This window comes from Salmo salar, unplaced genomic scaffold (genome assembly GCF_905237065.1).
Source record: "Salmo salar unplaced genomic scaffold, Ssal_v3.1, whole genome shotgun sequence".
Lineage (NCBI taxonomy): Eukaryota > Metazoa > Chordata > Actinopteri > Salmoniformes > Salmonidae > Salmo > Salmo salar.
The window spans coordinates 6,607-78,695 of record NW_025549714.1 but is presented as its reverse complement, the minus strand read 5'-3'; the positions used below and the strand labels follow the sequence as shown (position 1 = coordinate 78,695).

General features: G+C 41.7%; 1 protein-coding gene across 1 annotated transcript; it reads right to left on the bottom strand.

Annotated features, from left to right (window-relative positions):
- Positions 1-38,052: 38,052 nt before the first annotated feature.
- On the bottom strand, positions 38,053-63,633 carry LOC106597121 (uncharacterized). Its single transcript, XM_045713481.1, has 7 exons — positions 63,555-63,633; positions 59,762-60,137; positions 59,566-59,624; positions 58,489-58,585; positions 56,131-56,183; positions 54,881-54,972; positions 38,053-38,339 (listed from the first exon to the last, which is right to left on the bottom strand). Exons 2-7 carry the CDS (start codon positions 59,937-59,939, stop codon positions 38,288-38,290), a joined length of 531 nt encoding a protein of 176 aa, XP_045569437.1. The 5' UTR covers positions 59,940-60,137; positions 63,555-63,633; the 3' UTR covers positions 38,053-38,287.
- Between the last annotated feature and the right edge of the window lie 8,456 nt (positions 63,634-72,089).

The following is a 72,089-nucleotide window of genomic DNA, read 5'->3' as shown; positions in this document are numbered from 1 at the left end:
TAAATCGGGTACGTTTTTTATCCAGCCGTGAAAATACTGCCCCCTAGCCATAACAGGTTAAGAATTGACTGATCTACATAGGGTTGAATGCAGTGATTTTCACAATCTGAAGGCTGGTTATATCAAAACACCTTTAGGGTGTTTTTAACAACTTCCAGTTGCTCCAGGAAGCTTAGAATCAACACAGGTAGACCTCATAGTGGCCTGATGGTATGTCATCGAAGACAGGTTCATAAGGCATTCATAACCCACATAGGCTTCAGGTTGAATTTAGGGGAATAGGCAATGTATTCCAATGGGGTGAAAAGTCATTGCAAACGTTTTGATGTTAACACCTTCTTTTCACTGTTAAGGGTTAATGGCACATGGTCAAGGTTATGCTTGCGCAGATTGGAAGGACCTCAGGAACATTCCTGAGGTCGAATTGTGCTTCTAACCCTAACGGTTCTCTCGCTGTCACCCAAAAGCACTTGAAATTTAGGGCCAGGCTTCATTTTGGGCCTACTTTTTCTCACGGTCGCTGTGCTTAGAGCTACGGTCAAGCGGGGCATCTCGTTGAACTCGGCACAACCTAGAGATAATGGTAATGCCATTGCAGGCTCAGTGTGTCTTTAAGCACCGCACTGTGTCACTCCATCCTTGCTGTGTGTGTGTGTGTGTGTGTGTGTGTGTGTGTGTGTGTGTGTGTGTGTGTGTGTGTGTGTGTGTGTGTGTGTGTGTGTGTGAGCTTTTCTTTGACATCTGTTGGGAGTAATGACTGATTTACAGTTCATGAGGGTTACCTAGTCACACATATGAAGTTGTGGAAAGATCTGACCTTTTTAACCCTTCGAAACAGCCCCTATGACAGCATTTTAACGCACTTCTGGTTGACACAGGAAGCTGAAAGTGAACACATATCCTACTTGGGTTAGGCTCTTATAGAATATTGAGTTTTAAGTCTTTACGTTAAGAACTGACTTATTTACAGAGGGTTGAATGAGTGTGTGTTATTTCAGAAAATCACAGAAAATCACAGAAATCTCGCAGAGCTCCGAAACCCGCCTTAATGGATTCATCTGAACACGCTGCAACTGGATCTGTAACTTTTTCCAAAAAAACCCCCACTTTCTTTGAATTACGAGAGATAAATGTCTGGTTCTTTTTTTCCTGACACCGTAGGTTCATGTACTTTGACGTGAAGCGGTCAAATTAGCGCTCTATTTTTGTTTTTGACCTTTAATCCCACGAAAATGGCCTTAACCTGTTAGGGCTAGGGGGCAGCATTTGCACGTCTGGATAAAAAAAATGTACCCGATTTAATCTGGTTACTAATCCTACCCAGTAACTAGAATATGCATATACTTATTATATATGGATAGAAAACACTCTAAAGTTTCTAAAACTGTTTGAATGGTGTCTGTGAGTATAACAGAACTCATTTGGCAGGCAAAACCCTGAGACATTTTCTGACAGGAAGTGGATACCTGATGTGTTGTATTGACTTTAAACCTATCCCATTGAAAAACACAGGGGCTGAGGAATATTTTGGCACTTCCTATTGCTTCCACTAGATGTCACCAGCCTTTACAAAGTGTTTTGAGTCTTCTGGAGGGAGATCTGACCGAACAAGAGCCATGGAACGATGATGTCCCATTAGACACCTGGCGCGCGAGTTCATGTTGGGTACCCTCGTTCCAATACGTTATAAAAGAGTATGCATTCGTCCACCTTGAATATTATTCATGTTCTGGTTAAAAAGGCCCTAATGATTTATGCTATACAACGTTTGACATGTTTGAACGAACGGAAATATATTTTTTCCCCTCGTTCATGACGAGAAGTCCGGCTGGCTTAGATCATGTGCTAACAAGACGGAGATTTTTGGACATAAATGATGAGCTTTTTTGAACAAAACTACATTCGTTATGGACCTGTGATACCTGGAAGTGACATCTGATGAAGAGAATCAAAGGTAATGGATTATTTACATAGTATTTTCGATTTTAGATCTCCCCAACCTGACGTCTAGTCTGTATCGCAACGCGTATTTTTCTGGGCGCAGTGCTCAGATTATTGCAAAGTGTGATTTCCCAGTAAGGTTATTTTTAAATCTGGCAAGTTGATTGCGTTCAAGAGATGTAAATCTATAATTCTTTAAATGACAATATAATATTTTACCAATGTTTTCTAATTTTAATTATTTAATTTGTGACGCTGACTTGACTGCCGGTTATTGGAGGGAAACGATTTCCTCAACATCAATGCCATAGTAAAACGCTGTTTTTGGATATAAATATGAACTTGATAGAACTAAAAATGCATGCATTGTCTAACATAATGTCCTAGGAGTGTCATCTGATGGAGATTGTAAAAGGTTAGTGCATCATTTTAGCTGGTTTTATGGTTTTGGTGACCCTGTCTTTGACTTGACAAAACATTACACACAACTCTTGTAAATGTACTGTCCTAACATACTCTAAATTTATGCTTTCGCCGTAAAACCTTTTTGAAATCGTAAAACGTGGTTAGATTAAGGAGATGTTTATCTTTCAAAGGGTGTAAAATAGTTGTATGTTTGAAAAATTTGAATTTTGACATTTATTTGGATTCAAATTTGCCGCTCTTGAAATGCACCTGCTGTTGATGGAGTGCACCACGGGTGGCACGCTAGCGTCCCACCTAGCCCATAGAGGTTAACTCAAAAAGCGTTGAGGCCTCAACTCCATCTTGTTCGGAGCCAAATGCCCATTATGCCAAACCTATGCTCACCAAGTTTCGTCTTCAAAGTATTTTCCGTTTAGGAGAAAAGGCCACGTCGTGAATCGTGATGTTTTGTGCATTTGCAATATGATTCCATTCGCCCTCTTGTGGTATTTGCCGGGACAGGTGAAAAATGACCAAAATTTGAACATTTTATAAAACGGAAACCGAATGTCCGAGAGACTCCGTTCGATGACTTCCCGGAAGATCCGGCCCCGGTGCACGGCCCGACGCCATCCGCAAATTTTACAAACGTTCGCGGACGTCTAGTAAGGGACCGTACATTTGCAATATGGACTTTCTCATCAACCATGCAGCAAATGTCAAAATGTTCCCTTCATGTATGTTATTGTTATTTTACTGTGTTACTTTTTATTTTATATTTTACTTAAATTTATTGAGTAAATATTTTCTTAACTCCATTTCTTGAACTGCATTGTTGGCGGAACCCCTGGCCAACATCCAGTGAAGTTGCAGCGCGCCAAATTCAAAAACAGAAATACTCATAATAAGAATTCTGAAAACATACAAGTGTTATACATCAGTTTAAAGATGAACTTCTTGTTAACCTGTTAGGGCTAGGGGGCAGTATTTGCACGGCCGGATAAAAAAACGTACCCGATTTAATCTGGTTATTACTACTGCCCAGAAACTAGAATATGCATATAATTATTGGCTTTGGATAGAAAACACCCTAAAGTTTCTAAAACTGTTTGAATGGTGTCTGTGAGTATAACAGAACTCATATGGCAGTCAAAACCCTGAGACAAATCCTGACAGGAAACTGAAATCTGATGTGTGGATATCACTTCAAACATTTGCCATTGAAACACACAGTGGCTTGCGATTCATTTAGCACTTCCCATGGCTTCCACTAGTCCCCAGTCTTTACAAAGTGTTTTGAGCCTCCTACCATCAAAATTGACTGAAAGAGAGGATGTTTACCTTGGTCACAGGAAATGGGCCATTACCATTGTGACGTTGGCGCCCATGGGTACTCTCCTTTTCGAAACGTTTTGAAAGACAATGCAACCATCCCAATGGAATATTATTGAAGCCCTGGTTGAAAAAGCCCCTAAAGATTTATGTTATACAACGTTTGACATGTTTGAACGAACTTAAATATTTTTTTTTTGCTCATTCCTGACGACAAGTCAGACGCAGACGGTACATTTTCACTAGTCTTCGGAGCGCGCTAACGCTATTGGGACATACATTATTAACTTTTTTGAACAAAACTACATTTGTTATGGACCTGGGATTCCTAGAAGTGCCTTCTGATAAAGATAATCAAAGGTAAGGGATTATTTACAATAGTATTTTTGATGGTTGATCGTTCCAAGATGGCTCAAAACATGTATAGCCTAGACTATTTTTCTGGGCATACCACGTCGTTTATTGCAAAGTGTGATTTCCCAGTAAAGTTATTTTTAAATCTGGCAAAGAGATGGCATTCAAGACATGTTAATCTATAAGTCTTTGAATGACAATATTACATTTTAACAATGTTTTCGAATAGTAATTTTGTAAATTGTAGCGCTACTAAACCGGAAGCATTTGAGGCAAAAGATTTTCTGAACGTCATGCGCCGATGTAAAATGCTGTTTTTATATATAAATATGAACTTTATCGAACAAAAAATGCATGTGTTGTGTAACATGATGTCCTAGGAGTGTCATCTGATGAAGGTTGTCAAAGGTTAGTGCTGCATTTAGCTGTGTTTTGGGTATTTGTGATGCATGCTAGTTGCTTTGAAAATGGCTGTGTGATTATTTCCGGCTGGGTACTCTGCTGACATAATCTAATGTTTTGCTTTTGCTGTAAAGCCTTTTTGAAATCGGACACGTGGTTCGATTCAGGAGAGGTGTATCTATAAAACGGTGTAAAATAGTCATATGTTTGAGAAATTGAAGTTATAGCATTTATGAGGTTTTGCATTTAGCGTGACGCGATTCCACTGGCTGTTGATTAGGGTGGGATGCAAGCGTCCCACTGGCCCAGAGAGGTTAATCCAGCTGCTGTGTCAGATTTCAAAAAGGCTTTACGGCGAAAGCATACCATGCGATTATCTGAGGACAGCGCCCAGCTAACAAAACATTACATACAGTTACCAGCCAAGTAGATGAATCACAAAAGTCAGAAATAGCGATAAAATTAATCACTTACCTTTGATGATCTTCATATGGTTGCACTCACATAACTCCCAGTTACACAATAAATGTTCGATAAAGTTCCTCTTTATATCCAAAAACCTCCGTTTGGCTGGCGTGTTTTGTTCAGTAATCAACTAGCTCCAGGGCGCGCACAACAGGCAGACGAAAAGACAAAATAGTATAGGTAAAGTTTGTGGAAATATGTCAAACGATGTTTAGAATCAATCCTCAGGTTGTTTTTAGCATAAATAAGCAATAATATTTCAACCGGACAATCGCGTTGTCAATAGAAAGCGGAAAATCAACAAACGGCGCGCTCTCGGACACGCGCCCCAAACAGTATGGGACTTCAGACAGACCAGTCATAGAAAGTGGTCTTACTCACTCATTTTTCACAATACAAGCTTGAAACAATTTCTAAAGACTGTTGGCATCTAGTGGAAGCCATAGGAAGTGTAATCTGACCCCACTGTCATCGGATACTGTGTAGACATTCAATAGAAAACTACAAACTTCAAAAATCCCACTTCCTGGATGGATTTTTCTCAGGTTTTCGCCTGCCGTATGAGTTCTGTTATACTCACAGGCATTATTTTAACAGTTTCGGAAACGTTAGAGAGTTTTCTATCCAAATCTACCAATTATATGCATACCCTAGCTTCTGGGCCTGAGTAACAGGCAGTTTACTTTGGGCACACTTTTCATCCGGACGTCAAAATACTTCCCCCTATCCCAAACAGATTGTCACGTCCTGACCAGTTAAGGGTTGTTTGTTATTGTAGTTTGGTCAGGGTGTGGCAGGGGGTGTTTGTTTAGTGTGTTCGGGGTTTTTGGTTTATGTTCTATATTTTCTATTTCTATGTGTTTATCTAGTTTTTCAATTTCTATGTTGGGGTTTTGGTAGGACCTCCAATTAGAGCCAGCTGGTTGTCGTTGCCTCTAATTGGAGGCCATATTTAAGTGGGTTAGTTTTCTCTTGTGTTTGTGGGTGGTTGTTTCCTTGTATAGTCTGAGCACCTTACGGGACTGTTTTCGTCGTTAGTGTTTTGTGTAAGTGTTTTGTTTTTTCCTTCGAATAAAAGAAGATGTTTAATATACCCGCTGCAGTTTGGTCCACTCCATACGACGACTGTTACATTAAGGGCTTGTAAGTAAGCATTTCATTTGTATTCGGTGCATGTGACAAAAAAAAATGTATTTGAAATACGAGATCCCGACTTTAAAAAAACTTTCATAATAACTTCCAAGTCCTTAACATAGGTTGGAAACTCAGTTATTATCTTTGGACCCAGACTTTCCCTACATGCTGAACTCTGACATCAGCTACCACGGAAATTACTTTGATGGCAGCATCTTCTGCAGTTAAATACAACAACAAAACTTTATTTATCAAAATAAACATAACTATATGTTTTTTGAACACTATAAATTGTTTGCTAACATTTCCAAGTTCCTACTCCAAGTTGAGAAGTCGTTCCTCTGATAACTCTAAACTCTGATAGGACTTGAATGTGGCAATAGACCTTGGAGAGAAAAAACAAGGAAGTGAAAATATACAGTATAAAAGAAAAGTATGAGCTGACTGAAAAACAATTGGTGGGGATGTAGGGTAGATTAAGATGTACTTTAAAACTATAGAATCAAGGACTACCTTCTTAATTCAACACAACACTTACTTCATACACATGGGCTCTTTCTCAGTTGTCTAAAACTTTTCCCTCTCCTTCACTGATCTGAAAGAACTGATCACGTGAAAGTTAAGCCAGCCTAATGATGAGCTTCCTTCCGCCATACTGTTTCCACCTGTGAACATTTTTCCAACTAGTGCAGATGAAGGGGAAGAGTCAAGGAGAAGATGTATTTTTAGACAATTGAGAAAGAGCCTCTGGCCAGGTTCAGTAGCGAAACGTGATTGAAAATTGCAGATAGAAGTGCTATGAATAAAGTGGACATGATTCCTTCTTTTCTACATGTCAGAGAGGCATGTTTGTGCTACATAACATATTTCTATCTGAACGTTCCTAAACATTGCATGCTGCTGAAGGCCCCCTTGGTCTGGTCACATGTCCACAGATGACATACCAAGATCACCATCTAGTGGTCAATTCTCATACTGCTATAACTTTTCTGAGAACGACTAGTTTCTATCTATTCAATCTGACCTTTTTAAAAGGGCAATTGCACTTCCTGATTTGGCTTTGTTTTTCATCAATGCTCAATAAGAACTACTAGCGGCCATGACTGAAGGTAAATGAGAGTTGTCTCGGGGGTGTGGTTAGACATGGGTGTTTCTTGGGTGCGTCTGCCATTCAATCACAACAAACAAGTGCAGTAGTGAGTACAGCGAGGTAAGCTATGGAGAGAACAAAGTTTTGAGGACTTCTCTCCTCCCGACCGACTCGCCATCTCAAGATGGTCAGCTAATTCAATTCTATGTAGGCTAAAGCTAGTCCTTGATCATGACTCTCAGTTCTATGTGTAGGCTAAAGCTAGTCCTTGATCATGACTCTCAGTTCTATATGTAGGCTAAAGCTAGTCCTTGATCATGACTCTCAGTTCTAAATGTAGGCTAAAGCTAGTCCTTGATCATGACTCTCAGTTCTATATGTAGGCTAAAGCTAGTCCTTGGTCATGACTCTCAGTTCTATGTGTAGGCTAAAGCTAGTCCTTGATCATGACTCTCAGTTCTATATGCAGGCTAAAGCTAGTCCTTGGTCATGACTCTCAGTTCTATATGTAGGCTAAAGCTAGTCCTTGGTCATGACTCTCAGTTCTATGTGTAGGCTAAAGCTAGTCCTTGATCATGACTCTCAGTTCCATTATATTACACAAGAGTCATTGGACGAAGGTGTCTTCTGTAAGGGGGAGTTTTGTTAAGATAGCTGACACTCGGTCTGAACATTAACATGCATTGCTTGCGGTATGGTTTTGGAAGCATAAGGACCCCATCTTTCATATCAGAGAGGGGAAAAAACATTGATATACACCTTGATAAGGTTAGGGTTAGTGTTCCCAGACGGAAACATCTCCATGTTACAGCGCTTGTTTACGGAAAACAGACAGAGACAAGAAACGACCACCTGTGCTCTGTAACATGCTCTGAACACCTGTGTGTAAGCATAACTCAGGAAGTGTAGTTTCGTCAGATGGACGCGCACATAGTGTATATTTTTTATTTGAAGAATTCCTTCTTGCTGATGAAAGATAAGGGCCATATGTTTCGAAAGCCATAACGCAAGTGATGATTATTGAGGCTGAGAACTGTAGGGAGAAGGCAGAATGCTGCCTACAGATTTTGAAAACCAGGCTTAAGCCTGCGCTGACCTTGTGTTTAGCCAAGCTGACAGTAGCTAGCTAGCATAGCTTGGTGATAGCTGCAGCTGGCTATCCTAGCTAGCTGATATTTCTGTCAAATCAGTTATTACTCAACAAGTCTTTCTGGGTAAGTCAATAAGAGCTTTCCACGCCTGGATTGTGCAGCATTTACTCATTATTATTTAAAAAAAATCCTCAAACTCTGTCAAACTGGTTGTTGATCATTGCTAGACAACAATTTTCAATTCTTGCCATAGATTTTCAAGTAAATATATGTAATAACTGTACCTCGGCCACTCAGGAAAATTCACTGTCTTCTTGGAAAGCAACTCCAGTGTAGCTTTGGCCTTGTGTTTTATATATTGTCCTGCTAAAAGGTGAATTAATCTCCCAGAGTCTGGTGGAAAGCAGACTAAACCAGGATTTCCTCTAGTATTTTGCCTGTGCTTAGCTCCATTCTGTTTCTTTTTTATCCTGAAAAACTACCAGTCCACCCATAACATGATGGAGCCACCACTACGCTTGAAAATATGGAGAGTGGTATTCAGTCATGTGTTGTATTGGATTTGTATTCAGGAAAAAAAGTGAATTACATCGCCACATTTTTTGCAGTATTACTTTATTGCCTTGTTGCAAAAAGGCTGCATGTTTTGAATTATGTTTTATTCTGTACAGTCTTCCTTTTCTCTCTATTAGATTAGTATTGTGGTGTAACTATAATGTTGTTGATCCATCCTCAGTTTTTCTCCTATCACAGTCATTGAACTCTGTAACTGTTTTAAAGTCCCCATTGGCCTCATGGCGAAATCCCTGAGCGGTTTCCTTCATTTACATTTACATTTTAGTCATTTAGCAGACGCTCTTATCCAGAGCGACTTACAGTAGTGAATGCATTCATTTCATTTCATTTCATCCTTCCTCTCCGGCAACTGAATTAGGAAGGACACCTGTATATTTGTAGTGACTGGCTGTATTGATACACCATCCAAAGTGTAATTAACAACTTCACCATTCTCGTAGGGATATTCAAAGTCTGCTTTTTTTTAAATTTTGACCCATCTACCAATAGGTGCCCTTCTTTACAAGGCATTGTAAAACTTCCCTGGTCTTTGAGGTTGAATCTGTGTTTGAAATTCACTGCTTGACTGAGGGCCCTTACAGATCATTTGTATGTTATGTTAACCACTACTATTACACACAGAGTTAGTCCATGCAACTTATTACAGTATGTGACTTGTTTTAAGCACCTTTTTACTCCTGAACTTATTTAGGCTTGCCATAACAAAGGGTTGAATTCTTATTGACTGAAGGCATTTCAGCTTTTCATTTTAAATTAATTAGCAAAATAACATTCCACTATGACATTATGGGGTATTGCGTGTAGGACAGTAACAAAAACATCTCAATGTAATCCAGTTTAAATTCAGGCTCTAACACAACAAAATGTGGGTAAAGTCAAGGGGTGTGAATACTTTAAGACACTGTAATAATGTGCAAATATTACACTTGTCTTTCGTCTTTTACTGTAATTCACAGCCGATACAGATACTGTACCTATCAGCATTTTGCCTGGTGGTGCTGATAGGGTTAATGGCAGGAACCAGGTTCCCGAGATTTACTGGGATTTTCCGCCCAAACCCACTGTAAGGATGATGCTGGAGATGAGAAGCAGGTACACGGAGTGGACGTTTAATTAACAACGGACACGGGACGGGACAGCGCCTGGACAGGAACACACAACGACATTAATGCTGACACAGGGATCTAACCAAAGAAACAGACAGATATAGGAGGGGCAATCAACAAACTAAAGGAGTCCAGGTGAGTCCAATGATGCGCTGCTGCGCGTGATGGTACCGGTGATGTGCAGGTGTGATGAAGTGCGTAACGATGGTGACAGGTGTCCGTGGTGAAGGCAGTCTGGCGCCCTCGAGCGCCAGAGAGGGAGAGCGGGAGCAGGCGTGACACCCACTCCCTTTTCCCAGGATAAATAATTGCGAGAAACTAGTCAATTATAATAAATTAGGTGAGGTGAAATGATACTGTTAAATGATATGGAATGTCTAAATCTGTCTTCACACAGCATTCTCTGCTCTGCTATGAGCGTTGGTTATTGACTATGAAAAATCAGAGGGGACATAATAGTGTTGTTCTGGGACCATAACGTGAGTCTGACTGGGGAAGAGGGGTCTCCTCGAGGACCCGCGTGTGTAAGTGTGAGGGGCGGAGAATCCGAGGTCTACCAACCAGGACTAGACATTGGCCAATCAGAATCCACCCATCCCTGCACAATTGGCACTCCTCTCAAACGGTTACAACTGTATGTGCATTCACATAGCAAGCCTACTCTTCAGCTGGGCTGGAGGTTAGGATGACTGGTTTTATTGTGTGTGTTTGTTGTGTAGGTGATTGTATGCAGGTCTGTTGGAGATTCTGGAGTGCCTGAGCCCCTTACTACCCAGAGAGTGGAACACCTGGTTCTGTGTGTTGTTCAACCACATGATATGCTTACACTTTACAACAACTCTCATGAATAGGCCATTAAAAATGGTTTATAAATTAATATGTTAGAAATGCTTAGGATGTTTTGTTTAGAAGTGCTTCATTAATGTTAACAAATAAGAAAATAAAGTATTAACAGCATGTACACTGTTTATGAATATTAATGCTTATACATTCTTTTTCTATTATACTGAATGATTTTTACAGCTGATTCTTTGTTTTCACTACAGGTGTAGGAAGAACAACAAACCAAATAACTTCTTTGGCATGGAGGACTGTGTTATGGTCACCCAAAGCTCATCAGATCCATTGATGAGCTGGAACAATGTAGGGAGCATTATGAAAACCAACTGGGTCTGTGAGAACCAGACGCACAATCAACTGGGTCTGTGAGAACCAGACACACAATCAACTGGGTCTGTGAGAACCAGACACACAATCAACTGGGTCTGTGAGAACCAGACACACAATCAACTGGGTCTGTGAGAACCAGACACACAATCAACTGGGTCTGTGAGAACCAGATGCACAATCAACTGGGTCTGTGAGAACCAGACACACAATCAACTGGGTCTGTAAGAACCAGACACACAATCAACTGGGTCTGTGAGAACCAGATGCACAATCAACTGGGTCTGTGAGAACCAGACGCACAATCAACTGGGTCTGTGAGAACCAGACGCACAATCAACTGGGTCTGTGAGAACCAGACCCACATCCATGTTGAACACTAGTTGTAATTGTTATGGCTCCATGGTTAAAGAAGGGGCAGTCTGGGATTGTCTAAGTGGCAGGGTGACTGGTCGCTTTGCTGTTTGAATCCCTGATTGACTCTTTATTAAGTCTATCTGAAGGAGTTGTGAGGTTTTAAGCAGTTTTTATTTGTAATTAAACTGACAACATTACATCAGAAATTATTATGTAGTCCAGTGCACTAAATATACAGTAGAAGTTACCAGGTGTTATATTAGTAGTGATGAACACATGTACTGTATACCATTATGTAATGTATTGTAGTGGATGTGGGGGCTGTCCCTCATCCAGCAACTTTCAACACAACACCTTAGTCATTACACCAAGAGATATGAAACTCTTGACTATGTTGCTAGGTGTTGGGTTAAGGCCACTACAGTACAAACTCAGTATAGACCAGGTTATGAGGTCTCTAGGTGTTGGGTTAAGGCCACTACAGTATAAACTCAGTATAGATCAGGTTATGAGGTCTCTAGGTGTTGGGTTAAGGCCACTACAGTATAAAATCAGTATAGATCAGGTTATGAGGTTGCTAGGTGTTGGGTTAAGGTCACTACAGTATAAACTCAGTCCAAAGACACCAAGACAGTCGTGAAGAGGGCACGAAAACACATTTTCCCCCTCAGGAGACTGAAAGGATTTGGCATGGGTCCCCAGATCCTCAAAAAGTTATACAGCTGCACCATCGAGAGCATCCTGACCGGTTGCATCACCGCCTGGTATGGAAAATGACCGTAAGGTGCTACAGAGGGTAGTGCGTACGGCCCAGTACATCACTGGGGCCAAGCTTCCTACCATCCAGGACCTATATACTAGGCGGTGTCAGAGGAAGGCCCACATAAATGTCAAAGAGTCCTGTCACCCAAGTCATAGACTGTTCTCTCTGCTACCTCACGGCAAGAGGTACCGGAGCGCCAAGTCTAGGACCAAAAGGCTCCTTAATAGATGACTCTGCATGGTCTCTCCAGATGGAAGATATAGGGGTCTGCAGTATGTTTACTATAGATAACTGTGGGTGGGAGACTGTGCTCTCTCCAGATATAGGGGTCTACAGTATGTTAACTATAGAAAGTGGTGGCCAGGCCCCGAATAAGGTCAGAGTTCACCCCTTTTTACAGAGTGCTTAAAAGGACTCGCTGAAGAATTAACATATCAGACCTGACAACGTGAGGACAATCCACACGTTGAAATGGTTAGAACTACTAGACCAGTCTACATGCAGTGCAAGCTGAATACATGACAAATGGTTTAAAACTACAACACCTGAAAATGGTAAGACCCTCTGAAACTCTCGAGTGAAGAAGATAAAGACTACACCGGAACATTCAGTCTGCAGCTGTTTAAGTACTGTTAGTCTAGTAAACTCGACCAAAGACCACGTGTGTGGAACACCTGAAGGATCCAGTCTAACAAACACTCTGAGACGAAGACGCCTACTACCACTACAAAGGACATTGTGACCTCTGATGGACAACCAGAGAATTTCACAAGCATTGACTTACATCGAACCACTTCCCATAGACGGATCGGTTTCAACAGAGAGACGACAAAGACATACAATCGTAAATATATGTTGCATTTCTTTTCTGAATGAGCGGTCATTCATGTGGAAAGTATTACTTTCCCCATGAGCATAAGCTTCCACATGTATGTACGAGTTTTAAGTTCCTCTGTGTACATATCACTGACAAACTGAATTGGTCCACGCACACAGACAGTGTGGTGAAGAAGGCGCCCTAGTGCCTCTTCAACCTCAGGAGGCTGAAAAGATATGGCTTGTCACCCAAAACCCTCACTAACTTTTACAGGTGCACAATTGAGGGCATCTCGCCGGGCTGTATCACCACCTGGTACGGCAACTTCACCGCCCACAACCGGCTATCTAGAGGGTGGTAAGGTCTGCACAACGCATCACCAGGGGCAAACTACCTGCCCTCCAGGCCACCTACAACACCCGATGTCACAGGAAGGCAAAAATGATCATCAAGGACAACAACCACCTGAGCCACTGCCTGTTCACCCCGCTAACATCCAGAAGGCGAGGTCAGTAAAGGTGCATCAAAGCTGGGACACAGAGACTGAAAAGCAGCTTCTAACTTAAGGCCATCAGATTGTTAACATTTTAAGTCTAAGTATTTCTTTGTCAGTGTTGTTGGTATGTGCAATAGGTTACCAAAAGTATCAACAATTGAACGTGACCTTATCATGAGAGTGACTGATGTAAGGATGAGACTATTGGATGATTATTTACATTCTTTCATTCAAGTTCACTCTGTACCACACAATCGCTTGGAAAAACAACTCCAATATGAATGAAGAAAACATCCATGGAAGGGTGGTCCAAAGGGTAAGGCTGGTTGTATCTACAAGGTGAAAAACATCCACACATACATTTGGCTTTGTATTCCCACACATCTACTCCCTGCTCTTAAGAATGAGGGTTGAGGTCATTTAATCCTTCATGTTCTTCAACATTCATGGATTAAGTTTTGACCAGTTCAAAGGCAGGCTGAAACTCTCCCCAAAAATATTATTTATCAACAGAATTGTATTGCCCCTTCAGGTTAGAATGTGGTTTAAAACATCAAGGAGTAAAACCTGGTTAACTAAGACCTCTGTGGTTTAATTGAGACCTAGCTTTAGTTCTCTGAGGAACGGCCCTGCAGGTAAATGGATGTTCTTATCCAGGGCTGTGTCTCCAGCAAGCCTGAGGGAGAGAGATATGAGGACCAGGCTCTGTTGGGGGGCACAACAACAGGTGCAAGAAGGTGTGTGCACTCTACTGTACCAGGAGTGCTGAAGAGCCTGGTCACGTGGTGTGTCCTTGGGTCCCTGTCAGTCAGGTGGTGGACTATATAGTCTTAAACTGAAAACAGCACAGTGACACACAACTCATATTAGAAATCATATTTCCAACATACAAATATTAAGAGCATTTGTTTTTACAAATCACTCAATGACGTATAGCTCTATATAACAAAAGGTAGCCAAAGGAGAAGTAAACTATTGCTTCAACCCAGGCAACAACAAGGCGCTTGACTGCAGTAAAATCCCTGTCCAGACTCCAGTCTGGCGTTGGCCTGACTTCCAACCAGTCATGCAGGTCTCTCTAAGTACTCTGTGTACCACGACTCCTGGTACTCTCTCAGTAATGATCTCACACACAGTGACTCTGTCAGTGATTGTCCCTCGGTCAGTCAGTGTATTATGGCTAATCCCACACACACTGACAATTTGGTACACGCTTAAAACAACACCAATCCCAGGGAGCAATTTCCAATAATACGAAACCACTGACAACGTAATGTAATACATACTGAACTGGACAGGATTCATGTCTCTCTCATCTGAGAGTGGAGGACTGCCGTACCTGAGTCGGAGATATCAATAAGGAGAGTCAAACTTGTATTCAGCCTTCAGAATCTACTCAGAGCGTTGGCATTGCATCATTCTCGTCGTGGAGCGGAGGGTATCCACACAAACTGTGGCGGGGCAAGACTACAGAGGCATCGTGTGGGATGTGACATGTTTGAATTATTTTGTTTAAAATGAATCCTATCTTTCGCCTTTGATGTAAATCACTGATCTGACAAGCGTTTACTGGTGTAAGCCATAAAATGGACACCTTGCTTTGACCCTGTCCAATTATGTTAGATCAGTATTTACCTCAGTGGAAAGATGAAGGATATATAAGCCACAATAAGTCTGCAGAGAACAGGCCGTCCTCTTAGCAATGCTAGGAGAAACACTGGAGCTAACATGAAAGAACAAGTCCATCCCTCATACTTCCAGAATGTAGGAGATGACTCTGGACCAGCTGTCCTCTGGTGGGGATACTAGAGGACTGGAGTTGAGCTGTTGGGGATACTGGAGTTGGGCTGTTGGGGATACTAGAGGACTGGAGTTGGGCTGTTGGGGATATAGGAGGACTTCAGTTGGGCTGTTGGGGGTACTGGAGGACTGGAGTTGGGCTGTTGGGGGTACAGGAGGACTGGAGTTGGGCTGTTGGGGGTACTGGAGGACTGGAGTTGGGCTGTTTGGGGTACAGGAGGACTGGAGGACTGGAGTTGGGCTGTTGGGGGTACAGGAGGACTGGAGTTGGGCTGTTGGGGGTACAGGAGGACTGGAGTTGGGCTGTTGAGGGTACTGAATGACTGTAGTTGGGCTGTTGGGGATACTGGAGGACTGGAGTTGGGCAGTTGGGGATAATAGAGGATTGGAGTTGGGCTGTTGTGAAAACTAGAAGACTGGAGTTGGGCTGTTGGGGATACTGGAGGACTGGAGTTGGGCTGTTGTGAATACTAGAGGACTGAAGTTGAGCTGTTGGGGATACTGGAGGACTGGAGTTGGGCTGTTGTGAATACTAGAGGACTGGAGTTGGGCTGTTGGGGATACTGGAGGACTGTAGTTGGGCTGTTGGGGATACTGGAGGACTGGAGTTGGGCTGTTGTGAAAACTAGAGGACTGGAGTTGGGCTGTTGTGAATACTAGAGGACTTTAGTTGAGCTGATGGGGATACTGGAGTTGGGCTGTTGGGGATAGTAGAGGAGTGGAGTTGGGCTGTTGGGGATACTAGAGGACTGGAGTTGGGCTGTTGGGGATACTAGAGGACTGGAGTTGGGCTGTTGGGGATATCGGAGGACTTTAGTTGTGCTGTTGGGGATACTGGAGGACTGGAGTTGGGATGTTGAGGGTACTGGAGGACTAAAGTTGGGCTGTTGGGGGTACTGGAGGACTGGAGTTGGGCTGTTGGGGTTACTGGAGGACTGGAGGAGGGCTGCTGGGGGTACTGGAGGACTGGAGTTGGGCTGTTGGGGGTACTGGAGGACTGGAGTTGGGCTGTTGGGGGTACTGGAGGACTGGAGTTGGGCTGTTGGGGGTACTGGAGGACTGGAGTTGGGCTGTTGGGGGTACTGGAGGACTGGAGTTGGGCTGTTGGGGGTCCTGGAGGACTGGAGTTGGGCTCTTGGGGTACTGGAGGACTGGAGTTGGGCTGTTGGGGGTACAGGAGGACTGGAGTTGGACTGTTGAGGGTACTGGAGGACTGGAGTTGGGCTATTGGGGGTATAGGAGGACTGGAGTTGGGCTGTTGGGGGTACAGGAGGACTGGAGGACTGGAGTTGGGCTGTTGGGGGTACAGGAGGACTGGAGTTGGGCTGTTGGGGGTACAGGAGGACTGGAGTTGGGCAGTTGGGGATAATATAGGATTGGAGTTAGGCTGTTGTGAAAACTAGAGGACTGGAGTTGGGCTGTTGGGGATACTGGAGGACTGGAGTTGGGCTGTTGTGAAAACTAGAGGACTGGAGTTGGGCTGTTCGGGATACTGGAGGACTGGAGTTGGGCTGTTGGGGATACTGGAGGACTGGAATTGGGCTGTTGGGGATACTGGAGGACTGGAGTTGGGCTGTTGGGGGTACTGGATGACTGGAGTTGGGCTGTTGGGGATACTGGAGGACTGGAGTTGGGCTGTTGGGGATACTGGAGGACTGGAGTTGGGCTGTTGTGAAAACTAGAGGACTGGAGTTGGGCTGTTGTGAATACTAGAGGACTGGAGTTGAGCTGTTGGGGATACTGGAGGACTGGAGTTGGGCTGTTGTGAAAACTAGAGGACTGGAGTTGGGCTGTTGTGAATACTAGAGGACTGGAGTTGGGCTGTTGGGGATACAGGAGGACTGTAGTTGGGCTGTTGGGGATACTGGAGGACTGGAGTTGGGCTGTTGTGAAACTAGAGGACTGGAGTTGGGCTGTTGTGAATACTAGAGGACTTTAGTTGAGCTGTTGGGGATACTGGAGTTGGGCTGTTGGGGATAGTAGAGGAGTGGAGTTTGGCTGTTGGGGATACTAGAGGACTGGAGTTGAGCTGTTGGGGATACTGGAGTTGGGCTGTTGGGGATACTAGAGGACTGGAGTTGGGCTGTTGGGGATATCGGAGGACTTCAGTTGGGCTGTTGGGGGTACTGGAGGACTGGAGTTGGGCTGTTGGGGGTACAGGAGGACTGGAGTTGGGCTGTTGGGGGTACTGGAGGACTGGAGTTGGGCTGTTTGGGGTACAGGAGGACTGGAGGACTGGAGTTGGGCTGTTGGGGGTACAGGAGGACTGGAGTTGGGCTGTTGGGGGTACAGGAGGACTGGAGTTGGGCTGTTGAGGGTACTGGATGACTGTAGTTGGGCTGTTGGGGATACTGGAGGACTGGAGTTGGGCAGTTGGGGATAATAGAGGATTGGAGTTGGGCTGTTGTGAAAACTAGAGGACTGGAGTTGGGCTGTTCGGGATACTGGAGGACGAGTTGGGCTGTTGGGGATACTGGAGGACTGGAATTGGGCTGTTGGGGATACTGGAGGACTGGAGTTGGGCTGTTGGGGGTACTGGATGACTGGAGTTGGGCTGTTGGGGATACTGGAGGACTGGAGTTGGGCTGTTGGGGATACTGGAGGACTGGCGTTGGGCTGTTGTGAAAACTAGAGGACTGGAGTTGGGCTGTTGTGAATACTAGAGGACTGGAGTTGAGCTGTTGGGGATACTGGAGGACTGGAGTTGGGCTGTTGGGGATACTGGAGGACTGGAGTTGGGCTGTTGTGAATACTAGAGGACTGGAGTTGGGCTGTTGGGGATACAGGAGGACTGTAGTTGGGCTGTTGGGGATACTGGAGGACTGGAGTTGGGCTGTTGTGAAACTAGAGGACTGGAGTTGGGCTGTTGTGAATACTAGAGGACTTTAGTTGAGCTGTTGGGGATACTGGAGTTGGGCTGTTGGGGATAGTAGAGGAGTGGAGTTTGGCTGTTGGGGATACTAGAGGACTGGAGTTGAGCTGTTGGGGATACTGGAGTTGGGCTGTTGGGGATACTAGAGGACTGGAGTTGGGCTGTTGGGGATATCGGAGGACTTCAGTTGGGCTGTTGGGGGTACTGGAGGACTGGAGTTGGGCTGTTGGGGGTACAGGAGGACTGGAGTTGGGCTGTTGGGGGTACTGGAGGACTGGAGTTGGGCTGTTTGGGGTACAGGAGGACTGGAGGACTGGAGTTGGGCTGTTGGGGGTACAGGAGGACTGGAGTTGGGCTGTTGGGGGTACAGGAGGACTGGAGTTGGGCTGTTGAGGGTACTGGATGACTGTAGTTGGGCTGTTGGGGATACTGGAGGACTGGAGTTGGGCAGTTGGGGATAATAGAGGATTGGAGTTGGGCTGTTGTGAAAACTAGAGGACTGGAGTTGGGCTGTTGGGGATACTAGAGGACTGGAGTTGGGCTGTTGGGGATATCGGAGTACTTTAGTTGTGCTGTTGGGGATACTGGAGGACTGGAGTTGGGATGTTGAGGGTACTGGAGGACTAAAGTTGGGCTGTTGGGGGTACTGGAGGACTGGAGTTGGGCTGTTGGGGTTACTGGAGGACTGGAGGAGGGCTGCTGGGGGTACTGGAGGACTGGAGTTGGCCTGTTGGGGGTACTGGAGGTCTGGAGTTGGGCTGTTGGGGGTACTGGAGGACTGGAGTTGGGCTGTTGGGGGTACTGGAGGACTGGAGTTGGGCTGTTGGGGGTACTGGAGGACTGGAGTTGGGCTGTTGGGTGTACTAGAGGACTGGAGTTGGGCTGTTGGGGGTACTGGAGGACTGGAGTTGGGCTGTTGGGGGTACTGGATGAGTTGGGCTGTAGGGGACAATGGAGGACTGGAGTTGGGCTGTTGAGGGTACTGGATGAGTTGGGCTGTAGGGGACAATGGAGGACTGGAGTTGGGCTGTTGAGGGTGCTGTGGGACTGGAGTTGGGCTGTTGGGGGTACTAGAGGACTGGAGTTGGGCTGTTGGGGGTACTGGATGAGATGGGCTGTAGGGGACAATGGAGGATTGGAGTTGGGCTGTTGTGAAAACTAGAGGACTGGAGTTGGGCTGTTGGGGATACTGGAGGACTGGAGTTGGGCTGTTGTGAAAACTAGAGGACTGGAGTTGGGCTGCTGGGGATACTGGAGGACTGGAGTTGTGCTGTTTGGGATACTGGAGGACTGGAGTTGGGCTGTTGGGGATACTGGAGTACTGGAGTTGGGCTGTTGAGGGTACTGGATGACTGGAGTTGGGCTGTTGGGGATACTGGAGGACTGGAGTTGGGCAGTTGGGGATAATAGAGGATTGGAGTTGGGCTGTTGTGAAAACTAGAGGACTGGAGTTGGGCTGTTGGGGATCCTGGAGGACTGGAGTTGGGCTGTTGAGGATACTGGAGGACTGGAGTTGGGCTGTTGTGAAAACTAGAAGACTGGAGTTGGGCTGTTGTGAATACTAGAGGACTGGAGTTGGGCTGTTGTGAATTCTAGAGGACTGGAGTGTAGCTGTTGGGGATACTGGAGGACTGGAGTTGGGCTGTTGTGAAAACTAGAGGACTGGAGTTGGGCTGTTGTGAATACTAGAGGACTGGAGTTGGGCTGTTGGGGATAGTAGAGGAGTGGAGTTGGGCTGTTGGGGATACTAGAGGACTGGAGTTGAGCTGTTGGGCATATCGGATGACTTTAGTTGGGCTGTTGGGGTTACTGGAGGACTGGAGTTGGGCTGTTGGGGGTACTGGATGAGTTGGGCTGTAGGGGTTACTGGAGGACTGGAGTTGGGCTGTTGGGGGTACTGGATGAGTTGGGCTGTAGGGGACAATGGAGGACTGGAGTTGGGCTGTTGAGGGTGCTGGGGGATTGGAGTTGGGCTGTTGAGTGTACTGGAGGACTGGAGTTGAGCTGTTGGGGGTACTAGAGGACTGGAGTTGGGCTGTTGAGGCTACTGGAGGACTGGAGTTGGGAAACTGTTTGAGAAGATGAATTAAAAGGCAGGACATGGAGGAAGAAGATCTGAACGTCTTATGGTAGTTGGAGACTGATAGTCAACTACAAACATTTTCTCAAAAGTTGATCAAATAGGCATACACATTTCATTTCCCATGGAGCCTTGTATAAATAAGTAAATAATGTTAACCCTGATGTTGTAGTACAGTACCCTACCCAGTCTGTGTGTTAGGGGAGGGGATGTTCACCCTGCTTGTTGTAGTACAGTACCGTACCCAGTCTGTGTGTTAGGGGAGGGGATGTTCGCCCTGCTTGTTGTAGTACAGTACTGTACCCAGTCTGTGTGTTAAGGGAGGGGATGTTCAGCCTGCTTGTTGTAGTACAGTACCGTACCCAGTCTGTGTGTTAGGGGAGGGGATGTTCACCCTGCTTGTTGTAGTACTGTACCGTACCCAGTCTGTGTGTTAGGGGAGGGGATGTTCACCCTGCTTGTTGTAGTACAGTACCGTACCCAGTCTGTGTGTTAGGGGAGGGGATGTTCACCCTGCTTGTTGTAGTACAGTACCGTACCCAGTCTGTGTGTTAGGGGAGGGGATGTTCACCCTGCTTGTTGTAGTACAGTACCGTACCCAGTCTGTGTGTTAGGGGAGGGGATGTTCGCCCTGCTTGTTGTAGTACAGTACTGTACCCAGTCTGTGTGTTAAGGGAGGGGATGTTCAGCCTGCTTGTTGTAGTACAGTACCGTACCCAGTCTGTGTGTTAGGGGAGGGGATGTTCACCCTGCTTGTTGTAGTACTGTACCGTACCCAGTCTGTGTGTTAGGGGAGGGGATGTTCACCCTGCTTGTTGTAGTACAGTACCGTACCCAGTCTGTGTGTTAGGGGAGGGGATGTTCACCCTGCTTGTTGTAGTACAGTACCGTACCCAGTCTGTGTGTTAGGGGAGGGGATGTTCAGCCTGCTTGTTGTAGTACAGTACTGTACCCAGTCTGTGTGTTAGGGGAGGGGATGTTCACCCTGCTTGTTGTAGTACTGTACTCCACCCAGTCTGTGTGTTAGGGGAGGGGATGTTCAGCCTGCTTGTTGTAGTACATTACTGTACCCAGTCTGTGTGTTAGGGGAGGGGATGTTCACCCTGCTTGTTGTAGTACTGTACTGTACCCAGTCTGTGTGTTAGGGGAGGGGATGTTCAGCCTGCTTGTTGTAGTACAGTACTGTACCCAGTCTGTGTGTTAGGGGAGGGGATGTTCAGCCTGCTTGTTGTAGTACAGTACTGTACCCAGTCTGTGTGTTAGGGGAGGGGATGTTCAGCCTGCTTGTTGTAGTACAGTACTGTACCCAGTCTGTGTGTTAGGGGAGGGGATGTTCAGCCTGCTTGTTGTAGTACAGTACTGTACCCAGTCTGTGTGTTAGTGGAGGGGATGTTCAGCCTGCTTGTTGTAGTACAGTACTGTACCCAGTCTGTGTGTTAGGGGAGGGGATGTTCCCCCTGCTTGTTGTAGTACTGTACTCCACCCAGTCTGTGTGTTAGGGGAGGGGATGTTCACCCTGCTTGTTGTAGTACAGTACTGTACCCAGTCTGTGTGTTAGGGGAGGGGATGTTCACCCTGCTTGTTGTAGTACAGTACTGTACCCAGTCTGTGTGTTTGGGGAGGGGATGTTCAGCCTGCTTGTTGTAGTACAGTACTGTACCCAGTCTGTGTGTTTGGGGAGGGGATGTTCAGCCTGCTTGTTGTAGTACAGTACCGTACCCAGTCTGTGTGTTAGGGGAGGGGATGTTCAGCCTGCTTGTTGTAGTACAGTACTGTACCCAGTCTGTGTGTTAGGGGAGGGGATGTTCACCCTGCTTGTTGTAGTACTGTACTGTACCCAGTCTGTGTGTTTGGGGAGGGGATGTTCAGCCTGCTTGTTGTAGTACAGTACTGTACCCAGTCTGTGTGTTAGGGGAGGGGATGTTCAGCCTGCTTGTTGTAGTACAGTACTGTACCCAGTCTGTGTGTTAGGGGAGGGGATGTTCAGCCTGCTTGTTGTAGTACTGTACTGTACCCAGTCTGTGTGTTAGGGGAGGGGATGTTCACCCTGCTTGTTGTAGTACTGTACTGTACCCAGTCTGTGTGTTAGGGGAGGGGATGTTCACCCTGCTTGTTGTAGTACTGTACTGTACCCAGTCTGTGTGTTAAGGGAGGGGATGTTCACCCTGCTTGTTGTAGTACTGTACTGTACCCAGTCTGTGTGTTAAGGGAGGGGATGTTCAGCCTGCTTGTTGTAGTACTGTACTGTACCCAGTCTGTGTGTTAGGGGAGGGGATGTTCACCCTGCTTGTTGTAGTACAGTACTGTATCCAGTCTGTGTGTTAGGGGAGGGGATGTTCAGCCTGCTTGTTGTAGTACAGTACTGTACCCATGTCTGTGTGTTAGGGGAGGGGATGTTCACCCTGCTTGTTGTAGTACAGTACTGTACCCAGTCTGTGTGTTAGGGGAGGGGATGTTCAGCCTGCTTGTTGTAGTACTGTACTGTACCCAGTCTGTGTGTTAAGGGAGGGGATGTTCAGCCTGCTTGTGGTAGTACTGTACTGTACCCAGTCTGTGTGTTAGGGGAGGGGATGTTCAGCCTGCTTGTTGTAGTACAGTACCGTACCCAGTCTGTGTGTTAAGGGAGGGGATGTTCACCCTGCTTGTTGTAGTACTGTACTGTACCCAGTCTGTGTGTTAGGGGAGGGGATGTTCACCCTGCTTGTTGTAGTACTGTACTGTACCCAGTCTGTGTGTTAGGGAGGGGATGTTCAGCCTGCTTGTTGTAGTACTGTACTCCACCCAGTCTGTGTGTGTGTGTGTGTGTGTGTGTGTGTGTGTGTGTGTGTGTGTGTGTGTGTGTGTGTGTGTGTGTGTGTGTGTGTGTGTGTGTGTCTCTCGCTCTATATCTGTGTGTCGTCATCCCTCATCAATATCTCACCTGTTTCTGGGTCCGTTGCTGAGTCTACCTCTTACTAGTGTCTGTAGGGAGGGCTGAACAGAGTGGGTTAGCTGCTATCTACTCAGACCTCTCCAGCACCGGGGCATGGCCTAGCACAAGAACCACCTGAACACCCACTCCTCCATGGCAGGTTCCTTGCATATGTGTCTGTGTTGTGTGTGCTCCTGTTGGTCGGGATTCGGGGAACGGGTGGTGGTGGTTGAGATTGTCTCCCTAGCCTCCTGGGGATGTTTTATAATTCGGGAGAACGTTTTATAAATCATGAGAATGTTTTATATCATTTCATGCACACGTTTAAATAATTTGTGAGCATATTTTATAATTTATGAGCTCGTTTTCTAAATCATGAGCACGTTTTATAATATGTGAGCTCAGTCAACGTTACCTCCAGGGCCCCATAAGGCAGAGCAAAGTGAGCAAAATCATTTGCTGCTTCTTTTTATTTTTACTGGAGTGATGGCCTGCATCTAATTGATGGTCAGTCTGAGGGGAGGAGGGAGCAGTGGTGAGGATGCCTCTCACCCGACTCACCGTCCCTCAGCCCTCCTTCCCTCCGCTGAGAAAAGGGTAAACAGTCTTCCAGCTGATGGCAAAACTCAAGTCACACCGCATTATTTCTGTCTCATGCACCAATTCATGTTGTTACTCCTATGACCAGAGAAAGTGAAATATTCCTCCAAAAGACACGAGCCGCTAATAATAACAATGCAGGCTTATTGGAATACTTTGCTGTAATCATTCATTGACACAGCAGTGCTGGTTGTAGCTTGTGAAAGTATGGAGAACATTTTATGGCTTATAAAGGTGTTGAACAAAGTGTGGACAGTTCTGAATAACTTAAACATGAACTTCCTCATAAAAACAGCAGCTCTTTGCTGTATACGTTGAGTCTCACTCTAGTCATGGTGTTCAAATCTCACAGTATCACCTTTGCTGTGCATTTGAGGCTTCTTTTGCAGTCTATTGAAAAGGAAACTGTGCAGACAAGGTGATCTGAACTATTTGATTGGCCAGTGGTAGGCCTATAGGTGCACTTGATTTGCTCTCTGAGTTATACCTTCAGACAAATGAAATGGTTTAAATTGGGAACACTTTTTCCTTCCCGTTACTAGGGCTGCTGAATCAAGTGCACCTACCGCCAACAGTGTGAAACCCAATGATAAAAACACATATTTACAGGGTGATGATGTACTCTCTTCATAATGTCAGTAATAGGAGTGTCTGTTATATATTTACAGGGTGATGATGTACTCTCTTCATAATGTCAGTAATAGGAGTGTCTGTTATATATTTACAGGGTGATGATGTACTCTCTTCATAATGTCAGTAATAGGAGTGTCTGTTATATATTTACAGGGTGATGATGTACTCTCTTCATAATGTCAGTAATAGGAGTGTCTGTTATATATTTACAGGGTGATGATGTACTCTCTTCATAATGTCAGTAATAGGAGTGTCTGTTATATATTTACAGGGTGATGCTGTACTCTCTTCATATTGTCAGTAATAGGAGTGTCTGTTATATATTTACAGGGTGATGATGTACTCTCTTCATAATGTCAGTAATAGGAGTGTCTGTTATATATTTACAGGGTGATGATGTACTCTCTTCATAATGTCAGTAATAGGAGTGTCTGTTATATATTTACAGGGTGATTATGTACTCTCTTCATAATGTCAGTAATAGGAGTGTCTGTTATATATTTACAGGGTGATGATGTACTCTCTTCATAATGTCAGTAATAGGAGTGTCTGTTATATATTTACAGGGTGATGATGTACTCTCTTCATAATGTCAGTAATAGGAGTGTCTGTTATATATGTACAGGGTGATGATGTACTCTCTTCATAATGTCAGTAATAGGAGTGTCTGTTATATATTTACAGGGTGATGATGTACTCTCTTCATAATGTCAGTAATATGAGTGTCTGTTATATATTTACAGGGTGATGATGTACTCTCTTCATAATGTCAGTAATAGGAGTGTCTGTTATATATTTACAGGGTGATGATGTACTCTCTTCATAATGTCAGTAATAGGAGTGTCTGTTATATATTTACAGGGTGATGATGTACTCTCTTCATAATGTCAGTAATAGGAGTGTCTGTTATATATTTATAGGTTGATGATGTACTCTCTTCATAATGTCAGTAATAGGAGTGTCTGTTATATATTTACAGGGTGATGATGTACTCTCTTCATAATGTCAGTAATAGGAGTGTCTGTTATATATTTACAGGGTGATTATGTACTCTCTTCATAATGTCAGTAATAGGGTGTCTTATTATAGGCTGGGGTGATAATAGGCCATCGTTATAAATAATAATTTGTTCTTAACTGACTTGCCTAGTTAAAGGTTAAATTATTGCGCTGAAAATTATTGGAATTTTTCAAACTGTTGCACGCAACATATAAGCTATGTTTTTATTGATAAATCAGAGCCATACCACGAGCACTACAACCGTGCCTGGAAAACACTTTCCATTCCCCTTTTATGGTACAAAAATAACACCCTCGTTTACAGTGTGATTTGGAGATAGTTTCTAAAGCTCAAATGCAAATTGAATCACATTTCTGTAGAGGTGTGGGCAGAATGTTAAAACAGTGAGATCCAAACACAGGCCATGCATTCTTCTAGATTGTTTGTCTATTGAATCATTTCAAAGTAAATGCTGCCTACAGCCCACACTTCTATGCAAAATATGAATTGTTGATATTTTATTTATCAATACATGATTGTGTTTCTAACTTCTCCTGCCTTTGTATAGGCCCTGAGATTACATGGTTATTATAAACTGGGTGGTTATTGCTCTGAGATTACATGGCTATTATAAACTGGGTGGTTATTGCTCTGAGATTACATGGTTATTATAAACTGGGTGGTTATTGCTCTGAGATTACATGGTTATTATAAACTGGGTGGTTATTGCTCTGAGATTACATGGTTATTATAAACTGGGTGGTTGTGGCTCTGAGATTACATGGTTATTATAAACTGGGTGGTTATTGCTCTGAGATTACATGGCTATTATAAACTGGGTGGTTATTGCGCTGAGATTACATGGTTATTATAAACTGGGTGGTTATTGCTCTGAGATTACATGGCTATTATAAACTGGGTGGTTGTGGCTCTGAGATTACATGGTTATTATAAACTGGGTGGTTGTGGCTCTGAGATTACATGGCTATTATAAACTGGGTGGTTATTGCTCTGAGATTACATGGCTATTATAAACTGGGTGGTTAGAGCCCTGAAGGCTGATTGGCTGACACCCATGATATATCAGACCATATACCAGCGGTATAATGACAAGACATTACTTTATACTGTTCTAATTATTTTGGCAACCAGTTTATAATAGCGATATGGCACCTCAGGGTTTGTGGTATGGCCAATATACCACGGCTAAGGGCTGAATCCAGACACTCTGCATATATTGGCCTTATATCACACCCCTCAGGCCTTAATGCTTAATTATGTCATGTTCATTGCAAAGCAATATTGTAGCCTACCCATACTGTCAGACTACATGTCTATTTTCTTTTGAGAATGGTTGGCTATTTAATGAGCGATTGATAAATGGTAGCTGCGGGCAGCATTTGGTAAGAGAACACACACTCATCTCCCCCTCCCCCGCTCCGTTTTCAGCTACGTTACCAATGTGGGTCGACACAAGTTAACCAGCAATCTCAGTTCATACATTACACAAATGCTTACCTCCCTTCAGTAACAGTTTGGTATGGTACAAAGAATATTCAGACAAGCTTTCAAATTTAATTTAAGTGCTGTTTATTGTACTTATCAATGTTTTGGATGTGACAGCCTATAGGGAAAAGGTCAGAGACCTGATTGTGTGGTGCAAGGACAACAACCTCTCCCTCAACGTGATCAAAACAAAGGAGATGATTGTGGACTACAGGAAAAGTCGGACCAAGCACGCCCCCATTCTCATCGACAGGGCTGTAGTGGAGCAGGTTGAGAGCTTCAAGTTCCTTGGCGTCCACATCACCAACAAACTAACATGGTCCAAGCACACCAAGACAGTCTTGAAGAGGGCACGACAAAACCTATTCCCCCTCAGCAGACTGAAAAGATTTGGCATGCGTCCTCAGATCCTCAAAAGGTTTTACAGCTGCACCATCGAGAGCATCCTGACGGGTTGCATCACTGCCTGGTATGGTAACTGCTCGGCCGCCGACCACAAGGCACTACAAAGGGTAGTGCATGCAGCCCAGTACATCAAAGGGGCCAAGCTTCCTGCCGTCCAGGACCTCTATACAAGGCGGTGTCAGAGGACTGCCCTAAAAATAAATATATTCTACCCCCAAGCCATTAGACTCCTGAACAGCTAATCAAATGGCTACACAGACTATTTGCATTGACTCCCCCCCCCAGAACGCTGCTGCAACTCTCTGTTATTATGTATGCATAGTCACTTTAATAACTCCACCTACATGTACATATTACCTCAATTACCTCAACACCAATGCCCCCTGTATATAGCCCCGCTATTGTTATTTACTGCTGCTCTTTAATTATTTTCAATTATTTGTTATTCTTATCTCTTACTTTTATTTTAAATTTTTATTTTTAGGTATTTTCTTAAACTGCATTGTTGGTTAAGGGCTTGTAAGTAAACATTTCACTGTAAGGTTGTATTCGGCGCATGTGACAAATAACATTTGATTTGTTAGTTTGTTTCTGTTCCACGCTCTTCGTCTCTAGTTTGAGTGTATGCTGGAATAAGGACGGAAGTTTCTTCTTCTTCTATGGTATATTGGTGTCGTGACGTGACTACCATTAATGTGATGACTGTTATTTTATCAATCAATTAACTATGTTTAATTGTTACATGATTAAATGAATCATGTAACAATTAACTCATTAGTAACTTAGGGCACCACGGGCAAAGTTTGTTTAATGAGTTACCGTTTCCCAAATGAACTCAAGAATATATCAGAATATATCGTTATCATACCAGCCATCAATTAATACATTTTTCATATCAGTCTCATTTTGAACGTCGTTGACCTCGTAAATCTGCACGAACCCTAGCCTAAAAGTCATAATTCAGTGATACACAAATTGTCTAAATCATTTATTTACTAACTAGCTAAATAATTACACAGAAATACATAAACATAAACACACACACGTTATAGGTTATTGATTACTAACATAATGCAATGATATGACGGCTTGTTACACAATGGAAAGGGAGGGACATGTAAGGAGAGGGAGACAGGAAGAGTCAACTTATCAAAGCAAATTGTATTGGTCACATACACATGGTTAGCAGATGTTATTGCAAGTGTAGCGAAATGCTTATGCTTCTAGATCTGACAGTGCAGCAGTATGTAACAGGTAATATCTAACAATTCCACAACAAAACCTAATACACACAATCTAGTAATGGGATGAGAATATATAAGTATAAAATATATGGATGAGCAGTGACAGAGCGGCTAAGATGCAATAGATAATAAAGAATAGATAGTGAAGGATACAGTATACAGTATATATGAGATGAGTAATGCGAGATATGTAAACTTTCTTAAAGTGCCATTATTAAAGTGACTGGTGTTCCATTTATTAAAGTGGCCAATTATGGCAGCCACCTCTCTGTGCTAGTGGTGGCTGTTTAAGTGAGTCAGGTGAACCTGTAGCCGTATTACTTCAACAGCATTTGACATGAGATATTCTCTAAGCTTTACAGGAATATGACTCTGGATATACACTGAGTGTATAAACATTAGGGACACCTGCTCTTTCCATGACAGACTGACCAGGTGAATCCAGGTGAAAGCTGTGATCCCTCATTGATGTCACCTGTAAATCCACTTCAATCAGTGTAGATGAATTGAACATGGATTGTGTATGTGTGCCATTCAGAGTGTGAATGGGCAAGACAAAATATTTAAGTGCCTTTAACCAGGGTATGGTAGTAGGTCCCAGGCGTACCAGTTTGAGTGTGTCAAGAACTGCAAAGCTGTTGGGTTTTTCACGCTCAACAGTTTCCCATGTGTATCAAGAATGGTTCACCAACCAAAGGACTTCCAGCCAACGGCAGGCCAGTGGTCGAAAACAGGTAATTAATGAAAGAGAACAAAGGAGGCTGACACAAATTGTGCAGAACAACATACGGGCTACAGTTAGTCAACTGAGTCCAGTTTTTTATTGCGTTGCTGGGAGAAGACATGACAGTAGTATTTATTTGAGCTGATAGTGCAGGGTGAACTGCTCACAGTGGGCTTTCTACTAGGGCAAACCATCTGTGCTAAAAGTGTAACTCAGGTTAGGAGGCACATGATTACTGCTGACAGTAGTTGTCGGATAAAATGAAGTATCTTAGATTATGATTGACAACACCCCTGGGAAAATGTATATTTGCAGCAGCATTATGACAGCTCGGCGACACAATAGTAGGGATTATCTGAGCAGAGCTTGGGTCACTGATAAGTCATTGTTGGGACAGGGTCCAGGCACCTTCTGTTTCCAAAAGGTGTCGAAGTATCTATAAAAGTTATGCCAACAGCACTACAGTAGTCTTTTAGCCAGATGTGTAATGCCAGTAGCCTGCTGAATATTTCACTGTTGCTTCCGAGTAAAGACACAGGGCCTGAAATAATCAACCACTTTATGGAGTCTTTCAGAGCTAGAATTTTTCAAATCCAGTTTCAGCAGTTCCGAGCTAGCTCTCCTCTCATTTTACCCCAAATGGACTTCTGAGAGTGTCAGTCCCTGGCAGCTATCGTAGAATGGTAGGAAGCAGCCTAGTAATTGTAAGATACATTTGTAATATAATTTTGCAGTGTTGGTTTGTTAGCTTCCAGTTAATGCTAGCATTGTTTGTGTGTACCCGTGCATGCTATCATTACTACATTTTTTTAGAAGTGTTACAGTCATTATAATTGCTGCCTACTATGTATATGTATCAGCAAGGTTTATATTGTTTGCATGTTCATGTTACCACTGCAATGTATAGCCTTAGATGTTACTGCTGTAGTAAAGGGTACCATTACCAAGTTTCTATAGGTTCCAGAACGACCAAATCCTATCTGTTGCTTGTGCACTTTGATTTACGGGCTAGTAACGGTGTCTGCTCAGATAAGATCTGTAGCTAGGCCTGAGAGAGGGCCATAAATCTGAAGTGCCAAAGGCTTATATGTCTCTCTCTGGCATGTACTGTATATATTCCTGCTGTGTGAAGTGTTTGCCTGTTATACTATAGCAGCCATTGTTAGAAAAGCATGCCAAATGTTGCATGACAACACATTACTAAAATTGCAGCTGCATCTGCCAATCAGTGCAGATTCAGTGGAGGAGACAAGGAGAGAAAGGATTTTGAAACGTTTGGTAATTTACATTTCCACAAATGACATACTAACACCCCCATCTAGTGGTTAATTCTGGTGGGGTTTTTTTACCAGGGGCTGAACATATCAATAGAACACAGAACATCAATAGAATTCAGAGCAAGAGCGCTAACTTAGGATCCGTTTAGCCTTTTAGATCACATTGAATAAGACTACATGGACAGGGAGGACCTGATCCTAGATCAGCACTTTACTTTGAGACACTTGATACTCACTTTGTGTACCTTTATTTGTCTCTAGCTGATTAAAATGGTATAGAACAGATTCCAAGTGAACAATTAGTGTACATTTTTTTATTGATGTACCGTATTTCTCATGAAGCCAAATAATATTTTTAAACCAAATGTTTTTAAACCAAATAATGTTTTATTGATTGATTGATTTGTATTCATAATTTGCATTATCTCACAATATGTCTGTAAACGATGAGTTCACTGCAGAAAAAAAACACAATTTGTAAGTGATAATAACAATAAACAATATTAACTTTGTCCAACTGAAAGTCATTGCCTCCAGCTCTAAAGAGTTCAAACTCACATTATTATCATAATCACCATATTTGTGGTTATTACCTAGAAACATTTAATCATCATCATTAACAGCAAAAATAAAATCATCATCAACAAAACAAATGCAATTATCATCATCAACAACAAGAAAATCATCATCATCATCATCAACAATATTTTAATAAATCATCATCAACAAGATTTTAATAAAATTATCAACAAGAAGAAATCATCATCATCATCATCAACAAGAAGAAAATAATCATCATCATCATCAACAAGAAGAAAATCATCATGATCATCAACAACAGGAAGAAAATCATCATGATCATCAACAACAGGAAGAAAATCATCATGATCATCAACAACAGGAAGAAAATCATCATGATCATCAACAACAAGAAGAAAATCATCATGATCATCAACAACAGGAAGAAAATCATCATGATCATCAACAACAAGAAGAAAATCATCATGATCATCAACAACAAGAAGAAAATCATCATGATCATCAACAACAAGAAGAAAATCATCATGATCATCAACAACAGGAAGAAAATCATCATGATCATCAACAACAAGAAGAAAATCATCATGATCATCAACAACAAGAAGAAAATCATCATGATCATCAACAACAAGAAGAAAATCATCATGATCATCAACAACAAGAAGAAAATCATCATGATCATCAACAACAAGAAGAAAATCATCATCATCAACAACAGGAAGAAAATCATCATGATCAACAAGAAGAAAATCATCATGATCATCAACAACAGGAAGAAAATCATCATGATCATCAACAACAGGAAGAAAATCATCATGATCATCAACAACAGGAAGAAAATCATCATGATCATCAACAACAGGAAGAAAATCATCATCATCAACAAGAAGAAAATCATCATGATCAACAAGAAGAAAATCATCATCATCATCAACAACAGGAAGAAAATCATCATGATCATCAACAACAGGAAGAAAATCATCATGATCATCAACAACAGGAAGAAAATCATCACGATCATCAACAACAAGAAGAAAATCATCATGATCATCAACAACAAGAAGAAAATCATCATGATCATCAACAACAGGAAGAAAATCATCATGATCATCAACAACAAGAAGAAAATCATCATGATCATCAACAACAGGAAGAAAATCATCATGATCATCAACAACAAGAAGAAAATCATCATGATCATCAACAACAAGAAGAAAATCATCACGATCATCAACAACAGGAAGAAAATCATCATCATCAACAACAAGAAGAAAATCATCATGATCATCAACAACAGGAAGAAAATCATCATCATCAACAACAGGAAGAAAATCATCATGATCATCAACAACAAGAAGAAAATCATCATGATCATCAACAACAAGAAGAAAATCATCATGATCATCAACAACAGGAAGAAAATCATCATGATCATCAACAACAAGAAGAAAATCATCATGATCATCAACAACAAGAAGAAAATCATCATGATCATCAACAACAGGAAGAAAATCATCATCATCAACAACAAGAAGAAAATCATCATGATCATCAACAACAGGAAGAAAATCATCATCATCAACAACAGGAAGAAAATCATCATGATCATCAACAACAAGAAGAAAATCATCATGATCATCAACAACAAGAAGAAAATCATCATGATCATCAACAACAGGAAGAAAATCATCATCAACAAGAAGAAAATCATCATCATCAACACAAGAAGAAAATCATCATCATCATCAACACAAGAAGAAAATCATCATCATCAACACAACAAGAAAATCATCATCATCATCAACACAAGAAGAAAATCATCATCATCAACACAACAAGAAAATCATCATCATCATCAACACAAGAAGAAAATCATCATCATCAACACAACAAGAAAATCATCATCATCATCAACACAAGAAGAAAATCATCATCATCAACACAAGAAGAAAATCATCATCATCAACACAACAAGAAAATCATCATCATCAACACAACAAGAAAATCATCATCATCAACAACAGGAAGAAAATCATCATCATCAACAACAACAACAAGAAAATCATCATCATCAACAACAACAAGAAAATCATCATCTAGGCATATTGATCAAGATTGACTTTGAACATTGGGAAATACCTTCAGAACCGGCCACGTCATTGAACAAATCACTATTAAGGTGTGGCCCAATAAAACATGTTTTAAATCTTCTTAGTATTACTTTTTGATTAAGTAAATTATTGAAAGTATAATGAATGTGTAATACCTCTATTTGAAACAAGAAATGCATTTTTTCACAATAAAACTTACATTAGGATGAAAACCCAGATCTGTAAATTGCTAAAAGGTCATATAGTTTATGAATGTATTTGTAAATATGACTTTCTGTGATCCAGTTGTGTATTTCCGGATGTGCACATTATTTCAACAACTCTTGTCTGGGCAACTACCTCCATATATTTTGATTCTGTGATATATCCACGTCATGAGAGTTATTTCTGGTTGTCAAGTCTTCTAATATTCAGTTATATGTTAACATGTTGGTTAACAGGAGTCATTATATACAGTAGTAATCCACTTTATTTCATGTTGAAAGACTCTTTCAAGCTCTTCATTGCATCATCAGTTGTTAATGCCTTCCAGTCTTCTGGGATATCAGCAGGAAGTGTTGAGTCTCTGTCTTTAGCGATTTTCTCATTGAATGTGGCCATCACATACTTCCAGTAGTCTGAAGCCTTAATGCTGGAATCTCCAGGTATGATCCAGTAAGGGTAATATTTCTGGTAGTCCTTGTAGGGATGACCATCCTCTCCCGTCACCAGGGGGTGGATGAATAATAAATTACTATTCACATCAGATGAACATATGTTAGTTACTAACTTCTTTGTAGGTTTGAACATTACACTATTTAGACCTTTTGGACGATGAATTGATGAAAAGTGTTTGTCATGCTCCTTTCCCCCTGCATCACAGGGTACACCGCAGAAAGGACATTGCTCTCCACAGCCAAACAGATTGGTGAACATCGTGTCCTGTGGCTTGAATGGCAGAGATTTGAGTCTATCTTTGATATCACTTCCCTTGTCGTACGTAACTGCTAGTGACTGCTCCATTTCTCTCACAAACTCTGTGAGGTAGTCAGCAAACTGTTTTGTGTCTGCAGTGTTCAGAATCAAGATGGAATCCAGAGCATCCTTGAGAACCAGCTTATCTTTAAGGGCACTGCAGATGTTCTGAATGAATGTCTTGACATCATTTACATGTTTTATGCCAGTTGTTTTCCTGATGTTAGAGATTGCGTCAGTGATCATCTTGACTATCTCTGAAAGATGTTTCTTCTCCAATTTCTCCAGACTACGGTTCTTTGACAGATGTTGGACAATCTGGTCAAACAGCCAGTCCTTCACAAACTTTTCATAATGGTTTATGTAGCTTTTATATTTATCATATTTTCCATCTGTCAGGAGTTGTTTCAAAATGGAGAACTGGAAAGCCCATTTTGTGCTGTAATCCTGTGACCCTTTACCTGTCTTCATTTCATCAACTACATCAGGACCAATCATTTTGGTCACATAGTCCTGTACAGCTGGCTGTAAGAGCTTTGAGAACTCCTCAGCTTTCTTCTGGCACTGATCTTGGTTGTGAAATAAGTCTATAAACTCAGTAAGGTACTTGTTCTTAGACTGTTCCAGACACTTCCTTGGGTCATTAACTTCAATGAAATCATCATGCATCTTCTGAAACTCTATGGCTGCTCTGCCACAGATGTGTAGCTTCAGAGTTACCTCACATTCCTCACTGATTTTAACATTCTTGTTTTGTTGCAATGTTTCATCAATATTGTTCAGCAGCTCTTTGATGTAAGTATCATGGTAATCTGTTTTGTTTCCCACCTTCTGTGTTATAAACAACTGACACTGTGTTATGATGTTGTCACAAAACTCTTGTAGTTTATCACTGAAATAGTTTAAACCAAATTGCTTAACTAAGTCCCCAAATTGCTTCCTTAAACCCCCAGTTTTCACAACAAATTCTTTTTACCACATTCCACCAGGTTGTTTCCAACCAACATCTTATTGACGTGCCCACCCCTTGTTGATAGATTTCCACTTAACATAAAGAAGGCACCTTGAGCCACATCTCTTCTTGGGAGTCCTTTGAAGTGTATATCAGAAAGAGTTTTCTTCCACATGTTTTCAAACTCTTCACTGAGTTCCTCATCTGATAGAACAGATTCTTTCTTTCTACAATTCTGTAACAGAGTCAGAACCTTCTTTTCCATTGTACTTGCCTGAGAGCTCTTGATGTTGTTCAGTTCTGTCATTCCCTCTTTGATTTCAACAGCTCCTTGCAGTTTGTTCCTAACTGTGTTTTCTGTCTCTCGTCTCAGTGTTTTAGCACTATTCACAAAGTCCTCCTTGTATTTTTCCACCAGATTGACATGGCCATCTTCTTTTTCAAAGTATTTTACTAGATTGTCTTGGATTTCCTTTTCTTCCAATGATAGTTTCCCAGATGCTTCTATCATTAAGTCTTGTAGCACATCTCTTATGGACCTCTGGGGATGTTGATCTGTCATGACAATATTGGACATTTTAGTTTCAGCACTCACCATCCATTTATACATCTCCTTCTGGAAGGTCCATTCCCAACCATTGTACTCAGAGCATAATCTGGAGTATGCATCTGCAACCAAGCTGTTCCTGAAACTGAAGATGAATTTCTCAAATTTAACAGACTCCCACAAGCTTTGTGTCCACTTCAGGAAATGTGTCATGTCGTCATTACTCTGGCAATTTCTGAAATCTTTCATCAAGGTCTTCTTGAAGCTGTACACAGCCTCACTGTAGCCAGCATTTACTGGAGCCATAGGGGGAGTCCCATGCCAGAGTCCTGGGATGTAGCAGCTGCTTGTGTCTGGATCATACTCCATCACATCAGTGAACTTGGTGATATTCTCCTTCTTCTCCATTCTGGCTGCTGCCAGGGTCATTTCATTCAACTGTTCCAACAACTTCTTCCTGTCCCTCATGTTGTTGTCATGAGCAGACATGTCTGACACATTCTGGTGTACAAAATGACATATTGGCTTCTTCCCCACTTCCTTCATCCTGATAAAAGCATGAACAACAATCTGCAGAATGTCTTTCATCTCTGTGGAGTTCTCCATGGCGATGTTGATGATAGTGACATCACTGAGTCCTATCACCAGTGTTGCCAGTTCATTGTCATGTTCATGGCTATCATCTAGTTGAGCCAACTCTGGTGATTTCAACCCCTCTGTGTCAATGATCATGATGAAGTCACATTTCAGCTCCTCCTTGAGTTCTTTATTGACTTTAATCAGTAGCATGAAGGCCCCTCTGGTGCATCTTCCACTGCTGACAGCAAACTGGACCCCAAACATGGTGTTGAGGAGCGTGGACTTCCCTGTGCTTTGGACCCCTAAAACTGTGACCACCCGGATCTTGCTGTTGGATTCCACAAGAGTATGAAGCTGAGTCAGAACAGCTGATATCCATTTCAGAGGGATATTTGATGCATCTCCATCCACAAGCTCAATGGGGAAACCATCCAACAGCATCTGAGCACACAATCCAGGGAGATGCTCCATCTGTTGCCTTTGAGGACTGTCCTCAGGGAGGGAGCAGGCAGCTTCATATAACTGGCCCAACTCACGCAGGAAGTGTTCAAGACCCAAGGAACAGTCAGATAATTGCTTATCCAAATCTTTAATTTCGTCTTTTTTCTCAGGAGAATTTTGGCAAAGATCTTTGTACCGGTCCCGCAAAGCAGACAGGTTCTGGCGTGACAGATTGTCCAGATTTATCCGCATCCATTTGAGGAAATAGGATCGCTCAGGTCCTGATCTTGACATTCCGTAAATGAAGCTTGCCATTGCATCTGACATGTCACATTTATTTTGCTTCTTTCTCAGCTCTGCCTCCTTTTTATTCAGAGAGCTCTTGTAGTGTTCAATGTCTTGATCCCCTGCATTTCTCAGTCTACACCTCTCTTTTTCTAACTGGGAAAGCTCTTTCCAGATTTGCCCCTGTAAGGGTAGCTGTTTGTCTTTGAATTGAATTGTATCTTTGATGTTCCTGGTGATTTCATCTGCCGTCTTCCTGGCACTCTGACACTCATCACTGTCTTCATCAACCAGAATCCCAAACTGATGAGCCACATCAACCATGTTTTCAATTGTCAATCTATTTTTATTTTTTCCATGACGTCACCCACAGATGACTGCAGGGTTTTGACAAATTCTGCATCATTCTGCTTCTTCTTCACAATCACATTTGTTGGGTTGATACGGCAGTTTGTGATCATTTTCGTCAATGTGTCCACACTGAATGTTTTTTCTGAGAGTTGACAACCAGAAATAACTCTGCTTTTGTGATTTTGCCTTCCAAAACTTTGAAATCTGCCTCAAAATCATCAATGAAAATGTAAACTGCAGCTGATGTTTGACACAGAAAGGAGAACTGTGTTTCAAAGGACTTGATGTCTCCTCTGAGATTGGCCACTGCCACAGGCTCTGTGAACATGTCTATGTTTCTGTTCCCAGATGGAAAGTACCAGCTGATTTCAACCAGTCCGTCTGAGATTTGACGAGGGACATCGCCACATTCCATATTATGATGAACAAATGTGTCATGGTACTGTTGAGGGTTACTAAGCAACTTGTTCAAAATCTGAGACTTGGATAAGCTGCTCTCTCCTAGCCTAACAAAGGACACCATAGGAATATCAGAGACAACAATTCTGCTCTCCACAAAAGCATTTGTGGCCGTTTGGGAAGAGAGTCTAAACTTCCTCACTATGTCCCTCAAGGCCCACAGCATCAAAGTGCTTTGTTTTGTGTCACAGTTGGGCAGCAGAAGAGGAACAGCAAACTGACACATTGACATTTTCTGGACCGTCTCCTGCTGCAGGAAACCGTCTGAGCACAGAAACAGGGCAGTTATCAGGTCCAGTGGATTAATGACATTGCTGGAATCAGTGTCAGTGTACAGGTTGTCTACACCATAATTGGAAACCTCCTGGTCAGTGTTCAGACATTTCACACTCCTTGCATTCACATTTGCCATCATTAATTTCTTAAGGAAGGCACCTGGAAGTGACTGCATAGTGGTAAGAGGTTCATCTGATGTAGTATTGGCATTTATCTCAAGGGCAGTACTTAACGTCAGCTTGTTTTCATAATGATCTTCTAGTCCAGTCATTGACAACAGCTCCCTGAGACAGGATCCTGTAAATAGAAATGAAAAGATAGCCATGAATACAAATCCTCTTGAACGTGTAGCAGAAAAGCACCCTAACAGGTGTTTTACACTGTACTTTGGATGAAGTTAAAGCAAGCAGAAACCAGGCCACTGATACAGTGACTCACAGAAATGGAAGCAAGCATGTGAATTCAGATACAGTAAGAGCTCTGAATCCATTGACATCCAAGGGAGTTATTATGAGATCAGATATGGTCTTCTAATTTCATTGGTTAAATTTGGAAGCAGCCATTTTACTGCAACACCAATGAAATCTCCATTCAAAAGAGAAATTGTCAGTTGTGTTTATTGCGATAGATTTATATCAGTAGCTCTATACATTACAGTATGGAATAAAGGTACAATAACATGTCCTGTTTCTAGAACTATATCAGTATCTCTATACATTACAGCATGGAATAAAGGTACAATAACATGTCCTGTTTCTAGAACTATATCAGTATCTCTATACATTACAGCATTGAATAAAGGTACAATAACATGTCCTGTTTCTAGAACTATATCAGTATCTCTATACATTACAGCATGGAATAAAGGTACAATAACATGTCCTGTATCTAGAGCTATATCAGTATCTCTGTATATTACAGCATGGAATAAAGGTACAATAACATGTCCTGTATCTAGAGCTATATCAGTATCTCTGTATATTACAGCATGGAATAAAGGTACAATAACATGTCCTTTTTCTAGAGCTATATCAGGATCTCTATACATTACAGCATGGAATAAAGGTACAATAACATGTCCTGTTTCTAGAGATATATCAGTATCTCTATACATTACAACATGGAATAAAGGTACAATAACAGGTCCTGTATCTGTAGCATGATGCAGCTTGATGTACAAGTAGTTTACACGCCCTGGACAGGAAGCTAGTCTATCCCAGAGCCTTAACCACAATATATCTCCTTAAAGCTGAGTGCCAAGCAGAGACTCATTTAGTCCCAGTTTTACAGTGTTTGGTATGACTCGGCCGGGTGTCAAACTCCCAACCTACCAATCACAGGGCGGACACTAACCACAAGGATCTTCCAGCAATACAATAACCACAAGTACACATCAAAATCCATAAATAAATGCTTAATTGGCCACAAAATGAACATTTTACAATGGCCATTTAAGTCTATGGACTTAAAATACAATGAAAACCAGTTTGAATTGAAGAGGGCATTCCATAAGCGGAGACAAAGGATATCAATGGTGTAAGATCCAGGTTTGGGTAGGTTACTTTCTAAATGTAATCTGTTACAGTTACTAGATACCTGTCAAAAAATTGTAATCAGTAATGTAACTTTTTGATTACCCAAACTCAGTAATGTAGTCTGATTACTTTCCGTTACGTTAAGATTACTTTCCCCTTAAGCGGCGCAGATGAGAAGCTGGCACAGCCCCCAAGTCATAAAATCTGATTTTAAATCTTATCCATAAATTTAACCACACTGCTAACCCTAATGACAAGACTCATCCCAATAAATGTCAACTTGCTTAAGAACCGTTAGAAGAAGACAAAAATGAATGTTACAAATTGAACCACATCTATTGTAGAATAAATCAATAAATCAATGTGTTTACATACTGTAGCTGGCCATAAACGGATGTTTCATTTTACTTTATGGGTTGGTTATGTAGACTTTTTCTAAGCCATTGCTTTCTACTACAGATGATACGATTAGGCTATATTAAAAAAAAGTTTTTACAGTCTGACAGATTTCCAGTGGTTCCAATTAATTTCATACCCCTTGATTTTCAAGAATAGGACATCGAAAAATGGAAATATAGATTAGCCAGACTGTTTAACCTGAGCATAACCCAAAAAATGAAGCCCTAATTAGCATACTCTGTTGTTTGTGATGTTGTCATGGAGGACCGATTGGGCTCATTGCTTCCAGTTGAAAAGTAAATGCTTCTCTCTGAATGACATGCTCTGAGCACTACCCAAAAGTGCTATTTGGATATGGAAAATGAATGACATGCTGCACTTCTTAAATTAAACTAATTTTGACAGTCTGGAGCAAAATACCACAGCATAGTTTAGAAGGGAGGAACTCACATCAGCCCTATGCTACTGTTGCTAGCTGGTTTGTGACCCGTTTCACGAAGCTATGCATATGTCGCACGTCAGTACTTCACAGGAGATGCATTTGAATTTAGTTTTTTGGCAGAAATTGCTTCAGCAACATGTGAACTTACATGTGCCTTAATAACAAACTTATTAAGGCACTGGAAATCTGTCAGACTATAAATATGAATAAAATTGTTAAATTACGAGCCTAGTTGGTTTAGCCACGGAAAAAAATGGAACCTTCCCGCTAGCCATGATAGGCTGAGATAATAGACGAGCTGGAAATGCCTTGAGATGAGTTTGGATTGGTCTGCCATGTATTCTGTCTATAACATGAGCTGCTCAGTATGTGTACGTAATCCTTGCTACTTTTTTTGAAAGATATGTCAGCCATGGAAAACTGCAAAAGCAGGCACTATCGGCAAAGGTCAGTGGGAAAAAGTTATGATTGACTACTTCCTGTACACGGTCAGAGTGATTTGACACAATGCAGGCCAAACAAGCTGTAGCGACAAACAAAACAGAGTTAAAGGGTTTCCAGTCTGCCGTGAAGCGTTCATCCATGTAAGAGTAATTTTCATTTTCAGATATTATACATTTCACATTTTTTCTGAAAGTCGTTTTCCTTGCAAGTTAAAGCGTACAGTACTGTTAGCTAGCAAATGTTAGCTTGCTGGCTCACTAGATAACATTAGGTGTATGATCTGTTTAGTAATATTATTTGTATCCCAGAAATCAATTTTCACTGTTAGTTATAGCCTAATGTTAGCTATCTAGCTAACATTTAATGTAGTTGGTTAGCTTTAGCTACCTGCAGATTCATACTACAGCTATGACAATCAGTTTGTATTGCTAGTAGTATGGGTTGGGATTATGGCTCATTGTCTAGCTAGGAAGCTAGATAGCCACATGTCTAAACAAAAGATTCCAGATGATTACATGACCCATCAAGTTAGCCAGCTGTGCCTGAGGGTGATTACTGCCATCTATGGTATTTCATGAGCATGTGTACATGTCTAGACAATAGTGAACCATCCACTTAGCTAGATGTTGCTGAGGGGGGGGTTATAGCATAGAACCAGGCACAGCCAATCAGAATGAGTTTTCCCCCATGAAAGGGCTTTATTACAGAAAAACTTCTCAGCGCCACACATTTCTGTGATCTTTTATTTCAATTCATGAAAAATGGGACCAACACTTTACATGTTGCGTTTATATTTTTGTTCAGTATAAGATCAAATATACAATATTTTTATCTTGACACTTACTATTTTTCATATGCAAATATTCAAGTAACCATTTCACTGTACCATTTACACCTTCTGTATCCTGTGCATGTGACAAACATATTGTATATAGTATGTGTTTACCAGAGATGGTAATGTGAAGAACAACATGGCCTGCACCAAAGTCAGATTAGGATATAGACCAAGGACTAGTAAAAATATACTACTTTTTACTACTACTTTCACCACTTTTAGTCTTAATCTTTGGTTGTTTACTACACTACCTTACTCACTCTGTTGAGCACATGGCCTCACGTGAATCCTTAAAGAGATGGGTGGGGCTAAGAATCTTTAACCCCCTAAGGTCGATTATTAAAACCATAAAAAAAATCCCAATACAAATCTGTCAGTTTAAGCTGCACGTTGGGACTCGTCTGAAGTTGGTACAGCCACTCTGCCAACTTCTGTCTGTTTGCGCTACACACTAATGAGCCCTCTCTGGAAAGGTGAGACTCTCCCGAACACGTACATGTCAGTTGTTTTGCTCTATGACACCCACAGGCCTCACAAGACTCGTATGAAGGTCCCCTGCTACCAGTCATAAAAAGGATTGGAAGTACAGTAGATACTGTAAGTAGAATATTCCCATATACCAAGCTGACAGATCATCTTGCCTCAAGCGAGGGTACCCAGTAGTGCATCATTTGAGAAATATATAAAATACACTGAATGACCAAAAGTATGTTGACACCTGCTCAACAAACATCTCATTCCAAACTCCTGGGCATTAATATGGAGTTGGTCCCCCCTTTGCTGCTATATCAGCCTCCACTCTTCTGGGAATGCTTTCCACTCATGTAAGCGACAAGAGCATTAGTGAGTTCGGGCAATGATGTTGGGAGATTAGGCCTGGCTCACAGTCGGCGTTCCAATTCATCCCAAAGGTGTTTGATGGGGTTGAGGTCAGGGCTCTGTGCAGGCCAGTCAAGTTCTTCCACTCCAATCTCGACAAATAATTTCATGTGGACCTCACTTTTGAGCATGTTGTCATGCTGAAACAGGAAAGGGCCTTCCCCAAACTGTTGCCACAAAGTTGGAAGCATAGAATCGTCTACAATGTCATTGTATGCCGTAGCTTTAATATTTCCCTAGCCCGAACCATGAAAAACAGCTCCAGATCATTATTATCTGCCATAACTAGACATAGTGGTCTGGTTTCTGCCACAGCTAGACATAGTGGTCTGGTTTCTCACATAGCTAGACATAGTGGTCTGGTTTCTGCCATAGCTAGACGTAGTGGTCTGGTTTCTGCCATAGCTAGACATAGTGGTCTGGTTTCTGCCACAGCTAGACATAGTGGTCTGGTTTCTGCCATAACTAGACATAGTGGTCTGGTTTCTGCCACAGCTAGACATAGTGGTCTGGTTTCTCACATAGCTAGACATAGTGGTCTGGTTTCTGCCATAGCTAGACGTAGTGGTCTGGTTTCTGCCATAGATAGATGTAGTGGTCTGGTTTCTGCCATAGCTAGACATAGTGGTCTGGTTTCTGCCATAGATAGACGTAGTGGTCTGGTTTCTGCCATAGCTAGACATAGTGGTCTGGTTTCTGCCACAGCTAGACATAGTGGTCTGGTTTCTGCCATAGCTAGACATAGTGGTCTGGTTTCTGTCATAGCTAGACATAGTGGTCTGGTTTCTGCCATAGCTAGACGTAGTGGTCTGGTTTCTGCCATAGATAGATGTAGTGGTCTGGTTTCTGCCATAGCTAGACATAGTGGTCTGGTTTCTGCCATAGATAGACGTAGTGGTCTGGTTTCTGCCATAGCTAGACATAGTGGTCTGGTTTCTGCCACAGCTAGACATAGTGGTCTGGTTTCTGCCATAGCTAGACATAGTGGTCTGGTTTCTGCCATAGCTAGACATAGTCGTATGGTTTCTGCCATAGCTAGACATAGTGGTCTGCTTTCTGCCATAGCTAGACGTAGTGGTCTGGTTTCTGACATAGCTAGACAAAGTGGTCTAGTTTCTGACATAGCTAGACATAGTGGTCTGGTTTCTGCCATAGATAGATGTAGTGGTCTGGTTTCTGCCATAGCTAGACATAGTGGTCTGGTTTCTGCCATAGATAGACGTAGTGGTCTGGTTTCTGCCATAGCTAGACATAGTGGTCTGGTTTCTGCCACAGCTAGACATAGTGGTCTGGTTTCTGCCATAGCTAGACGTAGTGGTCTGGTTTCTGCCATAGATAGATGTAGTGGTCTGGTTTCTGCCATAGCTAGACATAGTGGTCTGGTTTCTGCCATAGATAGACGTAGTGGTCTGGTTTCTGCCATAGCTAGACATAGTGGTCTGGTTTCTGCCACAGCTAGACATAGTGGTCTGGTTTCTGCCATAGCTAGACATAGTGGTCTGGTTTCTGCCATAGCTAGACATAGTCGTATGGTTTCTGCCATAGCTAGACATAGTGGTCTGCTTTCTGCCATAGCTAGACGTAGTGGTCTGGTTTCTGACATAGCTAGACAAAGTGGTCTAGTTTCTGACATAGCTAGACATAGTGGTCTGGTTTCTGCCATAGATAGATGTAGTGGTCTGGTTTCTGCCATAGCTAGACATAGTGGTCTGGTTTCTGCCATAGATAGACGTAGTGGTCTGGTTTCTGCCACAGCTAGACATAGTGGTCTGGTTTCTGCCACAGCTAGACATAGTGGTCTGGTTTCTGCCATAGCTAGACATAGTGGTCTGGTTTCTGCCATAGCTAGACATAGTGGTCTGGTTTCTGCCATAGCTAGACATAGTGGTCTGGTTTCTGCTATAGCTAGACATAGTGGTCTGGTTTCTGCCATAGCTAGACATAGTCGTATGGTTTCTGCCATAGCTAGACATAGTGGTCTGCTTTCTGCCATAGCTAGACATAGTGGTCTGGTTTCTGCCATAACTAGACATAGTGGTCTGCTTTCTGCCACAGCTAGACATAGTGGTCTGGTTTCTGCCATAGCTAGAGATAGTGCTCTGGTTTCTGCCATAACTAGACATAGTGGTCTGGTTTCTGCCATAGCTAAACATAGTGGTCTGGTTTCTGCCATAACTAGACATAGTGCTCTAGTTTCTGCCACAGCTATACATAGTGACACAGTGTTCTATAGGAGAACTATTGACAGCATACTGCTGGGCATCATCACAACTCCGGTCCGCAAGGGCGCTTCAGAGGGTGACAAGTGCTGCCGGACGCACCATTGGGTGCACACTGCCTGCCCTACAGGACACCTACAATACCAGGTGTCACAGAAAGGCCAAGAAGATCATCAGGGACCTCCACCAAAGCCATGCCCTGTTTTCCCCGCTTCAATCACTCAGTACAGGAGCATCATGGCAAAAACTGAAAGACTGGACAATAGTTTCCACCCTCAAACCATCACCACTATTCAGATACCCCTCCCCCCACACACACTTTAAAAAATATAATTGTTATTGTTTTTTATTTCACTTGGTCCCCACACCCTCTCAATGGTCATGCTACTCACCCTATGGTTATTCCCCCCCATCCCCTCAGTCTTTACTCTGGCTCCACCCCAATGGACATGTACAGTACATTCGGAAAGTATTCAGACCACTTTACATTTCCCACAGCCTTGATCAAAAAATGAATAAATATGTTTTTTCCTCATCAATCTACAAACAATATCCCAGAATAACTAGACGAAAACAGGGTTTTTCAAAATATTGGCAAATGTATAAAAAAGAAATAACAGAAATACCTTATTTAGAGAAGTATTCAGACCCTTTGCTATGAGACTCGAAATTGAGCTCAGGTCCATCCTGTTTCCATTGATCATCCTTTGAGATGTTTCTACAACTTGATTGGAGTCCCCCTGTCGTAAATTCAATTGATTGGACATGATTTGGAAAGGCACACACCTATCTATATAAGGTCCCACAGTTGACATTGGATGTCAGAACAAAAACCGAGCCATGAGGTTGAAGGAATTGTCCGTAGAGCTCCGAGACAGGATTGTGTCGAGGCACAGATTTTTTTCAACGGCAGGAACTGGGAGACTAGTCAGGATCGAGGGAAAGATGAATGGAGCAAAGGACAGAGAGATCCTCGATGAGAACTTGCTCCAGAGTGCTCAGAACCTCAGACTGGGGCAAAGGTTCACCTTCCAACAGGACAACGACCCTAAGCACACAGCCAAAACAATGCAGGAATGGCTTTGGGACAAGTCTCTGAATGTCCTTGAGTGGCCCAGCCAGAGCCCGGACTTGAACCTGATCGAAGATCTCCAGAGAGACCTGAAAATAGCTGAGCAGCGATGCTCCCCATCCAACCTGGCAGAGCTTGAGAGGATCTGCAGAGAAGAATGGGAGAAACTCCCAAAATACAGGTGTGCCAAGCTTGTAGTGTCATATGCAAGGAGACTGGAAGCTGTAATCGCTGACAAATGTGTTTCAACAAAGTACTGAGTATAGCATCTGAATACTTCTGTAAATGTGGGGTGTTGTGTATAGATTCATGAGGAAAAAACACAATTTAATCAATTTTAGAATAAGGCTGTAATGTAAGTAAATGTGGAAAAAGTCAAGGGGTTTGAATACTTTCCGAATGCTATGTAAATGCCTGGAATATTTCAATTTTGCAGAACCTCTTTTAAAATGGGTTAAAGTTATGTTTAGTAATCCTAGGTGTAAAATAATAAATAATGGTTACTTCTCAGAAAGTATTAAACTGTGGAGGAGTAAATAAAGGTCCACTATCGGCATATCTATTTATCATTGAAATGTTAAATATTAAAATCAGATCCATCAAAAATCTTAAAAACAAAGGTGTCATTGTATGCTGATGAGTCATGTTTTATTTTAAAACCCCAATTTGGATATCTCCACAGCCTTATAGAGGATCTAGATACTTTTTGTAATCTCTCTGGATTACAACCAAATTATGTTGTATACTATATTACGTATTGGATCAATAAAAAACACATTACCAAGTAGTTGTCACGTCCTGACCAGCAGATGGAGCTATTGTTTTAGTTTTGGGGTCAGGACTTTGCAGTTTTGTGTATGGGAATGTTTGTGTTGTTGATTGGGACTTCCAATTGAAGGCAGGTGTTTTGAGTTGCCTTTGATTGGAAGTCCTATATAGGTGTGTGTGTTTTTCTTTGGGGTTGTGGGTGGTTGTTTTTGCACTGCGTTTATAGCCTGCAGAACTGTTGCTGTTGTCACCTTTATTGTTTTGTTAAGTGGATGCTTTACTCCTTATTTGAAATTAAACATGAGTATTCACATACCTGCTGCGCCTTGGTCCATTTCTGAAGACAGCTGTTACAGAACCACCCACCACCAAAGGACCAAGCAGCAGAAGAGGAGGAAGCCACAGGAGGAAAAAAATGGAGGAATGGACATGGGAGGACGTCCTGGACGGCAAGGGAGCCTACACCTGGGAAGAGATCCTGGCCGGAAGGGATCGCCTCCCATGGGAACAGGTGGAGGCACTCAGGAGAGTGGAGGCAGCTGGACAGAGGAACCAACGGGAACGTTATGCTGGAACACGGTTGGGTACGAAACCTGAGAGGCACCCCCAATAAAAAATGTTGGGGGGGCACACGGGTAGCTTGGCCAGGCCAGGGAAGAGCCGTGAGCCAGCTACCCGTGACTACAGGGAGGTGCGTATGAGGTGGAGGGCGCCATGTTACGCTGAGGTAAGCACCATCTCGCCTATACGGACGCACAGCCCAGTCTGCCCGGTACCAGCGCCCCGCAGGTGCCAGGGCAAGGTGAGCATCGAGCCGGAAGGGGTGAAGCCAACCCTGCACTCAAGACCACCAGTGCGCCCTTTCGGTCCGGTGTTTCCCGCTAGACGCACTAGCATGGAGGTGCGTGTCTCCAGGCTGGCACGTCCAGTACCAGCCCCACGCATCAGGAGTCTAGTGCGTCAGCCCAGCCTCGCCAGGCGTAAGACGCCAGAGCTGCCCGCCAGTCAACAGTCACCAGAGCTGCCCGCCAGTCAACAGTCACCAGAGCTGCCCGCCAGTCAACAGTCGCCAGAGCTGCCCGCCAGTCAACAGTCACCAGAGCTGCCCGCCAGTCAACAGTCACCAGAGCTGCCCGCCAGTCAACAGTCACCAGAGCTGCCCGCCAGTCAACAGTCACCAGAGCTGCCCGCCAGTCAACAGTCACCAGAGCTGCCCGCCAGTCAACAGTCATCCGAGCTGCCCGCCAGTCAACAGTCACCGGCGCTGCCCGCCAGTCAACAGTCGCCAGAGCTGCCCGCCAGTCGTGCGTCGCCAGAGCTGCCCGCCAGTCGTGCGTCGCCAGAGCTGCCCGCCAGTCGTGCGTCGCCAGAGCTGCCCGCCAGTCGTGCGTCGCCAGAGCTGCCCGCCAGTTGTGCGTCGCCAGAGTGGCCCGACTGCCTTCCGGGTCTGCCAGAGTGGCCCGACTGCCTTCCGGGTCTGCCAGAGTGGCCCGACTGCCTTCCGGGACTGCCAGAGTGGCCCGACTGCCTTCCGGGTCTGCCAGAGTGGCCCGACTGCCTTCAGGGTCTGCCAGAGTGGCCCGACTGCCTTCCGGGTCTGCCAGAGTGGCCCGACTGCCTTCCGGGTCTGCCAGAGTGGCCCGGCTGCCTTCCGGGTCTGCCAGAGTGGCCCGACTGCCTTCCGGGTCTGCCAGAGTGGCCCGACTGTCCGGATCTGCCAGAGGTGCCCGCCTGCCCGGATCTGCCAGGGTGCCCTGCCTGTCCGGATCTGCCAGAGTGGCCCTCCTGCCCTCCGGCCCAGCCCTAGTGGCCCTCCTGCCCTCCGGCCCAGCCCGAGTGGCCCTCCTGCCCTCCGGCCCAGCCCGAGTGGCCCTCCTGCCCTCCGGCCCAGCCCGAGTGGCCCTCCTGCCCTCCGGCCCAGCCCGAGTGGCCCTCCTGCCCCTCCGGCCCAGCCCGAGTGGCCCTCCTGCCCTCCCGGTCCAGCCCGAGTGGCCCTCCTGTCCTCCGGCCCAGCCCGAGTGGCCCGCATGTCTTCCGACCCAGCCCGAGTGGTCCGTCTGCCAGGGTCAGCCCGAGTGGCCCGTCTGCCGGCGCAGCTATCGGCGCCACCAAAGTGGGTGACGCCGAGGGTGGTGCGAGGTCCACGTCCTGCACCTGAGCCACCTCCAGGATAGGTGGGTTGGGGAGGGAGGGTGTAGCACAGTGCCGTCGGTGACGGCAGCCACCCTCCCTTCCCTCACTTATTGTTTAGGGGTTATTGTTTAGGGGTTTTTTGTTGGTGTTTTCTGTTGGTAGGTGCATTCCGGGGTCTGCACCTTGAGGGGGGGGTACTGTCACGTCCTGACCAGCAGATGGAGCTATTGTTTTAGTTTTGGGGTCAGGACGTGGCAGTTTTGTGTATGGGAATGTTTGTGTTGTTGATTGGGACTAACAATTGAAGGCAGGTGTGTTGAGTTGCCTTTGATTGGAAGTCCTATATAGGTGTGTGTGTTTTTCTTTGGGGTTGTGGGTGGTTGTTTTTGCACTGCGTTTATAGCCTGCAGAACTGTTGCTGTTGTCACCTTTATTGTTTTGTTAAGTGGATGCTTTACTCCTTATTTGAAATTAAACATGAGTATTCACATACCTGCTGCGCCTTGGTCCATTTCTGAAGACAGCCGTTACAGTAGTTTAACAATAAATTGGTCGGACAGTGATATAGACATACTCGGTATACATAGAAATTATCTCACTACAATACATTTTTACAGAAAGTTGGCAAAAATAGATAAGATCTTGCTACCATTGAAATGAAAATACCTGTCTATTTATGGAAAAATCACCCTGATTAACTCTTTAGTCATATCACAGTTTACCTATTTGTTTATGGTCTTGCCTAGACCTAGAGACCGTTTTTTAAATGTATTATATAAGCAAAAAATATTCCACTTAATTTGGAATGACAAACCAGACAAAGTGAAATGGGTCTATTTATGTAATGAATATGAATTCAGAGGGGACAAATTATTAAATATTAAAGCATTTGACCTCTCACTAAAGGCATCAGTCATACAAAAGTTATACTTAAATCGAAACTGGTTCTTTAACAGATTAGAATGGCCTTTTCCCCTTTATTCAGATTACAACCTCTCAATTTCGGTTATTTGAAAATGAAATAATCTCCAAATATCGCTATTTTTAAAACACGCTGTAGAAAGTTGGTTGCAATTTCAGCTCAATCCACCAGAAAAGACAGAACAAATAAACCAACAAATATTGTGGTTAAACTCAAACATACTAATTGATCATCTTTGTAAATTATATCATAAATATAACTGGTGGAGTTATGTCACACAGGCAGCTAATAAAAATATATGGAAATGTCTGCTCTACCCAAAATTACAACCAACTAATTGCAGCATTACCACAAAATGGAAGACTGAGAAGTAAGGAACTTCTCTGTTGGCTCTGCATTAAAGACCAAAATGGGTTAAAGAAAACTGTGATAAGATAGAAAAGTTTAATTTAAGGACCAGAAAATTGACAGCTGTGGCATACAGATTGCAAAATAGTTGGGAAGAGATTTTCGATGTACCGATTCCATGGCACATGGTTTATGAAATGTTTGAGCCAATCAGTTGTGTTGTGACAAGGAAGGGGTGGTATACAGAAGATAGCCCTATTTGGTAAAAGACCAAGTCCATATTATGGCAAGAACAGCACAAAAAAGCAAAGAGAAATGACAGTCCATCATTACTTTAAGACATGAAGGTCAGTCAATCCAGAAAATGTCAAGAATTTTGAAAGTTTCTTCAAGTGCAGTCGCAAAAACCATCAAGTGCTAAGATGGAACTGGCTCTCATGAGGATCGCCACAGGAAAGGAAGACCCAGAGTTACCTCTGCTGCAGAGGATACGGTTGTTAGAGTTAACTGCACCTCAGATTGCAGCCCAAATAAATGCTTCACAGAGTTCAAGTAACAGACACATCTCAACATCAACTGTTCAGAGGAGACTGCATGAATCAGGCCTTCATGGTCAAATTGCTGCAAAGAAACTATTACTAACGGACACCAATAATAAGAAGAGACTTGCTTGGGCCAAGAAACACGAGCAATGGACATTAGACCGATGGAAATCTGTCCTTTGGTCTGATGAGTCCAAATTAGATTTTTGGTTTCAACCACCATGAGATGCAGAGAAGGTGAACAGATGATCTCTGCATGTGTGGTTCCCCACCATGAAGCATTGAGGAGGTGTGATGGTGTGGGGCGCTTTGCTGGTGACACTGTCAGTGCTTTATTTAGAATTCAAGGCACACTTAACCAGTATGGCTACAGCATTCTGCAGGCATACGCCATCCCATCTGGTTTGCGGGACTATCATTTGTTTTTTAAAAGGACAATGGCCCAAAACACAACTCCAAGCTGGTAAGGGCTTTTTGACCAACAAGGAGAGATGATGGAGTGCTGCATCAGATGACCTGGCCTCCACAATCCCCCGACCTCAACCCAATTGAGATGGTTTGGGATGAGTTGGACCGCAGGGTGAAGGGAAAGCAGCCAACAAGTGCTCAGCATATGTGGGAACTCCTTCAATACTGTTGGAAAAGCATTCCTCATGAAGCTGGTTGAGAGAATGCCAAGAGTGTGCAAAGCTGTCATCAAGGCAAATGGTGGCTACTTTGAACAATCTAAAATCTAAAATATATTTTGATTTGTTTAATGCTTTTTTGGTTACTACATTATTCCATATGTGTTATTTCATAGTTTTGATGTCTTCACTACAATGTAGAAAATAGTAAAAAATTAAGAAAAACCCTTGAATGAGTAGGTGTGTCCAAACTTTTTACTGGTACTGTATATATTTGTGTTTGAATGTGCAGCATGTATGTATGTATGTATGTATACATATATATATTTACAAAAAAATATATGGGGGATTGGAAATGATGCAGACAATTACATTGATGGAAGCTTCAATCTATCTGCAATATATTCAATTCTGGTCTGTTGAGGATAAAGCACAATAACTTACATTTAGAATTATGGCACATGCCTAGCTTCGATAAATTCACATTAAGGATGTTGCTGCCCTGTTGTGACCATCATATAGGGAGGTGATCGTTTGGAAAAAGGAAAGTGACTTTACCCCCCCAAAAAAAAAAAAGACATTGTTGGTTAGGGCTTGTACTGTAAGTAAGCATTTCACTTTCGTATTCGGCGCATGTGATTTTAAGTATGTTTGTAGCCTAAACCTGGTAAAATAATGTTTGTGGTGTAGCTAAACACTGAATGGCTCTAAATTCACTGTCAAAATGCAAACAAAGCTATAAACATCTTTGGAGCTAACTAGTGCTCTCAAATCGTATGCGGATGTCGACATTAGATGGGAGTTGTATTCGTAACATTGCTAACTTAGCTAGCCTGTTGGGGATACGGGGCAATATTTGCACGGCCGGATAAAAACGTACCCGATTTAATCTGGTTACTACTCCTGCCCAGTAACTAGAATATGCATATAATTGTTTGATTTGGATAGAAAACACCCTAAAGTTTCAAAAACTGTTTGAATGGTGTCTGTGAGTATAACAGAACTCATATGGCAGGCCAAAACCTGAGAAAATTCTAAACATGAAGTGCCCTCTCTGACCATTTCTTGGCCTTCTTTGTCATCTCTATCCAAAACAGAGGATCTCTGCTGTAACGTGACACTTTCTAAGGCTCCCATAGGCTCTCAGAAGGCGCCAGAACGTTGAATGATGACTCTGCAGTTACTGGCTGAAAAACAGTAGCGCATTTGGTAAGAGGGTCGTATGAGAACAATGAGACGGGCGCGCGCATGCACGTGAAGAGTCCATTTTCTTCTTTGAGTCTTTGACAAAACAACTTCTCCCGGTCTGAATATTTTCGCTATTTTCCGAGAAAAATCGCATAAAATTGATTTTAAACAGCGTTTGACATGCTTCGAATACGGTAATGGAATATTTTGAATTTCTTTGTCACGATATGCTCCCGGCCCGTCACCCTTCGGATAGTGTCTTGAGCGCACGAACAAAACGCCGCTATTTGGATATAACTATGGATTATTTGGAACCAAACCAACATTTGTTGTTGAAGTAGAAGTCCTGGGAGTGCATTCTGACGAAGAACAGCAAAGGTAATCCAATTTTTCTTATAGTAAATCTGAGTTTAGTGAGTACCAAACTTGGTGGGTGTCAAAATAGCTAGCCTGTGATGGCGGATTATCTGCTCAGAATATTGCAAAATGTGCTTTCATCAAAGGTTAGTGCTGCATTTAGCTGTGGTTTTGGTTTTTGTGACATTATATGCTAGCTTGAAAAATGGGTGTCTGATTATTTCTGGCTGGGTACTCTGCTGACATAATCTAATGTTTTGCTTTCGTTGTAAATCCTTTTTGAAATTGGACAGTGTGGTTAGATTAACCTGTTATGGATAGGGGCAGTATTTTCACGGCTGGATAAAAAGTACCCGATTTAATCTGATTATTACTCCTGCCCAGAAACTAGAATATGCATATAATTATTAGCTTTGGATAGAACACACTCCAAAGTTTCTAAAACTGTTTGAATGGTGTCTGTGAGTATAACAGAACTCATTTGGCAGGCCAAAACCTGAAAGATTCTGTACAGGAAGTACCCTGTCTGACCATTTCTTGGCCTTCTTTGTCATCTCTATCCATTACAAAGGATCTCTGCTGTTACGTGACACTTCCTATGCTCCAATGGGCTCTCAGAGCCCGGAAAAAGCGAATGAGCGTAATTCAAAGCCCTGGCTGAAACACACACCTTTTGCTAAGTGGTCTATCAGAGGACAAAGGGCTTGGCGCGTCCCGAGTCGACCCAGTGATTTATTTTCTTTCGTCTGTTTACCTAATTGCAGATTCCCGGTCGGAATATTATCGCTTTTTACGAAAAATGGCATAAAAATTGATTTTAAACAGCGGTTGACATGCTTTGAAGTACGGTAATGAAATATTTAGAAATCTTTTGTCACGAAATGTGCCATCGCGGCGACCCTTATTTACCATTCGGATAGTGTCTAGAAGCACAAACAAACCGCTGTTGGACATAACTATGGATTATTTGGGACCAAACCAACATTTGTTATTGAAGTAGAAGTCCTGGGATTGCATTCTGACGAAGAACATCAAAGGTAATCAAACTTTTCTAATAGTAAATCTGATTTTGGTGAGTGCTAAACTTGGTGGGTGTCTAAATAGCTAGCCCTGTGATGCGGGCTATCTACTGAGAATATTGTAAAATGTGCTTTGACCGAAAGCTATTTTAAAATCGGACATATCAAGTGCATAGAGGAGTTCTGTATTTATAATTCTTAAAATAATTGTTATGTTTTTTGTGAACGTTTATCGTGAGTAATTTAGTAAATTCACCGGATGTTTTGCGGGGTATGCTAGTTCTGAACGTCACATACTAATGTAAAAAAGCTGGTTTTTGATATAAATATGAACTTGATTGAACAAAACATGCATGCATTGTATAACATAATGTCCTAGGGTTGTCATCTGATGAAGATCATCAAAGGTTAGTGCTGCATTTAGCTGTGGTTTTGTTTTTGGTGACATTATATGCTAGCTTGAAAAATGGGTAGTCTGATTATTTTCTGGCTGGGTACTCTGCTGACATAATCTAATGTTTTGCTTTCGCTGTAAATCCTTTTTGAAATCGGACAGTGTGGTTAGATTAACGAGAGTCTTGTCTTTAAAATGCTGTAAAATAGTCATATGTTTGAAAATGGAAGTTTTCGGATTTTAGAGGAATTTGTATTTCGCGCCACGCCCATCATTGGATATTGGAGCAGGTGTTCGCTAAGCGGAAAATCTAGATTAGATTAACAGTCTTGTCTTTATGGTGTAAAATAGTCATATGTTTGAGGGAAATTGAAGTAATAGCATTTCTAAGGTATTTAATATCGCGCCACGGGATTCCACTGGCTGTTGACTAGGGTGGGACCTAAACGTCCCACCTAGCCCAGAGAGGCTAGCTAACATATATTTTGAGAAAAAAGATATATAAAGTGACTAGCTAGCTATCGTAAGCAATGTTTGGTGGTCAATGAGACGGAGCTAGCTAACCAGCTGATGCTTATAATTTGTATACATGCTGGAACAGTGCACACATAAAACATACTTATAACCTGTAAATAGTTTATAAATGCTTATTAATTAATTTTGAATGACAGTGTTACCAAATCATATATCATTGAATGTGTAGTGTGTTGTGGTACCTTGGGTTGTTTTGATGTTTTCTCTTGAGGAACCTTCTTCTGGTTTTTGGCTCATCTATGGCTTTTGGCACTGGTTCTTCCGCTTCACATTTCTATAAAAAGTTGAAATCATAGGTTAACATTTTAAGACATTATGACATTGAATCTTCAATTCTGGTCTGTTGAGGATAAAGCACAATAGCTTCCATTTAGAATTAGGGCACATTAATGCCTAGTCTGGCATACCTGGTTTGGGCTTAATTTATACTAGGGCTGTCATTGCCCTGTTGTGACCATCATGTAGGAAAGGTGATATGTTTGGAAAAGAAGTGACTTTACCTGTTAAATATAACATGTTCCCTTATTTTCCCCTTCTTAACACGGAACACAATTATGAAAGTATATCTGTGTTAAAACAGCAGCCAAACATCACCAAACAGTCCACAATAAACATTAAACTTTTTTCCAAGTGTACATCCATAAAATTCGAGTTCTCTCCCAATCCGTGCTTGACTTGGACTGAAATAGGTGCCGGTACTCATTTGGCGGGCCAGTACTATTTATATTTAGGTGCAGGAATTTAAGCAGTAGAACATATGAGGTGCCGGTAGTCAGTTCCGATGAGCTCCTTCCCAAGTCAAGCACTGCACCAAATAGACTTCATTGGCGCAAGATCACAAAATGCAAGAGAATAACAGTGGATTCTATCTGTGATTTTATGGAAGTACATTTTTTCAGAATAGCCTACTCGTTACAACCCCAGTCAACACCCAGCTTTAGTTCTCCCTGATCTCCCTGGTTAATCTTCTCTTCCCAGCCCTTCTCTGGATTGGAAGGGGATGCAGCTGAAATCTCTGGATTGGCCTTTGGGTCAATAATACATCCACAAACGAGTGATTTCACTTGATCCACACAGTTACAATATGTTATTGTTATTCACTTCACATAACGTATGTTGAAAATGTATATACAGATGAAGGATCTTAATTTGATCACTATTTTGTTGCTGAGAATTTTCCTGCACTGCAGGAAATGCAGTGGAGCTTCCTTATTGACATTAATTCACTGAAAACCCACACAAAATTTTTTAATAGTATTGCACTTTTCATGTAGCCTACTTTTGGCCAGCTAACAGCCTAACCACCGATCAAGCAATAATATGGACTAAATGTTAAATCCCTGTTGCTGCAAGATTATTTTGCTGTGACAATATAGGACAAATGAAGATCCTACATCTGTACAAACCATGCTGGAATTCATGTGTCTATTACCCTCTCTGCCTCCTCCTTCTTGACAACGTGTTGACCTGACACCTCGGCTGGGCCTGGAATGGAGGTTGAGATATAGTACTTTAATAAGGGCAGGATCTCAGACGGGAAAGGTAGATGTAGTGAGATCGGATCCAGTAAAAAAAATATGACTAGCTTACCACTAAGTAAGTTAATAATGTGTCAACTATATAATCCTGCACCATTATATCACCCACAGATCCAGTCAAACACATACTCATGAAAGATACTACTTTTTCCCTCCATTTTCATGATATCCAATTGACAGTTGCGATCTTGTGTCATCGCTTCAACTCCCCCTTACAGACTCGAAAGAGGCGAAGGTCAAGAGCCATGCGTCCTCACTGCTTCTTGACACACTGCTCACTTAACCCGGAAGCCGACACCAATGTGTAGGAGGAAACACCATCCAACTGACGACCAAGTAAGCTTACTGGCCCACCACAAGAAGTCGCTAGGACCACGATGACAGGAAATCCCAGCCGGGCAAACCCTCCTCTGGCCCGGACGATGCTGGGCCAATTGTGCATCGCCCCAGTGATCTCCCGGTCACGGCCATCTGTGACACAGTCTGGGATCGAACCTGGGTCTGTAGTGGCGCATTAGACCACTGTGCCACTTGCGAAAAATACTACTACTACTACTTAGTACTAGTAGTAGTACAGGCCCGTTAGCTAGTTGGTAGAGATGTTTAACGCAGTGTGCGGGGACAGTACAGAATAAATATATTATAAATGTATATTCACTACTGTAAGTCGCTCTGACTAAACTACTAATGACTAAAAAATAAAAATAAATTTTTAAAAAAGAACAAAAAATACTACTACTACTTCATTACATAATACTACTACTACTACTACTACATAATTATAATACTACTACTACTATATCATTTGATAATATTACTACTGCTACTACTACTACATTAGATACTACTATACTCCCACTACTACTACTACTATATTATTATACTACTACTACTACTACTACTACTATTTAATTAATTACTACTACTACTACTATATAATTATAACTACTACTACTACTATATAATTAGACACTACTACTATATTACTACTAGATACCACTAGATACTACTACATAATAATAATAATAAGATACTATTACTACTACTACCACTATATAATGATCTACTACTGCTACTACTACTATATAATTAGATACTATTAGTACTACTACTGCTACTGCTATTTAATTATATACTACTACTACTACATAATTAATACTACTACTACTACTACTACTACTACAACTACTACTATATACTTAGATACTACTACTAATAATATTACTACAATGAATACTACTACTATATAATTAGATACTATTACTACTAGTACTACCACTATAAAATGACATACTACTACTACTACAACTAAAACTATTTAAGTAGATACTACTACTAATCCACAACTACTACTGTATAATAAAATACTACTACTACTACTACTAGTGATACTACTCTACTACTAATTTACAATTAGATACTACTACTACTGCTACTACTACTTTATAATTAGATACTACTACTACAACTAGTATATAATTAGATAATACTACAATATAATTAGATACTACTACAACTACTACTACACAATTAGATACTGCTACTGCTACTACGCTACTACTGCTACTATTGCTACTGCTACTACTACTACTATATAATTAGATAACTACTACTACTACTGCTACTGTTACTACTACTACTGCTACTGTTACTTCTACTACTGCTACTGTTACTTCTACTACTGCTACTGCTGCTATTACTACTGCAACTTCTATCTCTAATGCTACTGCTGCTACTAATGCTACTACTACTACTGCTGCTGCTACTACTACTGTTGATACTACTGCTACTACTGAGACTGCTGCTACTATTGCTACTGCAACTCTACTACTGCTACTACTACTTCTAATGCTACTGCTGCTGCTGCTACTACAATACTACTACTGCTGCTACTACTACTACTACTACTGCTACTATATAATTAGATACAAGTACTACTATATAATTGGATACTACTACTATATAATTAGATACCACTACTACTGATTCCACTACTACTACTATAATGAGATACTACCACTACTTCTACCACTACTACTACTTACTGCTACTACTACTACTACTACTACTACTACTACTACTACTACTGCTACTACTACTACTACTACATAACGTTTCCATTACTGTGCCAACTTGAATAGTTTGATGAGTTATTACATTGACAACATTTACATTTGAGTAATTAAGCAGACATGAAGTGTAAGGGCAATGAAAGGAGCTGGTTTAAAGAACTTTAAAACAGGAGACAATACCTCTGGTTGTTTCTCTGTTTCCTCCTGAGGAGCCATCTGTCTCTGGTTTTGTCTCATCATTGGCTTTGGACAAAGGCTGTTGGACCTCTTCCGATTTCTAACAAAACAGTTAAATCAATTCATTACATTGGTTAGGCTGAAAATGAAAATAAAAAGGGAAATTCCACCACTTTTTAATAAATGTTCATTAAATCCAGCACCATACCAGTGTCTACATATGTAAACACTGTAATAAGCCATTGATAAGGAATTGTTAAATAGTGAATTCACCATATAGTCGTCATTACTCCCACGTTGATTAACCATTTATTAATCACTAGTAAAGTGTTTTTTTGGAGCCCCTCATCTAAAGTGATTGCTGTTTATTCTTTATAAATGTTTTTAACACCAGTGCAATTTCTCACTAAAGGATGGGCATGCCATTGGTAGACATTCCAGCTGTACCTGATGCCCCCTTAAGGTGTCAAAATGGCTTGGAACATATCAATGGTAAAATAATACGCACAAGATGTTAAAGGAAATATATCATATAAGCTATATAAAAAAGAGAGTAGCACACTCTATATATAAACTTCCAGGGACTTTCTTTATTTTTATAGCTTACAGTTTGATTGGCCGTTAGTCAGCACCTCTACATAAAATATTTTTATCTGGGTGTGCGCCAGCTCATGTTTTCTAAAGGAAATATATCGAACATTTCATATAAATAATCTACAAATGTTGGGGTAATGATTAATGCATGGTGAGCAAACTGTTTCTAAATGCCCTATACGTGGTTTATTACTGACTGTTAATACAAAGTATTACCCTATGTTCTTTCTGTTTATACATGGTTTATTACTGACTGTTAATACAAAGTATTACCCTATGTTCTTTCTGTTTATACATGGTTTATTACTGACTGTTAATACAAAGTATTACCCTATGTTCTTTCTGTTTATACATGGTTTATTACTGATGGTTAATACAAAGTATTACCCTATGTTCTTTCTGTAACTATGAATTTCACAAACATGACATCATCATGTGGTACTTTCTCAGGACCTGTTCTTCTTATCTTAAGTACTTGTGTCTTACCCTCTCTGCTTCCTCCTCCTTCTTGTCAAGGTGTTCAGCTAATACCTCCTCTGCTGGGTCTAGAATGGAGAGTGAGATATAGTATTGTACATCAGCATACATGCAGGAAGTGGTTAGTTTGCAGACTGCTTATGAAGTGTTTAATTGTTGTGAATTGTGTCTTCATCCTCAAAGAGCTGCATGATGAACAACTTGCCTAGGGACTGAGGAGCTGGTCTTGTCAAAGTGTCTGGGTTTGCTGCTGGCAGAGGGGTCACAACACACAGTTGCTTAGTCTTTCCCTTCTGCACCTCCTCCTGTAGCTGGCTGATCTGCTGCTGCATCTGTTGCTGCATTGTTTGCATTGACTGCTGTTGCTGCTGTTGAACCAACATGAAGCCCTGTCAGCATAGCTCCTAGTGCTGCAATGCCATCAGGAGTACCAGTGCTGTGAACTGGTGTGGTGTCTCTTCCATCCCCTTCACCACCTGTTGCACCTGGTGACCCCTCATCATCAGGCTTCTCCATCACTTTAAGTCCACCAGGAGGGGAATCCACCAAAAGATGGACGGGCTGCAGCAGTCTTCTAAAGTCTGGCATGGAAAACATTGTAAGTGGTTTACTCTCTCACAAAAAATACAATGAGTGGATGATCAACCAACACTAAGAACAGATCTCAAATTAGTCAAATGTTGGTCTCCTTACACTGGCTGTCAGTGGTATTGTTTTTTTATTTATTCTCTAGATCACCTACATAGCATTGCCCCTGAATGTTTAGCAACATTTTTTGGTACATTGCAAAACATATTGTCTTCCAAAGATTCTTTGACATATCCAATACACAGTTAAAGGGCAATAAAGTGTTTATTGTGCAGGCTTCAAAATGGCTAACATGCATGAAGATGTCAGAATACAGATATGATGTCATTGTTTTAACACTATAAGCACAGTTATTTTAACAACGGCGCACAACATGGTTCAATTTGACAATAAATCAGCACAATCTATATTCTGGGTTTAAATAAAACATTTTTTTGTTTTAACTAGGCAAGTCAGTTAAGAACAAATTCTTATTTACAATGACGGCCAACCCGGCCAAACCTGGACGACGCTGGGCCAATTGTGCCGCCCAATCACGGCCGGATGTGATGCAGCCTGGATTTGAACCAGGAACGGCGTGACGCCTCTTGCACTGAGATGCAGAGCCTTAGACCGCTGTGCCACTCAGGAGCCCAAAATCACAGCCTTCTGGGAGCTAGAATAGAGATCATCCATACTCTAGGAGATAGAATAGAGATCATCCATACTCTAGGAGATAGAATAGAGATCATCCATACTCTAGGAGATAGAATAAAGATCATCCATACTCTAGGAGATAGAATAAAGATCATCCATACTCTAGGAGATAGAATAGAGATCATCCATAGTCTAGGAGCTAGAATAGAGATCATCCATAATCTAGGAGATAGAATAGAGATCATCCATACTCTAGGAGCTAGAATAGAGATCATCCATACTCTAGGAGATAGAATAGAGATCATCCATACTCTAGGAGCTATAATAGAGATCATCCATACTCTAGGAGATAGAATAGAGATCATCCATACTTTGCTAATGCAGATACAAAACAGAGTAATGGAGAGCAAGGTAGATATGGAAAATTTAGCTAACTAGGCATTTGTGGTAAATGCATGGAGGCTGTCGTCTTTATGCATGTCTGCTAATATGGAATTCATTCTTTTATTTTATTTGACATTTATTTAACCAGAAAAGTTACATTCAGATTTACATATCTTTTCAAGTGAGCCCTGGCCAAGAATCTAGCATACATACAGATACACATGAGACACAACACAACATAAAACAATAATGAATGGAAGTTAAAACAGTGTCAAGTGTATAAGAGAGTTTAAAAGAGCAGGTTTAAAAACATGTGCAATCTGTGGTCAACAACCCTCCAATCTGGAATTTAAATCCATCAATCAGAATAAAATGATCGAGTTATAAGTACTTTTCCAAAGTCTTTCAAGATGATGGGGCATCAAAGCTAAAGTCACTCTTAACAAACTCAGTTATTGAGTTGGAAACATTATATAAAATACAATTCTGTGATCTCAGACCGAGTACTCGAACATGGGAGAATCTCAAATTGCATACTTCTTGCATCTTCTCTCCTCACCTCCTTTTCAAAACCCATTGGTGGAGAAGGTCAGAGTGGCGGGACCTCTGGCTTTTCCATTGGGGTTTGAGAAGGAGGCAAGGAGAGACGAGAGAGACACGAGGAGTATGCAATTGAGAATCTCCCCATGACTCTGTAGGGTGAGTAAAGTGCTTAAATACAGTATATTGGCAGCTGCCCTAAATGGTCTTATAGACAAACATGTACCAGTGTGTGTATCACCTAACAGTTTAGGATGGCCTCACTGCTAACTGATATTAGGTAGAGTGGTGATATATCTGGTGTTGGTTACACATCTTAAAGCAGCATGGTAATGTGTTGTCACGTCCTGATCAGTAAGGGGTATTTTTGTTATTGTAGTTTTGGTCAGGACGTGTCAGGGGTGTTTGTTTAGAGTGTTCCGGGGTTTTTGGTCTATGTTCCATGTTAGTGTATTTCTATGTTCAGTCTAGTCTTTCTATTTCTATGTTTAGAGTTTGTTGATTGACCTTCAATTGGAGGCAGCTGTTCCTCGTTGCCTCTGATTGAAGGTCCTATGTACAATTTACAATTTAGTCATTTAGCAGACGCTCTTATCCAGAGCGACTTACAGTAGCGAATGCATACATTTCATGCATTTTTTGTACTGGCCCCCGTGGAATCGGAACCCACAACCCTGGCGTTGCACACACCATGCTCTACCAACTGAGCCACAGGGAAGTATAGGGGTGTTTGTGCTATGGGGTTTGTGGGTAGTTGTTTCCTGTTTTGTGGCTGTGCACCTGACAGGACTGTTTGAGTGTCGTTCGTTGTTTTGCTATACGTGATTTGTTTGTTTTTCCTTCTTTTGATTTAATAAAGAAGAGGGTATACACGTTCCCGCTGCACCTTGGTCCAATCCTTACGACACCCGTTACATGTGATCTAGTGTGAGCAGGGGAAGAACAACGAATGGTATTCTCAAGAACAAGAAATGGACTTGTGTTACAAAGTGAACATATGAGGCAGCATAGGAGGTTGCTTTCTTGTTCTTGAGAACACAATTTGTTTAGCTTTCTTTGCATTTAAAGGTGCAATCAGCAGTTGCTACATCCATTTTTGGACTTATAAATGAATGATATGTACCCATTGATTCTTGAAGAATATAACTTATAAATGCCTCATGAGCTTAGTTCAACTATCATACCCTTCAAAACCCAAAATATAAACAAAGTAAATGTAAACAAATGATATAGCCTCAAAACATTGTTAAAACTTTTGATATCATGGATGGTCTGTCCTTGCATCCATAGCTCTGTCTATGAATTTGAGAGTGGTTCCAATTCTCCTGCCCCATCACCTTGCTTTTTACCGAAACAGGAAAGGGATTGACGCCTTGTTATTGTTTCAACTACTGATAGACGCCATAACACCAATTTGAGCTTGTTAGGAAGTCATGTCATCAACCTGGACACATTGTGATCTAACACTAAGATAAGCATTAGAAGTGCATCATCTTGTATTATATTTGAAGTCCATGTTAGTCCCTGATATTTTTCCTTTGAGTAATGGACAAAATGCCTATATCCTATTGCATGTGTTGCCTATATTATTTTAATAATGTGAAATTAAACGTTTGCATTAGTTACTCATGTTACAATGAATATAAAAACATCATCACTTTCATACAACTTATTACAGAAGGCATTGTATAAAAATAAAGTGCATACCGTGTACAGTCTTAAGAAACTCACAAAAGTTTCACATTTCACTTTTTATATGTCAGTCGGGAAATACCAGAAATAGCCATTTGTATTTGCACACACAACAATGTGTTTGGTGTTGAGAATAGTACAGTTATAGATGTCTTTACCTTTGCCTGCCTGCTGAGTTGGGGACCTGCAGTCATATGTCTACAAGTAGAGATTCAGCTGATGTTTTATAGAGATGTGGGACGTAATCTCACACCAAGAGCAACAACATCAAACATGATTAACCCTATCAGTCCCGAGATCAGTATCTACTTTCCTTTTCCCCTTATATTTAGCCTCACAATAAGTATTTTACCATTTTGCTTTTCAGGGCAACAAAGGGCTACAATTAGAACACAAAACTATTTGACATAAACAGTTGCGTCCCCTGAGGTGTTAGCTGACAGCATTAAAAATGAATTGATTTATACAGCTAAAGACCAGTTAAGCCAACAAACTGCAGAGAGAGATCATGCAAAGTAGAAATACAAAGATCATATCTTATAAGAGCTTCTACTGCACTTTGTATAATGTCTAATAATCTATATAAAATATAATATATGCCATATGTCACGTGAGTCAGTGACAATGAGTCAGTGATATACTAAGATTACTTTGTCTACAACCCGTTTAATCAGTAAAATACCATTATTTAACTGCAGCAGAACATGATTTACAAAAATCACCTCACTACTAAAACATTTCTCAAACCCCTCCCCTTCAAGTCAGTCAGGGATTTCGAATGACTCAAACTAAAACTAAAACAGAAAAAATATGAATTAAACAAAATAAAGTGACAGAGATTGGATGTGTCGCTGATTCAATACATGTTTAGGTAGTACATGTGTTTACATCACTTTTGTGTTGTGTTATTTCAGAGTAGTGATGGGTGACTTGAGGGAGAAAGGGTCAGTGAAAATTACTTTTGGATGCCGTTGCATGGCGGGGTAGATTTGCTTGAATATAATAACACATAATCAGCATTCATGAGTTTTATTACAAATTCACAAAAAAAACATCTAAAACATATACATTCACACAAGTCAACACTTATCAGCTTATCACCCCCTTAAAAAAGTGCTTTCTGGACCGTTTTTCGAAATTCTTTAACTTTTTGGTCAATTACTGTATAAAATGTATGAACATACTTTTGTCATATTTTATTACATCATTTTTATATGCTTGTCCATAAGGCAATATGATTTCTTAGGAAGTCAAAAAGTCGAGATTGAAGTAACTTTTTATTCTCTTTTTTTGCCAAATGCCATAAGAAATTCCAATAATTTCAATAATTTGTTTGTCAATTATACATGTATGAAAGTATTGAATGTGCCAAATCACAGCAAAAAAATACAATAGATGGCGGCAGCGCATACAGAGTGAATTTTCTTATTGCAAATGTAACACAAGTCAAGACCCAAGAGTAAAATTTTGAAAATTTGAAAGTTTTTTCAAAAACGTATCACCCCGTTAAAAAGTGCTTTCTGTGGACCGTTTTTCAAAATCTTTGTCAATTATACATGTATAAGAACTGCATGAACATACTTTTGTCATATTTTATTGTCATAATGTTTTTTACTTTCCAAAGTGCTCTTTGTCCATTCAATATGATTTCATAGGAAGTCAAAAGTCGAAGTCAAAAGTCACTTTTTTTCTTTTTTTGCCAAATGCTATAAGAAATTCCAAATACAATATAGAAAGTATTGAATGTGCGAAATCAGGATTTTTGTCCATTGCCATATGCACGATCATAGAATCAGTTTCCAAACCCAAAAGTCAGTAACCATGTCAAAATGGCATTTATACTGCCCAAATGATATATAAGCCCAATTTTAAGCCATAAATCAACCTAGATGGTCTATTTGTCATGTATGATGAGGGAGAAGTGGACTGTTGTTTTTAATGAATTTTTGAAAAAACGTCCAAAATGACCACGGATATGGGCATGGGTGGGGGTGCTCCTACCCAACCGTAACCCCTTGCTCCCCCCTAAAAGGCATTAAAAAACATTTTAAAAATGTGCTTCTGATACCCATTCCAATCACCAGGCGCACAGCTGTCCATTTACGCCATATGTTTCAATGGGCAATTTAGCATCACAATTTACATGCTCAAAAATACTGCAGAAATGCATAATTGATGCCCGATACTCGGGATGCGATGTATTCTTTCCTCTCCTTCGTTTGTGTTGATTTCAGAATGTCATTTTTGATTCTATCCTGTTTTAAACTATATTCAAATTACAAAAGTCACCCAGCAAGTCAGCATCCATCAGTCAATTAGATATCATTCTACCCAAACTATACCATCTACACCAAATCACTTTTTCCACTCGTTTAAACCAACTATCACATATTTTCACACCCATAATTCCTAGCTTCTTCAGTTTAAAAACATAATAAAAACATAAAACACATATTACGTTCTAGCTACGGGTCCAGTCTACATTATTTGCAGCCTATGTGACGTGTTTCTTCTCGAGGTCATTCAGTGCATACGACCTTATTGGTGCTCAAAATCCACTTTTTCAGTTGCTCGGGTCCTTAATAGCTATCGATTGGTCTGTCTCTATGGCGTTTCAATGCAGCCTGTGTCACGTTCGTACCTAGGTTTTTTTTTTAGTTTGGTCGTGGCAGGGGGGGTATTTTGTTTTATGTGGTTCGGTGTGTGTGTTTATGTAGAGGGGTGTTTGGTTAGTGTTTTCCGGGGTTTTTGGCTTTGTTCTATGTTAGTATATTTCTATGTTCTAGTCTAGTCTTTTTAGTTCTATGTTTAGTTTATTGATTTGGCCTTCTAATTGGAGGTAGCTGTTCCTCGTTACCTCTGATTGAAGGTCCTATACTAGAGGGGTGTCTTTTTGTTTGGGTTTTGTGGGAAGTTGTGATTGCATAGCTGTGTTTAGGCCTGTATTCCTGTTCGTTAGTATCGTTTTCTTGTTTCTGTTTTCTTCAGTGTTCCAAAATAAATATATAATGAGCACTCAACCCGCTGCGCTTTGGTCCACTTACTACGACCGACCGTTACAACCTGGTCTTGCGACTCTGGGACATTTCTAAATGTCGTCATTTTCAAAATTAATTGAAGTTATTGCCAAATGTACGAGGCTGTTTCTCGGTCTGAGAACCATCTAGAGCCACATAACTCACCGTGCACTATCGACTTGAACTCTAGAACGGGTTTCTAAAGTTTCAGAGCTCTAGGTCTGACGGTTCTTTGATAGTTTGAACGAAGGTAACTATTGCAGGCTCTGTATGTCTCTAAGCCCCACACTGTGTCACTATGTCCTAGCTATGTGTGTGTGTGTAGTTTTTGGGGAAATCTGATGTGATAAATGACTGATTTACAGTTCAAGAGGGTTACCTAGTCACACATATGAAGTTTCGAAATGATCTGACTTTTTAACCCTTCAAAAACAGCCCCTAGTGACCCATATTTAAGGCAACTTCCGGTTGGCACAGGAAGCTATAAGTAAACACATATCCTGATTGGGGTATGCTCTTACAGAATCCCGAGTTTAAAGTCTTTACGTTAACCTCTTACATCTAGACGTTCCGCTAAGCGGAACACCTGCTCAATATCCAATGATAGGCGTGGGCGAATTACAAATTCCTCAAAAATACAAAACTTCAATTTCTCAAACATATGACTATTTCACAGCATTTTAAAGACAAGACTCTCCTTTATCTAACCACACTGTCCGATTTCAAAAAGGCTTTACAGCGAAAGCAAAACATTAGATTATGTCAGCAGAGTACCAAGCCAGAAATAATCAGACACCCATTTTTCAAGCTAGCATATAATGTCACAAAAACCCAGAAGACAGCTAAATGCAGCACTAACCTTTGATGATCTTCATCAGATGACACACCTAGGACATTATGTTATACAATACATGCATGTTTTGTTCAATCAAGTTCATATTTATATCAAAAAACAGCTTTTTACATTAGCATGTGACGTTCAGAACTAGCATACCCCCGCAAACTTCCGGAGGAATTTGCTAACAATTTACTAAATTACTCACGATAAACGTTCACAAAAAGCATAACAATTATTTTAAGAATTATAGATACAGAACTCCTCTATGCACTCGATATGTCCGATTTTAAAATAGCTTTTTGGTGAAAGCACATTTTGAAATATTCTAAGTACATAGCCCGGCATCACAGGGCTAGCTATTTAGACACCCGGCAAGTTTAGCACTGACCAATATCAGATTTACTATTATAAAAAGTTTGATTACCTTTTGTTGTCTTCGTCAGAATGCACTCCCAGGACTGCTACTTCAATAACAAATGTTGGTTTGGTCCAAAATAATCCATCGTTATATCCAAATTGCGGCGTTTTGTTTGTGCGTTCCAGACACTATCTGAAAGGGTACATAAGGGTCGCAGCGTGGCGCAATTCGTGACAAAAAAAGTCTAAATATTCCATTACCGTACTTCGAAGCATGTCAACCGCTGTTTAAAATCCATTTTTATGCCATTTTTTCTCGTAAAAAAGCGATAATATTCCGACCGGGAATGTCCATTTAGCTAAACAGAGGAAAGTAAACAAAGCTTTCGGTCGTGCGGGCACGAGCCCTTAGTCTCACAGTACTGTAACCAGCCACTACCCAAACGCGCTTACTTTTTTTCAGCCAGAGCCTGCAAAGCCACGATTCAGCTTTTTTACCGCCTTCTGAGACCCTATGGCAGCCGTAGGAAGTGTCACGGGACAGCTAAGATCCCTCACTCTTCAATAAACAGAGACAAGAAGAACGACACCTTGTCAGACAGGCCACTTCCTGCATGAAACCTTCTCAGTTTTTTGCCTGCCAAATGAGTTCTGTTATACTCAGACACCATTCAAACAGTTTAGAAACTTTAGGGTGTTTTCTATCCATATGTAATAAGTATATGCATATTCTAGTTACTGGGTAGGAGTGGTAACCAGATTAAATCGGGTACGTTTTTTATCCAGCCGTGAAAATACTGCCCCCTAGCCATAACAGGTTAAGAATTGACTGATCTACATAGGGTTGAATGCAGTGATTTTCACAATCTGAAGGCTGGTTATATCAAAACACCTTTAGGGTGTTTTTAACAACTCCGTTGCTCCAGGAAGCTTAGAATCAACACAGGTAGACCTCATAGTGGCCTGATGGTATGTCATCGAAGACAGGTTCATAAGGCATTCATAACCCACATAGGCTTCAGGTTGAATTTAGGGGAATAGGCAATGTATTCCAATGGGGTGAAAAGTCATTGCAAACGTTTTGATGTTAACACCTTCTTTTCACTGTTAAGGGTTAATGGCACATGGTCAAGGTTATGCTTGCACAGATTGGAAGGACCTCAGGAACATTCCTGAGGTCGAATTGTGCTTCTAACCCTAACGGTTCTCTCGCTGTCACCCAAAAGCACTTGAAATTTAGGGCCAGGCTTCATTTTGGGCCTACTTTTTCTCACAGTCGCTGTGCTTAGAGCTACGGTCAAGCGGGGCATCTCGTTGAACTCGGCACAGCCTAGAGATAATGGTAATGCCATTGCAGGCTCAGTGTGTCTTTAAGCACCGCACTGTGTCACTCCATCCTTGCTGTGTGTGTGTGTGTGTGTGTGTGTGTGTGTGTGTGTGTGTGTGTGTGTGTGTGTGTGTGTGTGTGTGTGTGTGTGTGTGTTGAGAGAGCTTTTCTTTGACATCTGTTGGGGAGTAATGACTGATTTACAGTTCATGAGGGTTACCTAGTCACACATATGAAGTTGTGGAAAGATCTGACCTTTTTAACCCTTCGAAACAGCCCCTATGACACCATTGTAAGGCACTTCTGGTTGACACAGGAAGCTGAAAGTGAACACATATCCTCCTTGGGTTAGGCTCTTATAGAATATTGAGTTTTAAGTCTTTACGTTAAGAACTGACTTATTTACAGAGGGTTGAATGAGTGTGTGTTATTTCAGAAAATCACAGAAAATCACAGAAATCTCGCAGAGCTCGAAACCCGCCTTAATGGATTCATCTGAACACGCTGCAACTGGATCTGTAACTTTTTCCAAAAAAACCCCACTTTCTTTGAATTACGAGAGATAAATGTCTGGTTCTTTTTTTTCCCTGACACCGTAGGTTCATGTACTTTGACGTGAAACGGTCAAATTAGCGCTCTATTTTTGTTTTTGACCTTTAATCCCACGAAAATGGCCTTAACTCAAAAAGCGTTGAGGCCTCAACTCCATCTTGTTCGGAGCCAAATGCCCATTATGCCAAACCTATGCTCACCAAGTTTCGTCTTCAAAGTATTTTCCCGTTTAGGAGAAAAGGCCACGTCGTGAATCGTGATGTTTTGTGCATTTGCAATATGATTCCATTCGCCCTCTTGTGGTATTTGCCAGGACAGGTGAAAAATGACCAAAATTTGAACATTTTATAAAACGGAAACCGAATGTCCGAGAGACTCCGTTCGATGACTTCCCCGGAAGATCCGGCCCGGTGCACGGCCCGACGCCATCCGCAAATTTTACAAACGTTCGCGGACGTCTAGTAAGGGACCGTACATTTGCAATATGGACTTTCTCATCAAACATACAGCAAATGTCAAAATGTTCCCTTCATGTATGTTATTGTTATTTTACTGTGTTACTTTTTATTTTATATTTTACTTGAATTTATTGAGTAAATATTTTCTTAACTCCATTTCTTGAACTGCATTGTTGGCGGAACCCCTGGCCAACATCCAGTGAAGTTGCAGCGCGCAAATTCAAAAACAGAAATACTCATAATAAGAATTCTGAAAACATACAAGTGTTATACATCAGTTTAAAGATTAACTTCTTGTTAACCTGTTAGGGCTAGGGGGCAGTATTTGCACGGCCGGATAAAAAACGTACCCGATTTAATCTGGTTATTACTACTGCCCAGAAACTAGAATATGCATATAATTATTGGCTTTGGATAGAAAACACCCTAAAGTTTCTAAAACTGTTTGAATGGTGTCTGTGAGTATAACAGAACTCATATGGCAGTCAAAACCCTGAGACAAATCCTGACAGGAAACGGAAATCTGATGTGTGGATATCACTTCAAACATTTGCCATTGAAACACACAGTGGCTTGCGATTCATTTAGCACTTCCCATGGCTTCCACTAGTCCCCAGTCTTTACAAAGTGTTTTGAGCCTCCTACCATCAAGATTGACTGAAAGAGAGGATGTTTACCTTGGTCACAGGAAATGGGCCATTACCATTGTGACGTTGGCGCCCATGGGTACTCTCCCCTTTTCGAAACGTTTTGAAAGACAATGCAACCATCCCAATGGAATATTATTGAAGCCCTGGTTGAAAAAGCCCCTAAAGATTTATGTTATACAACGTTTGACATGTTTGAACGAACTTAAATAAAAAAATTTTGCTCATTCCTGACGACAAGTCAGACGCAGACGGTACATTTTCACTAGCCTTCGGAGCGCTAACGCTATTGGGACATACATTATTAACTTTTTTGAACAAAACTACATTTGTTATGGACCTGGGATTCCTAAAGTGCCTTCTGATAAAGATAATCAAAGGTAAGGGATTATTTACAATAGTATTTTTGATGGTTGATCGTTCCAAGATGGCTCAAAACATGTATAGCCTAGACTATTTTTTCTGGGCATACCACGTCGTTTATTGCAAAGTGTGATTTCCCAGTAAAGTTATTTTTTAAATCTGGCAAAGAGATGGCATTCAAGACATGTTAATCTATAAGTCTTTGAATGACAATATTACATTTTAACAATGTTTTCGAATAGTAATTTTGTAAATTGTAGCGCTACTAAACCGGAAGCATTTGAGGCAAAAGATTTTCTGAACGTCATGCGCCGATGTAAAATGCTGTTTTTATATATAAATATGAACTTTATCGAACAAAAAATGCATGTGTTGTGTAACATGATGTCCTAGGAGTGTCATCTGGATGAAGGTTGTCAAAGGTTAGTGCTGCATTTAGCTGTGTTTTGGGTATTTGTGATGCATGCTAGTTGCTTTGAAAATGGCTGTGTGATTATTTCTGGCAGGGTACTCTGCTGACATAATCTAATGTTTTGCTTTTGCTGTAAAGCCTTTTTTGAAATCGGACAACGTGGTTCGATTCAGGAGAGGTGTATCTATAAAACGGTGTAAAATAGTCATATGTTTGAGAAATTGAAGTTATAGCATTTATGAGGTTTTGCATTTAGCGTGCACGCGATTCCACTGGCTGTTGATTAGGGTGGGATGCAAGCGTCCCACTGGCCCAGAGAGGTTAATCCAGCTGCTGTGTCAGATTTCAAAAAGGCTTTACGGCGAAAGCATACCATGCGATTATCTGAGGACAGCGCCCAGCTAACAAAACATTACATACAGTTACCAGCCAAGTAGATGAATCACAAAAGTCAGAAATAGCGATAAAATGAATCACTTACCTTTGATGATCTTCATATGGTTGCACTCACATGACTCCCAGTTACACAATAAATGTTCGATAAAGTTCCTCTTTATATCCAAAAACCTCCGTTTGGCAGGCGTGTTTTGTTCAGTAATCAACTAGCTCCAGGGGCGCGCACAACAGGCAGACGAAAAGACAAAATAGTATAGGTAAAGTTTGTGGAAATATGTCAAACGATGTTTAGAATCAATCCTCAGGTTGTTTTTAGCATAAATAAG

Coding starts and splice junctions, on each gene's coding strand:
- LOC106597121 (XM_045713481.1), bottom strand. CDS start 59,939: ATGTTGGTTCAACAGCAGCAACAGCAGTCAATGCAAACAATGCAGCAA. Junction 59,625..59,761: donor ACCAGCTCCTCAGTCCCTAG/GCAAGTTGTTCA, acceptor TCTCCATTCTAG/ACCCAGCAGAGGAGGTATTA. Junction 38,340..54,880: donor AAACATCAAAACAACCCAAG/GTACCACAACAC, acceptor TTCTATTTACAG/GATCCTGTCTCAGGGAGCTG.